The 71,772-nt window shown below is 38.4% G+C and overlaps 5 protein-coding genes and 1 non-coding gene across 10 annotated transcripts; 2 read left to right on the forward strand and 4 right to left on the reverse strand.

The window, feature by feature from the left end:
• Positions 1-16,924: 16,924 nt before the first annotated feature.
• On the reverse strand, positions 16,925-17,536 carry LOC122639626. Its single transcript, XM_043832502.1, has one exon. The coding sequence runs from the start codon at positions 17,467-17,469 to the stop codon at positions 17,023-17,025; it is 447 nt and encodes a 148-aa protein (XP_043688437.1). The 5' UTR covers positions 17,470-17,536; the 3' UTR covers positions 16,925-17,022.
• A 3,148-nt stretch (positions 17,537-20,684) lies between these two features.
• On the reverse strand, positions 20,685-24,415 carry LOC122665642 (protein NRT1/ PTR FAMILY 8.1-like). The gene is made up of 5 exons (XM_043861793.1): positions 24,373-24,415; positions 23,192-23,374; positions 22,875-23,092; positions 22,037-22,590; positions 20,685-21,664 (listed from the first exon to the last, which is right to left on the reverse strand). The coding sequence occupies exons 2-5, from the start codon at positions 23,295-23,297 to the stop codon at positions 20,836-20,838; spliced, it is 1,707 nt and encodes a 568-aa protein (XP_043717728.1). The 5' UTR covers positions 23,298-23,374; positions 24,373-24,415; the 3' UTR covers positions 20,685-20,835.
• Positions 24,416-27,180: 2,765 nt separating this feature from the next.
• Positions 27,181-30,927, reverse strand: LOC122665627 (protein NRT1/ PTR FAMILY 8.1-like). 3 transcript variants are annotated; one of them, XM_043861787.1, is made up of 5 exons: positions 30,633-30,927; positions 29,469-29,631; positions 29,162-29,379; positions 28,362-28,912; positions 27,181-28,134 (listed from the first exon to the last, which is right to left on the reverse strand). In XM_043861787.1, exons 2-5 carry the CDS (start codon positions 29,572-29,574, stop codon positions 27,294-27,296), a joined length of 1,716 nt encoding a protein of 571 aa, XP_043717722.1. In that variant the 5' UTR covers positions 29,575-29,631; positions 30,633-30,927; the 3' UTR covers positions 27,181-27,293. The 3 variants fall into 3 exon arrangements, with proteins under 3 accessions (XP_043717722.1, XP_043717718.1, XP_043717715.1); XM_043861783.1 differs by having other exon boundaries at positions 29,469-29,637; XM_043861780.1 differs by having other exon boundaries at positions 29,469-29,669.
• A 169-nt stretch (positions 30,928-31,096) lies between these two features.
• LOC122665647 (laccase-4-like) lies at positions 31,097-46,181 on the forward strand. 3 transcript variants are annotated; one of them, XM_043861796.1, is made up of 7 exons: positions 31,097-31,122; positions 42,854-42,958; positions 43,959-44,110; positions 44,241-44,485; positions 44,615-44,743; positions 44,943-45,878; positions 45,978-46,181. In XM_043861796.1, the coding sequence occupies exons 2-7, from the start codon at positions 42,872-42,874 to the stop codon at positions 46,106-46,108; spliced, it is 1,680 nt and encodes a 559-aa protein (XP_043717731.1). In that variant the 5' UTR covers positions 31,097-31,122; positions 42,854-42,871; the 3' UTR covers positions 46,109-46,181. The 3 variants fall into 3 exon arrangements, with proteins under 3 accessions (XP_043717731.1, XP_043717738.1, XP_043717734.1); XM_043861803.1 differs by having other exon boundaries at positions 31,098-31,124; positions 44,946-45,878; XM_043861799.1 differs by lacking the exon at positions 31,097-31,122 and having other exon boundaries at positions 42,844-42,958.
• TRNAV-CAC lies at positions 43,749-43,822 on the reverse strand. The gene has a single exon. It is a non-coding gene; the product is annotated as a tRNA-Val (tRNA).
• Positions 46,182-50,899: 4,718 nt separating the features above from the next.
• On the forward strand, positions 50,900-53,371 carry LOC122648510 (protein KRI1 homolog). The gene is made up of 2 exons (XM_043841715.1): positions 50,900-52,929; positions 53,058-53,371. The coding sequence occupies exon 1, from the start codon at positions 50,962-50,964 to the stop codon at positions 52,903-52,905; it is 1,944 nt and encodes a 647-aa protein (XP_043697650.1). The 5' UTR covers positions 50,900-50,961; the 3' UTR covers positions 52,906-52,929; positions 53,058-53,371.
• Positions 53,372-71,772: the final 18,401 nt, after the last annotated feature.

The raw sequence follows: 71,772 nt of genomic DNA on the forward strand, positions 1-71,772 counted from the left end.
TCACTCTTTTGTTGAGGTAGATAAACATTCATTACCTCATATGGGGTGGGGCCCTTGAATCCTGGGCCAGCCTCTGCAATGGTATCTATCATGGTATCATAATGGGGGCCTTGTGCAGTGTTTGCTGGGATGGTATGGTATAACATCCACTTAGCTATTGATTCTTTAACCAATCCCTTTATCCCCTTCCATGCTCCTTTGATTCTCGGTTGACTGCTTCCTTTCTTCTTATGCAATTTAGGATCAGATGCTGATGGTGGTACTGGTACTGGTAGAGGTGTTGGGGCTGCCCTCACACTTTGTGATCTTCTAAAAGGATTAAAAGATCTAGAACCTCCAGAACTGCCAGCTCCTCTACTACCCCCTACTCTCTGTCTCTGCTGATCATCTTGAAAACTTACTCTACTCCTTGAAACAGTCCGCCTAAAATCCCTAGCCTCCTCTGCTGTTTGTATGTCATCAGGTACTACAATGTCCTCATCATTAGCAGAGGAGTCATCATCATCATCATCATCATCATCATCATGGCATCGTCTTCCTCCTCCCATCGAACTCCTCACTGTATCCTCAAGTTGTTCTCTTATCCTTTGCTTGTCAGCCTTCCTCTTCTTCTTTCTCCTCAAACTATCACCAATCTCCGTAGCTACTTCAGTAGGGACCATATGACAACCTACAACATCTTTAGATCCTCCAGTCAGATGTTGTTTAAGTTTACTGGACCCACTTCCCATAAATTGCATGTGACAATAGTTACATATAGATTTTCTCTTATCCCCATCAATGGGAGTGCCATGTAACCATGCAATGTCACCCTTATGCTGGCTAGCTGGTCTCTCTTGTTCCCTCTTAATGTAGTCCTAGATAGGTAGGAGACCTACTAGGAGCCAAACAACAGGATCAAATAACAAAAAGGGTTGCTGGTTCGAATGGACAGCACTAGGATTTAGGTCAATTCCTAGGGTTAGGGTCGGATATTGGGAAAGGGGTTTATAGGGTATTAATAGGCAAGTCTAGGGGGTCAATATGGTATAAAAATAATAGGATTTGGGAAGGTTTTAAAATTCTGCAGTTCTGGACAGAATTGTGTTGCAGGTTTTGGGTTTTAATGGAGTGAAGGAATGGAAGGGATAAAGTGGAGACTAAGGGCTAGGGTTAAGGTCGAATGTGGGGATTGGTGTGGGGAATATAAGCTGGAAGTAGGGTTCGAAAGTGATGGCTAAAACTGGAGTTATGGGGGAGTCCTAGTGGAGGTAGGAGTGCAGGTTTAATGGAGAATTAGGGTTTGATGGATGGAGGGGACTGTGGATTAGGTCTAAGGGAAGATGAAGGATGATAGAAGAAGGTTTAAAATAAGAAAACAGGTTCAAACTCACTGTATTGCAGGAACAATGGCAACAACTTGATGATTTGAAAGAGCCTCCCGATCTTCACAATGCAAGGAATCGCAGGAGTCCACCTACTCTTCAGCACTTTGAGATCCACAAGGATATACACTCACAAAGAGCAGCAGCAATGGCAGCAAGCATAAAGCTAATTTTTATTAATCAAATTCGTGTACAATGCTGGCCTCCCTTACAAATTTATATAGAAGACTCAAAAATAGACTTAGACACTAAAAATGAATGGCCTAATCCTATCACTAACCTATTAGGTAGTTTAAATTGACTAGGAAACTAAAATATTGAAGGAAATAGACTCAAAACATGGCTGGACTTATAGAGTCCTAATCTAGCCCAACTTACATCACATGACCACTTAAGTTGTCGCATGACCACTTAACCAAGTCACATGATCACTTAAATTGAACCAATTGGATGCAACCAATTTGAACCGGTTCAATTAGAAAACATAAAAATAAACTAAGTATTGGGCTAATCCCGTATGCAACCTATTTACCCCTAGTTTAGGCTCATTAAAGTAGCCTAATACATAGAAAACCCTTGGGAACAAAGGTCCAACATGTATATAACCCAACCCTAGGCCTATTTCTAAAGAAATAAGCCAATATCTATGATGAACCTGCATTACCTCTGTTCTCTTCGTTGAGTTCGTTCCCTCTGCCCCCTTTGTTGACTACTTTCCCCCACCTTTTGCTTGCCCTTCGCACGTTGTCTATCACGATCCGCCATAATGATACTTGTTTACTGTAATGTAAGTAACACAAATAATTAAAAAACTCAATGTAGATGCACTTCAATTGACACTTTTAGATTACTAATACACTTGTATAGTTATTTAATATTTTTTCCCTAACCCTTATATTTTTCACATAATTAAAAACAATTTTTTATATATAATGTTAATATAAGTATTGACCTAACACAACAAAACCGAAAATTAGTAAACATAATATACATGTAATGCATTTCAAAACATATAGAAATAACTTTCATATTTTTTCATTATTTTTTAAACTTAAAACTCATATTTTTCCTTATTTATTTCTGTTTTTTTTTTTTTAATATATATATTTCTTAATTTTTGAAAATTAAAATAATTATTTAAGAGCAGAAAAATAAATCCGACACCGTTAAGCCGTAGATCGGCCATTGGTGTCTAACATATATTTAATTCATTACCATCTAAGTCATATTACCTTTAATTATTTCCTATTTTAGTTGTAGGAAAATGAATTTTTAAAACTAGAGAAAAAAAAAAATACATATGGAAAAAAAATTTCGACACCATGAGGCTGTAGATCGGCCTCCGGTGTCTAACATATATTAATATCATCAACATCCAACAACATTTGTACAAAGTATTTTAAAAAAAAATAGTTTTAGAGAAATAGAATTTACCTTAAATAGTGAAAATAGGCTTGGATGATGAGCTTAGATGACCCTCCGACGTCTTCCCGGCGACAAGGAGCTTCAACAATACTTGGATGATGCTTGGAAGGGAGGAAGAAGAGCAAAAAATGAGGAAGAAGAGAGAAAAACAGGGTTTCAGCAGCTCTTGGTCGAAATATCGACCAAGAGCTGCGAAATATGGTATAAAATGGCCCCTCACGTGACACTGTTTGTTACTTTTTCAATATCTCGCGATATATCGTGAGTCCACGATATTTCGTCGATATCTCACGATATATCGTCGAAATATTGTATTTTTTTAATTCGGATTGGTATCGTATCTTGGACAGCTCGAGATATACAAAATTTGGCGATATATCGCCGAAATTTCGCTAGATTTTGAACTATGATTGTTAGAGAGTCAATTTATGAAATCTATATGTAGACATGATGGCGGATGGCCTATGACCTCATCTACAAATTTATGAACAATAGTTTTAGTTGTTTTTAAACTATGTTGCTGTGGGAGATCTATAGATTTGCTGGGTGGATTTTCAGTGGGGTGCTTGGTGATTCTGAGGGACCAATACAGGTAGATTCCTGTCCTCCATTTTTCTTTCTATTTTCCCTTCTTTATTCCTTTCTCAGGCTAGTTTTCTCTACTTCCATGGTCCGCCGCACTCCTGTTTTTTTCTACCAATTTTCAATTTGTTTTCTAGTCACATACTCCCTCAGTTCTGCTTAGTTGCGTCTCAAATTCCATATACCAGTTTCTGGTTATACTTTCTCTTGAATTCTGGTCTGTAATCCTGAATATTACTGTCGAAATCTCAGCTACTACAACGCTGCCCTGTTTCGCTAGTGCTACTAGGAATACCCTGGACACCACTTTCCAGGTCTCAGATTCTTGAGATATTTCGCAGGCAGGTCTTACTAAGGTTCGAGAACTCGGGTCTCGGTGGCATCTCAGCCAGGCCAGAAACCGAGTCGAGCCGAGATCTCGGCGAGTTGCTGCAAATTTTTTTTTTTGGACTCGGACCCCCAACTCGGTGGGTTGTAGACATATTTTGGGTCTGAAATTTGGTATCCAGCATATTTCAGGCCATTTAAACACAATGGCATGCCCAGATTTGCCAAAAAAAAGTCCAAATATGAGTTTCACTTTGGACCATAGGTTGGTAGGCGACGAGTCGTACTAAAACAACCTAATCTACATATAATTTAGTAAAACATAGCAAATTAGCAATCAAAACATTCTAATTAGTACACATCAATCAAAACATTGAAATAAAATGTACATTACATCAATGTTCACTTAATTTGTTACAGAAAATGAGATTGAACAAGAAATTCATCCCCATATCGATCCACATAGAATTCCCATGTCATGGAATTGCTATAGTGTTGCAAATAGTGTGACACAGTTTTCATATAAGTCTTCTGATCAACATATACCAATTTCCCTATCTTAGGGTACATGGGAGGCTGTTGGTATGAGGTGTAAGATCCACTGCTACTGTCATATTGAGTTTGAGGCATGTATGGCTGGTTTGGGACTAGGAATGTGTACCCAACACCTGACGCAGAGCTTTGACTGTCATACTCAGCTGCTAACGGCCCATACTGACCATAGGCACTATAATTAGAACCGGTGCTCTGCTGGCCATAGTCATAGCCATGATGATGCTGAGATGATTGCCATGACTGATGCTCACTAGTAGTATCTATACTCATGCTTCCGAAACTTGTAAGCATGGTGTTCATACTGCTGTTGTCCTCCTCCTGAGCATATGACTGATGTGAGTGTTTGCGACCCTTCTTTCTGTTGTATGTTTTAGGGTGGCCACCATGGTCTTGATCTTGAGTGGCATGCGTAAACTGAGACTCACCGGTGAAACGCACAGGGTCCTCCTGCGTTCCAACTTCTTGCTCGTACTGCTCGCGCATCCCCTCATGACGATCATCATAATAACCGCCACTCCGCATGCCACTAGCAGCAGCAGCTTCACCACCACCACCACCACCACCAGCATCAACATCACCATTACCATCACCATCACCATCACTAGCATCACCAGTGTCATCACCACCACCATTATCATCATCAGCAGGACTTCCTACAAAGAGGCTCAAAAGGTTTTGGTGACTCGCATGTGCATGCCCTCTTGCGTCGACATATATTCATCAACATCGTGCGTTACAGACGCAATGGTGGGGTCGGGCCTACCCCGATTGATCCATATCGGTGTACCACGATCCTCACCCACTGGAATAGGGGATCCTCATCATCATCAGAGTCCTCTTGAAAAATGTTGGACAGTTCAATGGGTTCTTTATCATTGGCCTCAATTCCTTCACGTATGTGCCTCATCCTTAATCTCATATTATAGTACACATACACAAGCTGCTCCAATCGTTCGCTACCCAACTTGTTCCGCCTCTTTGAATGAATCAATGAGAATGTACTCCAGTTGCGCTCACATCCGGAGGATGAACAAGTTTGTGAGAGCACTCTCACTGCTACCTTCCTCAGGTTGGGTGAACTTGTACCATAAAGCACCCACCAGTCGGCTGCATTACAAATATAGAATAGTAAGAATATGTACATTCTAAAGTGATAAAATTATAATTCATAAATGTAATATCATGCCACCTACCAGGGTCTGACTTTTGTCTACCCTCCACTGTAGCTAGTCGACCGAAACTTGCTGAGGCCTCTCTGAAGTATTTGATCTATTTTCAATTTGAGGCATTAGTATTTCCTATTTAGTAATTACATTCATAAACTAACTACCAAAGTGCCAAAGTCCCATACTCTCACCTCATCATTGCAAGCAGCTTGTGTCTTTGGATGGGGCTCCAACTTCTGAGTAACAACTTGAACTGCCTCTAACAATTCTATGTCTAGCCCAAGATCATGGGAGTAGTGATACTTTGGATTCAAATAGTATGCTGGTAAAGTAAACACCACAAATATGATTTGTTAGTGACTTAATTGCTTTAATGCCTTTAGGGTTTTGAATATGTAAATGTAAAAAAGTTATAACATTTAAAGTATAAAGTATGTTGAACTCACCAGCCTTATGTAATGGATGACTCAAATGCTTCTCCCACCGCTCATCAATGATGTTAGTGTAGGACTTTGCACTTCGAGGTATAGCAGCTGTAACCATTTTCTTCATTTTTTGGATGGCAGCATAAATGTGGTCCAAAGTAGGCTTCTTTCTCGTATCAACCATCCTCGATCGCCACAACCGGCTCTAATATGCCAACCACTTTCCCCAAGTCCTTCCAAAATCCATCATTTGCAATGGTCATTGTGCTACCTTTCGCTTCTTCTGACTTAGAACCTTGCCAACCAAACCATTCATGACTTGCAAACATACACCTTAGACCTATCGCCTTACTCTGAAAGCTCTTCAATGCAATGTAATTGGTGGCAAATCGAGTGACACCAGGCCTCACTAAATCTCCATTGCATTTCTCCCTCATCAAGGCTAAAGCATAAGAATGGTTGTACACAAAAGTTGTCACTTGTCTTATCCTATTTACCACACCCGCCACCAAAGTCTTTTTCCCCATGTCCTTCAGCATTAAATCAATAGAATGGGCTGCACATGGGGTCCAAAAGAGCCGGATCCTGTTACTCTTCTTATTCATCAACTTCTCTCCAGCCTTTTTATAGTTGGAACCGTTATCCGTCACAATTTGGATAACGTTCCTTGGTCCTACCTCCTCCACCACTTGCTTCAACTCCTTATACAAGTATGATGCATCCTTTATATGCTTTGATGCATTGATAGACTTCAAGAATATAGTCTTTCCATTACAACTCACCATGAAATTTATGATGGACAGCCTAGTAGGTCCAGTCCAACCATCAGCCATAAGAGTAACCCCATATGTCTCCCACATTGGCTTCAAACCATCAATGTATTCTTTTAGCTCCTCTACCTCCTGAGGCAAATATACATTATATAATTTAAATGGTGAAGGTCCCTTCCATCCTGCACCAGCCCTCTCTGCAGCATCAAGGAATGCATTATAGTATGTTCCTTGTGCTACATTGGCTGGAATGCCATGGTAAAGCATGAACTTGCTGAAGGCTTTTCGTGCTTTCTCTTGTTTACTACCAAATACTTGTGGGATGGTTGGCTGGTAGGCATCTTGTTGCCTAAAAGTGGTGGGATCCTGCTCAAAAATGGGTTATGGACCTTGTACTCGTGGTCGGGTTTGGGGCCGTGGTATATTTCTTGTCCCAGTGCTTCTCCTCCTCTCATCTTCTTGCACTGGTGCAGCTGAGCCAGATCCACCAGCTTCTCTTGCTTGCTTATATGCTCTTATATTATCAAAATGAAAACTTTGTCTACTCTCAGCCAAAGTCTGCTGGTAAATTCTCTATTCAGCCTTTGATTGAAACTCACCAGGTGGAGGCCCAATGTCAGTATCATCTCCGCCACGGACCTCTGCACCAGCCCTCTCTAGTATTGCCTCATTAAACTCTTGTTGCATTCTTTCCCTCTCAGATTTTTTTAATCTTCCTCCTTTCAAATGTTGTGTCATTGCCACTTTCACTTGGATAGGAACATTTGGGCATGATGAAACATCCTTGCCTATACCAGACAAGTGTTGCTTTAACCTGGTGGCTCCTCCAGATAGCAACTTCCCACAATAATTGCATTTGGACTTCTTTTTGTCTGCGGACATGGGAACTCCATGTTGCCATGCTATATCAGACATTGTATACAAAATGTCTTATGTTTTACACTGTTACATAAAAAAGCATGTATTAATAACCATGGATCACTTAAGGTATTCAAGACTTAAAGTATGCTATTCATAACTCTTAAACGTAATGTCAAGCTACTAGAACTATGAAATAACTATCTCTTATTTATCTCCTAACCCTAGTATTTATTTGTTAATTAAAAATAATATTTTGAATTTTTTTTAAAACTATTTATACCTTAAAGTATAAGAAAAATATAATGTAATGATGAATTTGACACCATTTGAAGTTGAATATTATGTACATATGTTGTACATAATTTTCCATAAGCAATAAGTATTTTTCCTTAATATTATATATATATTTTTAATTTTTATAATATATTTATTAAATCTGAAAAATAAAATAATTTTTTTAATGGGTGAAAATAAAAAATTAATCCATGGGGCTGTAGAGCATCCCAAGTAGTTTAACATATATCAAAATCATTTTCAAACAATCACTATTCATCCTATTTTTTTCATTTTCATTTTTCAAATAAATCATTTATTTTTCCAGAAATTATAATAAATAATTTATTAACTGAAAAAAAAATCCGACTCCATGAAGTGATAGATCGAGCAAAGATGTTCAACATATATTAAAACCACATGAATCTAACAAGGATTACAAAAAATTTTTTTGGAAAAAATAGATTTGGGGAAGAAATAGAAAACACCTTTGAAATCTTGCAAATAGGTGATGATGCTCCAAATTGGCACTTGAATCTTCACTTTGGCACTTCAATTTAACTCTAAACAGTGCATTCCATCCAACAATCGAAAGAAAGAAGAAGAAATTTGAAGGAGAGGTGTTTTTCCCCTTGGTTTAGAGCCTATCGAGTTCTGTTCCTGCTCTCTCTTATGTAGGAAATGGGTTTTTGGGTGAAAATTGGGCTGAATACAAGTAAATAGCACCTTTGGGCCCAACCGAGATATCGCCGAGATCTCGGCGAGATATTGTTTTTTTTGTATTGAAAATATCTTGATTTTAACCTTCGAGATATCATCGAGATCTCGGCCGAGAAATTGCACTTTTAGGAACCGACTAGTAACTCGACTCGGTATTGCCCAAAACCGAGAAACTCGGCGAGATCTCGGCGAGATCTCGCGAGTTCTCGAACCTTGTTACTAACTGAGATCCACACTCGACCAGAAATTCAGGTCAATCTGACCTTCCTATTTCAAGTTAAACGATTTCTCCTAAAATTATTATGTTTACTAGAGATGTAAACGGATCAAATTTGGTCGGATAGTGGTATTATCATATTCGTATCCGTTTATTTTCGGACGGATTCGGATAATATCCTATCGGTTTTCAGACTGATTCGGATAGTTTCCGGATAGTATTTTTTGAATAAGGATTCTCCTAAATGGATATGAATGCGAATCGAACACGAATTTTCGACTATCCGTTGACATCTTTACCATTTTTATGATGAGGGTTAGGGTTGAGGCTTGAGAGTTCAACAACTACTCTTTCTTCTACTCTTCTTAGTCTTTAATTTTCTCACATAAATATGTGATTCCATGTATCACATTGCATAAAATAATATATATAAACCAATAGAAAATATAGAAAAAAAATCACATTATCTTAACTTATAAAATTGTAAAAATAAGATAACAAAATCCCATAAGGTAACTTAAAAGGATAGACGGACATAGAGATATATTTCAGATATTTTATTACCGTCGGATTGTTAAACGAATCGGATAATAATCGGTCGGATAGGGGGATTATCATATTCATATCTGATTAGTTTCGGACAGATTCGGATTCTCCTAAACTGAAACGAACACGGATCGAATACGGATTTTTGAATATCCATTTACATCTCTAATGTTTATTTTGTTCTTGTGAGCTTGATTTTTTGCAAATTTTGTTAAATTTTGGGACTGTTAAACTTTAGGAAGAAAAGGAAAAGAAAAATTATGCCCTTTCACTATGGTGCCAGCCCAGCCCAACCCAAAAGTTAAACAAGGTAACAAAGGTGAGGCCAAATAGACCCCTAGGGGCAGCATCAAATGTTAAAAAAATATGGTGACCTCATGCCTTGGCCTCCACAAGGTGCCTTGAGTCCTTGACAACTATTCCCCCCCCCCCCCCCCAACTCCCCCCATTTTAATCCAGAGAGAGCTTTTCTTGTTTCTTGGACATGGATACAAGAGAATCAAAACATGCAAAGGAAACCCAACCATCAAGAGGAAGGGATAGAGGGATACAACAAGGACAAGGGCAAACATAGGAAATAACAATAAGCCTGTTCCTTGGGGAATCTAAAACACTACCATGGGGTAACAAAGAGAGCTTAGAGCTAACATCAAAGTAGATGGATTTCCAAAACTTATCAAAGGAACGGGAGTTAGAGGTCCATCTGCGGAGTTTGCGCTCCATCCAGATATGGTTCATAGCAGCACCATAGGCAAGCTTGCTGACTACATCATAGATAGATTTCTCAGTATAAATCATATTAACCCAAATCCATTCCCTCGGAAAAGGGAGAATTCTTCTGTTTCATGGCCAGTATTTGCCCAAAACTCGTTTCCAAACTATGGAGAAGGGCAAGAGAAGCAACAAGCAAGGGAGATGGTAATCTGGTGATGGAGAAGAAAACACTGCACCGGAAGACAATTTGATAAGGCTCTCCAAACTATGAAGTTGTGACGGGGGATGTGACCTTTAAACCATACAATCTTATGCCAAGGAGATAAGGGCCCTCGAACTCTAACAAAGTCCCAAGCTGAGAAGGAACTGAAGAAGCCATTAAATGAAGGGAGCCAAACAACCATATCACCCGTACCTCGCAGACCTAAGGGGATTTTGGGGGGGGGGGGGGGGCAAAGCAGAGTTGTAGGCATGTGTTTCAGAATATTTCGCCAAATCAGAGGAGGGGGAAACATTCCATAGCGAATCCTTTCTGCGAAGACTAGAGTTAACCCATCCACCCAAATGCTGTCTTTTTTAGCCACAATTTTCCAGATCAATTTGAGGATGCCAGCAGAATTAGCCTCTTTGATCCTTTGCAAGCCAAGACCTCCCTATTCCTTAGGGAGACAGATAGGAGTCCAACTAATTGGATGAAGGAATCTGGATGATTCAGCTCCTTTCCAAAGAATCGCACACATTAGGGATTCCATTGCCTTAGTCTCTCACCATAGCTCTCTCTCTGCAAACTGAATCTCACATCCAAGCATAAAGCTTACATTCTTTTCTTCAATTCGTTGGGCTAGGCTGCCCTCTTCCCTTTATTTATAACAGAAGTATGGGTTACAAAATAGAAGTGTTTCCTACCAAGTAGCTTACAACCAAAATATAAACTTCTTATTATAGAGAACAAAACAAATATAATAACAAACTAAAATTAGAAACTACCTAAGATTCTATTGGAATGAAATAAAATATACTTTCTAAAACTGAAACAGAAACTAAACTATGATATTGGCAGCATCTAATATTGCACTCCAGCTGTCCTTATACCCTCACCATTGTTCACATGAATAGTAAATCGGGTACTGTTCTTGTGACCAGTAACTTTTTCTGAATTTTATTTTTGTCCTTCTCTTCTTCATGCTTTGATCTACATAAAAAACTCTCGGAGAAACATAGGTGAGAGGATCTGTAAAAGCCAAGTAAGCTAGAGTAAGCACGGTCGAGACAAGCACGCTTAGCCTAGGTTACCTGAGACCAGATTCCTTTGTGTTCTCTGAGAAAGTGATTGAGCCTCGACAAGCCACAATCTGCTAGCAAACCTGCCTACTGGAAGCACTCCATCCTGAGAATCTCTAGTCGTTTTATCTGTCGAAACATCGTCATAAATATTAAGCAAAGGTGTGTTTTGAATAGTTCTTCAAAATTTCCTTGCATATCTTTGCTTCAGGCCACTTAGAGAAGCATTTTCTTCATTGATTTTTCTTTAGGGTTTGATTATTCATGACACTAGCCTTTCTTTGGCTCTGTTTAGTAAGCTCTATTGGTCAACCTTGTCTTTGCATGAAATGGTAAATGTTCCTTACCCTGTGTATGCAAATCAGGTAGGTTGAGTCATTTTCTGTCTTAGTCAAAAAGTTGGACTACAGCTAACCATAAAAACCTGCTTTTCTTGAACAAGTTTTAAGCAAATCTGGATTAGGTCATGGCATTTTTTTTTAAATTTATTTTAGGAATTAGGAGAAGAATTATAAATATTTAGAAGGAAGAAATAATTTTTGGAAAATTTTAAGTTAATCACATAATAAATGACAATCATGGATCCTCCAAGTGACTGATCGGCTTACTGGAGTTTTATCGCTGAGTTAGTTAGTTTGAGTCCTTATTTTCCTGGCCTCTCCACTGGTAATTTTGTATAACTGTGGTATGCATTTTTTAATTTTACTAGGCATTGGAAGTAGTTGAATGTAGTAGAGGTCAGTGACATTCGATATCAAATCCACGGATAATCGTGTAATCAGGTACCATTTGAATCCTAGTCTGTTACAGTTATGAGTTTACAATTGGGCCACTTGATGGGGAGATCTCTTTCTCTTACACGTTAATGGACTTTCAGAGAAAGACCATGGGAACATATAGGTGATGTTAATATTTATTTGGGGTTACTTTGGTCATGTTGGGAACATTGTACTTGCAAGTTTTTACTCTCATTGTAGGATATGGGTATCATTGTTTTCTCTCTGCCCATTTAAATACTTTAAAAAGTGACGGAAGAAAACACAAGCTTCTCTCGCCTTTACTCTTACTTCTTCTCTGTTTTCCTCATCCTAAACTAGATACCTACAAACCTGCTTGGTATCAGAGGTCTTGTTGGCAAGGTTTAAAGTATCGGTACGTATTGTATCGGTCGATACGTATCGGTATCGGTTGGTACCGAAAGATACATACCGATACATCTTTTTTTTTTTTAAATGGACTGCCTCAGATTGTATCGAAATGTATCGGCCTATACGATACGATACGACCGATACATATCGATACCATCGATACGTCTGGTAAAGGGTTCTGTGGGTGGTTTAATATGTATCGATGATACGGCTCGATACATCTGGATACATATCAATACATACTGATACCATCTTATACATTCTATAAAAAAAGCCTTTTTCACTCACAGACTCAATACAACTCCTATTCTAACGGAAAAATGAAGGAAAACTCTCAACCAAGAGTCTAAATTCTTGCATTTAATCTTGGTTTTTCACACTTTGGACTAAAAAACGAATCAAGGAGTGCTACAACATCATCCTTTGCATCATCCAATACTCTTCATGGCTATAGATGATTACAATATGTAAGAAACCTCATCTTTTATAACAATTTCAATTTAATGCAGTTGTTTAGTTATACATCATTCTCCATTTTAGTGTTTATGCATGATACTTGTTATATATTGCTTATTTATATTGTTTTTTGTTTTAAAAGTGTATTTTCATGTGTATTTTGATCATTTGTATGCGTATCTGTAATGTCCGATACATATCTCCGATACGATACGTCTCTTAAAATCACCTAGCCGATATGATACCCGATACCGATACTTTTAAACCTTGCTTGTTGGTTCAAAAGGAACATTGCAACTCATATGAGGAATTAATGGCAGCAACAAGAATGGACATCGTCAAAATGTGTTGCTGATGTCTGATACAAAATCAGTCACTTCCTGCAGGTGACAAGAAACTTCGAATTTATCAAAACACTAGGCTATCCCGGGTACCTGATACAAGGGCTAGTAACTGGATCCTTCATCCACTTGATAATGTTGGTAGATCCTGTTCCACTTTAAATGCTGTGTTCTATCTTATTGAAGACCCATTCCTATCTTGATTTCCAGCTGTCAACAGATGGGCTGCCCTTTAAGCGATTAGCCATATCTTCCCTCAAGAGATATTTGCTTAGAATAGAAAATGCCTTTTGGCTCTGTTTGTTTTTGTTTACAGTGGAAGTAGAAATTAGGGAGACAAGAATTTTCATTTCAGAGTTTCTTTCATTGAAAATGGACATAAGGGAAGCATTACAGTGGGGTTCATTTTTTCATGCTCAAAACAGTGAAATTAAATAGAGGAAGAAAAAATCTTTCCCCTACTTTGTTTTACTTCTGGGCATTTTTCAATGAAGCAACGAAGCCTTTGTCAGCATTTTTTGGGCTGAAAGTAATTGAAAAATCTTCATATAATATATACTAGTAGTAGTATGAAAAACGTACAGGAAAGAAAAAAGAAATGTACCTCACTTATATCTGGAAGAATATTTTGTACTTTTAAGGTTTCCTTCTTTTCATTGTTTCAGAGGAAACCATTCAGTATTCACTGTACAGCATCAGATGTTGTAACTTGATTTTTGGTAGTTACATATTGCCGAAATCAAATCATGAAGATGCAAAAGCGAACTGGCTTCATGTATCAAACCCAAGAAGTGAGAATTACTTGGGTTTATTTATGATGCTATATTCAGCCATGGTTGTTTCATTGTCGAAAATTCTTGGAGAAACAACTAAAATAGACGAATAAAAGGACTTGCTGTTGTATCCAGCTTTTCCTGATCATTCAATACATTGTTTCTTACATTCTTGAAATAAGACTTTTATTTAAAGGAAAATCTTGTTATTATATTGTTTTTTATTTCAATTTTTTTTTGGTTATAATCAAAGTTGGTGAAAAAGAGATTGTAACTTTACTCTTTTTGCCACCATAGTTGTTAAGGCGCCTAGGCGAAACAAGGTATTTGAGGGGAGCAAAAACAACGCATCAAGGCGACACCAGAATTCAAGGTGTGACAAAGGCGCCTGGATGCCTAGGCGACGCCTTGACAACTATGTTTGCCACTTTTAGTATAATACACATCTTCTTTCAATGGGGGTAAAAGGTTGTCATTTCACATGTGTACTAAAAAAATGTGCAAGACAATGAACTCTTGAGAATGACATAATGGTAAGTACAATTTCAAATTTTTTTGAAGACCTTTTTTACCCTCGACCTAAAGAATTTCTGGGATATGACAAGAGGCAATCAAAAGAAGGTTACAATTTTTGTTCACCACTTTAGTTACAACAAGGTGGACCCTTTGATGTTCAGCTTCGCACCTTTCTACTTTTTTTTTGGGGGGGGGGGGTGGGGGGTGGGTTTGGGGTGCAGCTGGTTATTTTGGTTGGATCCTTTTGTGTGTTATAAATAGTGGGGAACCATCAAAGCCACCAATTTGGGCTGTGTGCTGATTGCTGAATTTGGCATAACTTGTCAACAAATTTGTAAACTGATTCTTATCTGGTTTATTTTCTATTTTAAGTAGGAGATTTTCTTATTGACATCCTTCAAGGTGTCAAATACTTTATAACCTTACTTTTTTGCCCTTTTGTTATTACACAACTTTTGCTAGTGAGGGTAAATATTGTCAATTCATATGTATACTCAAAATATGTGCATGACAATGACACTTTTGGATAATGACATAATATTATGTCACTTTCAAATTATTTTGAACCCCTTTATACCCCCAAGTTAAAGAACTTTTGAGAAGTCTCACAAGGGGCAATTAAAAGAAGGTATCATGTTCTAAATACACCTGTAGAAGGTGTTGTTTAGACACTCCCTTTAAGGTTGTATCAATCTGATTCAACAGGAAAATGTTTCCTGAAAAAGCATTTTTAGGGAGTGTACTTCAGAATGGTCATTGGAGGAAATAATCAAATCATATGGGAGCAGATGTCCATGTGTGGCAAGATACTGGCACTCATTTTTTATATTTTAAATGACAATGAAAGAAGTTAACTGGAAGTTTCCCATTTTTTTTTATGGTGCGCATTTGGATGAAATGATTCTATATTTTGTTAGTTTTGCTTATTCTTTTGATTTTAACGCTGTAAGACGTTTTCCACTGAAACAGCTAGAGCCTCAGTATGTTCAGTAGATGATTGGTTTGGTCGAATTCTTAAGCTCTGTAAGCGACTCTTGAGAACATGCTCCCTTCATAAAAGCACATAATGATGCTTGCTGCTTTGACTGTTGCTGGAAACAGTAGGAAAAAGGGGTCTTATTGTTCTCAGTTGTTTAGACAGGTATATGAAGACTTCTTTTTCCTATCTCAAACCCTCTCCTATGTTAAATTTTCCAATCCTCAGCTTTGATTGTGGGTTTTATGTGAACTTCACACTTAGTTGTGGCCAACTTCTCTAATAGTCACTGTTATTAGACCCACTGAAGAGCTGGACATTCCTCCGAGCTATATTGCCTTGCTGTTATGTAGCTCTAGTGTTCCTAATTGATGTTTAGTTTTTGTGGTATGCAGGTTTGTTGTTTGGATTTTCTTCAAAACAATTCCATAAGCAGTGGGCCTCCTTTGTCAATTGAGGATGTCTTAAGGTCGCTTGCTGGGGATTTTGGTTTGAAAGGTGGGAAACTGTCTGCTATGTTACTGTTAGATATTTGTTGGGTGTTATGGACCAAGTGAATCTGGAGGATAATTGATTATAAGAGAAGGTCGCCATGGATTTTCTGGGTGATTTTATATCATGTCATCCTTTGGGCAAACATTTTGTAGTAGTTGCAAGATCTTTCAGGGGAGGCATTTGCAGTGAACCTGGATCGTGGATCCTTTTTTTTGGAGGGGGGGGGTGTTTAAACTTTATGTTTGTTTTGTATGATGATTATGTAGGCTTTGTAATACCTTGTTTTGTCTCTTGGTTATATGACAGTTGTCTCTTTCTGTTACCCTATATGTAATGTACTTGTATTCTGGTGTCTTTAATTAATGAAGTATTAGCACCTGAAGGGATTAGATCAGCATCATGGTTATGTCAAAACAGAAACACTTTCAAGGGGCTCTAACGCTTTCATCTATTTCTGCCGGCCCAAATCACCAAATGGGACATGATCTGACCTCGTATTAGCAGTGAAATCAAATGCTGATATCGTGGCGGTTGAGTGATTGGAACGTCTAGCAATGAATCCAACATAATTCATACAGACTGATTACACTTTCATAAAAAAACGAAGGGGTGTGTGGGTTTAGTCCCACATCGGGTGTGTGTTGTGTATATCCGTCATTCTACAATCCTAAAAATCGATTAACCTTTTGGGATTGCTGTGTGGTTTGTGTGATTATACTTTCATCAAAAAAACAAAAACAAAAAACATACTTCATACAGACAAACAAATACCCAATTCACTTCCAGTAACTAAAATCTGAACAAAACTGACCATCAAATCCAAGACGGAATGTATTCATTCTATTCTCCAATCCATTAGCCTGGCTATCTGTCTTCTTGCCCAGATTGCAAGCTTATGAGCAACCCTCTAAGTGGATCGGTGAAGAATAATGAGCACTTCAACATTCAGAAGAAGCTGAAAGGGTGGAGGGTGGGGAGAAAGAATGTGTGTGTGTGTGAAATTAGCGCCAAACGGAAAACTTGGACACCCAAAATAGGAAGAGAAGAGCGAGCTTTATTATGATGCATTTGCAAGGCGGAGACGATCATCATCACTCAAGGTCATACCCTTTCTCTTGGAGTTCCGATATGACCTCGTTCCTCATCCTCAGCCATAGCTTCTGAGATTCTTGCTCGAACTTCTTCGACTGTAACTTCTTCTGGAAATGATCGGATTCCGCGTCAGACTCGATCATTCCTTTGGGACCGATGGTGGTACCCATGGTGCCCCCACTCTTAATGAACTCCTCCACAGCCTCTTCGTCACCGGGATATGGAAACCTTCGACGCTCGTAGAGGTTGGCCATCTCTTTCTCTTCCTTTGGCCGAGGCTTGAGCGTCCACCAACCCAGTGGCGATGTCTCGTTATACAACCAAGCCACACCAAACAGTGCGTAGGTCGAGAGGAGGGCTTTGCCTATCTGCTTCCAGAAGTGGTAATCCTCCTTTCCCAGCCCTATTTTCTTCAGGAACTTCTGGGTATCTGTTAACTTCACCATGGAAAACAGCCTGCAATTACAACATATTTCTCAGTGAGGCCTTTCGTCGAACAGTTGGTTATATGATACTTACAAAAACAGATGAAATGCGATAAACACAGCTATTAATTCTTGGTAATGCATAAGGAGCCAAGGCAAGGCAGAGAAACAAATCAAGTTGAATGCCGCTAATAGCAACGAAGCGATTCAATTTTTTTTCCCAAAAACAAGACACGATATACCAAGACAGGGGGTGATGGTATGCGAAGATGGTGATGGACTTACTGTGGTAGATGAAGCTTAATCCAACTGTCAATGAAGGTGATCGTCTATTTCTCTTCTAGCAATAGCTTCCCTGCTGCAACTCAAACAGATTTTCCTGACTTCTCTTACCCTCTGTTCTATGTTACATGAAGATTAATAATGCATGTCTTTTCTTATCAACGCTTCTTGTGTGGTTCAAGTCTTCAAGAGGGCAACATATTGAGTTCCAGTGGAGTCTGGAATAATCAAGGATTTAAAACTCGGGATTGAATCGGCCGGATTAAATTTTTTTTTTTTTAATCGTCAAGGATTAAAATTGGTTAAAATCAGTGAAGAACTGATCGTAATAAGCCCTAACCCTAATTTTCATACAGGAATCGGTCACACTTGGGATCGACCTCGGCTGATTCCGATCTAAATTGACTGATCCGATCCTAATTTTTATAACACTGGTCTGGTTCCAAAATGAACGTGTTAGAAAGCCTTGTATTGGGCTCCTCTCCTTGGAGGGTATCGTCCAATTAGGCATCCAACGGCTGGGTTGTGCAGCACACATCTCGATGGTTGACTAGGCACACGTTGGGAAATAAGGGTGTCAATTGGGACGGTTCCCGGTATTTGAGGCGGATCCACACTGGTACCGGTACAAAGGTGCCAATCCCAGTACTGTCCCATTTAGTAAACGGGACCAAACCTAAGTCCCAATCCCGATTATTAACGGGACGGGACAATACCGGTTCCTAAACGGTTCTAAGCCTGACAAAAAAGGGAGAAGAACTTTAATGGTTCCGAGATGATTCCATTATTAGAAAGCAATTTATAGTACAAATCCAAGATGAATTTCATGGTTTTACTTCTTCAAACTCCCTAAGATCACATGTAAGTTTCTCAAAAAGAACACTAAGAATTAGTGAGGACAAACTACTGCCATATACCTTCAATACAATAACATGAAATAGACCCTTTGAAAGAGTACAAATGGTTTCGGTACCTAATCTGTATTTCGGTACTGGTTCCATTGGGAATCCCATCCGAGAATCGTCCTGTCCCATTTATTATTCGGTACCAAAACCAGATCCCAATTCCATCCCATTTATTAATGGGACTGTCCGTTACCGGGTTTTAGAGGGACGGTTCCCTGTTCTAGTCCCAAATTGACACCCTTACTGGGATGTGTGCAGCACAACCCAACCGTTGGATTCCTCATTGGACACTCATTGGGCGATGCCCTCCAAGGAGGAGCTGAATCCGAAAGCCCTAGGTCTCTTACTCATGTGCCAAGTTTCTTATTGGAGTTTGTCACGTTGTGGAATTTTTATCCTATGCAGTTACTGCACAGTGCAGTGCTGCATCGTGCGGCGGTTGCAGAGGCCATGTGCACCATGTGGGGCCTGTTGTGCCACATGGTCTCTGCTGCGCCGCACGATACAGTACTGCACCGTGCAGTAACAGGAGAGGATAACGATTCCACGTTGTGTACCTCGGCTATAAAAGTCTAGGCTATGAAAGATTGCTCAATGATTGAATTACCATAGGCATGCATGGACATTCATGGGGCAGTTGATCAAATTAAGTTTTGAAATTAGACACATTACTAATCTAAACCGTTACCCCCACTATCCAACAATCATACTAGCAATGTCATCTGTCCATATGGCAATATTTAAAGTGGGCATGTAGGAAAGGTTCCTATTAGGAGTTTGGACGAACCAATTCTCCAGCTTTTTATTGATTAGGCAAATAGTTCCCCTTGGGGCCATTTAGGATGGTTATATGGAAGAGTGATGTGGCAAATCAGAGTATCAGACAATTGGATATATAAGAAATGTTTTGAATAGACCAATGCACCCTCTCTTGGTAGTCTTATTCACAAGTCAAGTTTCAAATTCAAATTCAATCATATGCCCTCCAATGTATATCGTCCCATGCGCCCTCTCTTGGTAATCTTAGATTTTTCAATTATTTGCTTTGCCATATTGCCAACTCAATTTGGGGTGAAACTTGATTTGTGAATAAGATACCTTTGTCTATTTGCCTATAAAATTTCAATAATATCTAATTTACCTACAGCAGAAGTAGTCATTCGTTCAGGAGATTCCATCGTAAACAACCACTTAGCAAATTCAAATTTGTATATATTTTTAAAATGGATTAATTTGACACTTACATTATGATTATATGATGACATTGACAATATGTTCACAAAGTTAAGATTCCAATGAAACACGACTATATATTGGGAATTACAATTCCAACAATATACCAGAAAGGATAGAAGGTGGACATCACAAAAGGTTAGTTCATAGAATGCTTTCAATAATAAGCAATTAAATTCAATATGGGTTGGTATTAGAAACCCAATATCAAGCCAAAGCAGAATGCATTTCAAGAAATCATAACAAACACAACATTAATTCTAAAAAGTCCCATGAACGATTCCTTGAGCACTCAGAAAACGTTGATGTTGAAAAGATGAAATGACAAATATATGTTAAAGAAAATATTGGGTCTAGATGTTTAAGATCATGGGTGGAAGATGAAGGCTGCGTTTGATATGATTTCTTGCAATGCATTATCGACCTAAATAGCATAGCAAACACAACCTTAATATGTGTGTACTTCGCCTTCAAAATGTCCAAATTCATTTCACAATATAGTTTGCGTTTACACTAGTTGATATCTAAAACACAACATTGAAAGCAATTAGAATTTCATGGCCCATAAGTAGTATCTCTCTTCCATCCATACTATCATATCCTCTTTTAAGGAAATTTAATCAGATTCCAAAGTCTGTACCTAGGAATCAGGCTAATACAAATCTTGAGAGAATTTGCTTTTCTAATTAAACACAAAAAAGGACAGCAAAAAATAAATATAAATACAAATTAGCCTCCTAACAATGCACCTAGTATTAAAGAGCTAGAAATTCTAACAATTCTTGGTTAAGAGAGAATTGATCTGTCATTTCAATCTAGACTAGAAATTGAACACTTCCATTAACCTATTCACAATCACTCAATCTCCAAAAGAGTATTGAAATGAAAACTAAGAATTCACAGAAACAAAACAAGACCTGCACTGGTACCCACTCTCCTTCAGCAGAGAAGCATTACATGAACTTCTTCATAGAGACTCAGCTACCTTCTTATAGGTATACCACTTGGCAATCAAGAGATATACCAGAAAGTTGAGCACGCTCAGCACAGCCAAGAGCCAGTAGAAGTAGTCGAGGTGACCCCTGTTCAAGTTATCTGGTATCCAACCAAGGCTACCATGCCTAGTGGTTACATTTGTGATTATGGTTACAAGCAGAGTGCTTAGGTAGTTCCCCAGAGCATTAGTTGTGAGTGAGAGAGCTGAACACATACTCCTCATGGCATCAGGTGCCTGGTCATAGAAGAACTCCAGTTGCCCAATGAAGGTAAAAACCTCTGCACATCCAATGAGGAAGTATTGTGGAATCTGCCAGAAGATTGACATGGGCAGGTACTGGAGGTCATAGTAGTTATGCTTCCTCACCATATTGAGCCTTGTAACCTCTATAATGCCTGCAGCCAACATGGCAAAAACGGAGATGACAAGGCCAATTCCCATCCTTTGAAGTTGGGTGAAGCCATTTTTGTGGCCAGTGTACCTTCTTGCCAGTGGAACGATAATTCGGTCATAGACGGGAACCCAGAAGATGACACTGATGGTGTCAAATATGGAAAGTGAAGCAGAAGGGATCTTGAAACTGGGACCGATGTGTGGATCCATGGTGTTTCCTTGTAATACAAACATAGTGCTCATCTGGCTATAGACGGCAGAAAAGACGATGCCGCTAGCCCATATTGGTAGTATTCGTATTATAGATTTGAGCTCCTCCACTTGGGTGACTGTGCAGAGTCTCCATGGGTTGACCAAGGTTTTGTTGCGGTCCTCCAGAGTCTCCACAGCAGCCTTGTTAAAGAAACTGAAGAGGACTGATGTTAGATACAGAGGAAGAAGCAGATATTGCTACTAAATTGATGAACCATCCAGGTGAATGAAGCAATGCTCCAAATTCAAGCTCTGCTTGGCAATATTAGCAGCTGCAGTCAATGGTGCAAAACTACTTTTGGAATTGAAAAACTTGAATTGGGCTATGCATTGAATTTTATATGGAGTGCAAAACAAAAAACATAGAGAGAGAGAGAAACACACCAACACACACACACACAACACACAGGTTTAAGTCTTTAACCAAGGATTTTGCTACCATATACTCTATGTTTACCTAAGATTGAGGATTAAACATGATATGGAACTTAATAGAGCTTTTAAAACTTATTTTTAATGAAGTTACCTCATTGCTTTAGTGTGATCAAGTTTGCGGCTTCCTTGGATAGCTGACTCCTGGTCTGCAGTCTCAAAAAGAAGGGACTCATCTGAAGGAACTTTTACACGGATTTTCCTGAAGGATGCAACTATGACCTGCAAAATTCTTGTCAAGGGGCTGCCTCCAGGCCTCTGATGGCGGTACAAACGGGTACCTGAAAAGAAACTAACAACTGCAATAGCCATGGCAACAGCTGGGACACCAAAACCCCATCCCCAGCCAACATTCATTTGTATCCACACCAGCACTGAGGAAGCAATAAGAGCACCAATATTGATTGAGAAGTAAAAGAAATTGAAGAAGGAACTCTTCTTTTTCTTCTCATCTTTGTCAGTTTCATCAAACTGATCTGCTCCAAAGGAGGAAACACATGGTTTGATTCCACCAGTCCCAAGAGCAATGAGGTAAATTGCCAGAAAGAAGACCGCAACTTGAGATTGTGTAGGGTGGCAAACACCATCATGGTTGCAGGATGGCTTCAATCCAGGTACAGCTGCAGACATAGTTAACAGTGACATCCCCTACAGCCAAGCGAAATCATGTTAATGTTTTCAGTCAGTGATGATCAATGAGAAAAGAGGAAGGGGGATGGAGGAGCCTCCGAAGACGATGTCACTATATCAGACAATGGTGATTTATAAACTCAACCATCTAAAACTCTTTAATTCATTCAAGACTTCGAGGAGAAATTCACTCCTGAAAGGCTTGAAAAGCCTGCTGATGAGAGTGGGCATTGTATCCAGTTCAAGTTGAGTTTCTGAGTATCCAAACCACGGGATAGATTTGTGTTCGAATAAATTCTTACCAAAAAGTATAGGATAGAAAAAATGGCAATAGTCCAATATCTTCCCAGGTAAGAATCGGCTAGGAAGGCTCCAAGCAGTGGTGTAACATAGCAGGTCCCTGACCAATTTGTGACGGTATTTGACGCAGCGACATTTCCTTTATTTAGACGAAGCTCAATATAGTTCACCAGATTAGTGCTCATGCCATAGTATGCCAACCTTTCACAGCCTTCATTCCCTGTGAGAGCAGTATGAAGTGTTAAGGATGTCAGAATAATCAGATCCAACAAAAGAACTCAGAAGGATACCATGAAAGCAGGTGGGCAGAAAATCATACCAAGTATGAAATAACAAGCCTTCCATCTTCCAGTTTCCTTCTTAATGGCAGGATTCTTATGTTTGTCTGTTGTTCCATCTCCTGTATAGATATTGTCTACTTCCATTGGTTTGGTCTCTCACAGCTGGTGTATCAGGTCCCCTGTTTTGTGTACTTTATATACGTTCTTTCCTGCAAACTTCCATGAAGCCATTAGATCAGTAGAATGGTGGTAGAAATACAGAGAGAGTGTACATGCCCATCTTGCAGAAACTAGTTTACTATCAAGAGTGTATGATCATTTAGAAATTTAGCCAACTATCTTGATTTCATTCAACCACATTATAATAAACATGGCCAGGCATAAAACTAGGAAAGTGAAACATCAATGATGAAGGATAAGCAACAGAGGAAAATTATTATAGAGATGCAAGCTGAACATAATCAATATAAATAAACATTGGGTTTCATGAGAAGCAAGCTGAACATCCAAAAATATTGTTCCTAGCAGAAGCAAGGGGTTAACCTTGAAGATCTACAATATTACCACAAATGACCTAGCAATGCTAGAGGTCCAGAACTATTTATCCAAAAACCATCACTACCCAAATAATCATACCAAAGATGATGAGATTCAGAAAATCCTTCTTCCTCCATCTCCCCCTCCCCCCAATATTTGATAAGTTAAACAACAGAGGCATAATACCCATACAGAAGAGTCCAGAGATTTATAATAAAAGATGCGGAAGAAATCCCTATAAATTTGTTTGCTTCTCCCTCTTCTTGTTTTGAATTGTTTATAATCTAATAAGTGGAGAAAGTCATAGCAATCTAACAAACAGAATCAACCTCAGAAGAAAATAAAATAAAACCCATATCCAACAACCCGTGTAAGATTACAATATCTCTTCAGAAGAAACCAAAACTGGGAAATAGGTTGCAGACTTCACAACCCTTCTAAACACAGATCCCTTTTTGGCTTTTGTTTCCTTTTTTGACAAAGAAATGCTTATCAGATTCACAAAGAAAAGGTTACAGATATGAATTCTACGTGATATGAAATCTGTTTGCAAATGATTGCAGAGAAGAAAACCCGAGAAGCTGTAATGGATTCCAATACGATGAGACGAGGATTCCAAGTAGAAAGAAACAATGCAGACCAACACAGAGACAGTGTGTGTGCATGGAGAATACCTTATGAGTTATGAGACCATTGGACCCAGAGAAATCCGGAAGCAGGAGGTCAAATACTTAAAAACAGAAAAGGTTCTTTTCGCCTGAATTATATATAGGAGACTAAAGAGAAGATAGGATTGCAGTAATTTCGTTCCTATTTTTGGTAAACAATTTCATTCCTATTAAAACACTAACACAGAGAATTGCAGTAATTCCCATTCCTATTAAAACATTAATTATAGTACTAAACTAAATCCCTTCTTTTACCAAATTGTTGTGATTTTTTTGTTTACAACCAGAATTTCTCTGGTTAGTACTGTAAAGCTGCCAACTGGCACGAGGGTTTGACACATATTTACCTGAACCGGAGCGAGGCAAACGGAACTAATCCTCCCAGTTCCTTACAATAATCAGAATTTGACATTGCAATATGCAAAATCGAATTGAATCGGATCAAATTATTCATCGGTTCGGCTTTGATTTTGGGTTTTACAAATTGACTGGACCGACCGTTGTCGACTGTGGACCATTTCCAAAATCGATAAATATTTATGAAAAACTGAAATCGAAACAATAAAAAACCAAAAGCTTATTGAAGTCCTAGTTGAAAAACTGAGTTTTGACTGGGGCGAGTTGCCCGAGTCGAGTCAAAATTTTGTAAAATCTGATCAAGAGTCGTGTAGATTAGGTTAAGGTAAAAAATGGCGAGACAGAATCATAAATTGTCCAAATCAAATAAGACATGGTATTTTTACCTGAGTCATGACAAACTCGGCGAGCATTGTCGTTTTTAAAAAAGCCATAAATCCGATTCACTTAGAAATTGAATTGAGTAAAATAGTACATTCATATTCTAAAACAATAAGAAACCCTCAACTCTCTTATCTTGTTCAATGGTATGAACTCAAAATGCAATGATCTGTGATTCCTTGATTTTTTTTTCTGATTTTTCATATTTTTTTGAGTTTTTACTAATTTATACATATGTATTCCATTAAAAAATTAAAAAATGCGACTTGTTTTGATAGGGTTTGACTAAGCTAAGTCACCAAGTTTTTTCTAAAAGATGAGTCGAATAAAAAACTTGATTTTCCAACTATGGATTGAATTAGACCCCTAATCAGTCTAGTTTTGATCTGACCTGATATATGTTAAAAAAAAAAAAAAAATCAAAACCGGATCAAACCGGTTTGACACGCTGGCCGAGCAAATTCAGCTATGTTGAGCCAGATTTGTCCTTCTAAGTTCCAACTCTAAAGCGGCACTTGTCACATATGCAGAGGATCATGACTGGCATGCACCAATCAATAATCTCAAATATGGGAAGTTATTGTTACCAATACCAACTCGTTGATTCGTTGAATCCTAAGAATATCTGATTCTTCTACCCAAAAAAAAAATCTCTGATTCTTTTTCCCTTCTTAATTTTAGGATCTTTGGTTTATTTGGTTAAATCAATTGAATGTTGAAGCATCTTGATTTTCAGGGTTTGAAATCTAATTTGGATATTACTGCATTGCCTGTCTTTCTGTAATCAACAAAAAAAAAAAAAAAAGGTTTCGTGTTCTATCAACTCTGAAGCTTTTAGCGTATTAGTCCAGTACCTAATATTTGGTATCAGAGTCTAACATCACATCATGGGCTAATAAGGCCAGAATGAATCCATCGTAATCAAAATTGCAGAGGAAAAGGTTTTCTAGGTTTAGTACTCAAGAAGGGGAAGAAGGGAGGCCTTATCTTGTTAAAATAATGATCAGCCATGAGCAAGAGCAGAGGGTCCGAAACATCTCACTCCCATCACACACAACCATTCATCAACTTGATAGCTCTGCAAACTGCAAATTTTTTGAGAAGCCATTTGAAAATTGAATCCAATTTTGTAGTCAGTGCTATGAAGGCATCAAAGCCATCGAAAACAAATACCTGGTTTATAAGATCATATGAACTCAGTTCTCCTTCAATCTATTTAGCTTCACTTCTGAGAAATCAGGAGAAAACCAACAGCCAAGCAATTAAGAGGTTCCACATTCCTCTACTAGCATAATCTGTAGTATGAGAAACACCTTAAAACATTCTGGCATTTCTTTTTCTTCATTCATATCATCAAATGCTATTTCTTATTATCTTGTGGAATCCTCCTCCTCCTCCTCACAATCTTGTCCCTTCTGCTGAAAAGACTGAATCTCCAAGAATGAAGATGAGTCTTGAAAGATTCAGGAAAGGACCATTGGGAATCTACCTTCATCAAGAACTCATCATGATGTGATGAAAGAGTCTTCCTCAGGGCACATAATGCATCTGTTAGCAAAACTCCACCCTCCTTGAGTGTAAGTGATCATCAGTAAACAATGATGTAACCCGGGCGTCTAAAAGAACCAAGGCCCAAGCTGGGTGGTGGGTGCTTATTAATCCAGCACTTATTACAAGAGCCTGGTCTTGTATTTTAAAAGGTTTTTGTCTTGAAGTACAAAATAAATGATAGAAGCTCAAGTTTACAACTGATCAGAAAGCATGAATTTAAACTCCTCAAGCTGAAGATTTGAATTAACAAGATCTCCTCAAATTGCTAATATGGTTAAGACCATCTTCAACTTGGACTAAACCCAAATTATGACGTCTATGAAAGGTACTAAAAAATGTAAAGAGACATTAGTGAATTGCAGTGATGAATTGTAACTGTATTACATTTATTTTGAGAGTGCAAAGGACATGTTCTCCATTCTTGATTCCTTGGTCATGAAAAGCCAAACATTGTTTTTTTTTTCTGGTAATGGTACATGAAATATTTACTTGTTCTTAAACTCTGACCATGAGAAACAATGAGAACTAAAAAGTACATAAGCACCAATTAAAATAAAATTAAGACTGCCACCCCCAATACAGAAAGAGAGTACAAGTATACTGATGCAGCCTATCAATCTTTTCATCCAAGCTTAAGATTGTATAACTATTTACGAAATTCCCCAACAGCCTTCTTATAGGAGAACCACTTTGCAATGAAGATATAAACTATCAAGTTCAGGACACTCAGGATGGCCAAGAGCAAAAAGAAGTAGTCAATGTGACCCTTGTTCAAATTGTCTGATGGTATCCAGCCAGGACTTCCATTCTTTGTTGTGACACTAGTAACAATGTTAACTATTACTGTGCTCAAGTAGTTCCCCAGGGCCACTGTTGTGAGTGAGAGAGCAGAGCACAGGCTCCGCATGTGATCGGGTGCTTGCTCATAGAAGAACTCCAACTGCCCAATGAAGGTGAACACCTCTGAACATCCAATGAGGAAGTATTGTGGGATCTGCCAAAATACTGACATTGGTAGGTTCGCAGTCTGATTGATAAGGTTGTGCTCTCTAACCATGCGAAGTCTCATTATCTCCAGAATTGCTGCAGCCACCATAGAAAAGATTGAGATGAAAAGGCCGATTCCCATCCGTTGGAGTTGAGTAAATCCATGTTTGTGCCCAGTGAATCTTCTGACAAAGGGGATAATAAGGCGGTCGTAAATTGGAACCCAGATAAGTACACTGATGGTGTCAAAGATGGAGAGAGTTGCGGGTGGGATTGAGAAGTTTGGGCCCATGCTAACGTCCATGGTGTCAGCTTGCAAGACAAACATGGTGCTCATCTGAGCATATACAGTAGAAAATATTATGCCAGTGGCCCATACAGGAAGCATTCGTACAATGCACTTGAGCTCCTCAACTTGAGTCACTGAGCAGAGTCTCCATGCATTAACTGAGACCTTGGTGTGATCATTCTCTGTCTCAACTGCTGCTTTGTCCAAGAAACTGTAGATAACAACAGCATATGCAAATCAATAGAAGTTTGCTATTGAATACCACAGTTCCAAAACAAACACAGCATAAAATTAATCAAAGCTAAAGTGCTCATTCACCAACTAGAGCAAGACAGCCAGTACTACGAAGCCTTAAAATGATCACTTAGAATGAATGTAAAACTCCATAATGTTGTGATCACCGTTGGTTGTTTCGAAGCTTGGGTTGAGTACACTCACCCAAATGCATCTGAGTGATCAATCTTGCGACTTCCTGTGACAACAGACTCCTCATCTGCAGGCTCGTACAGAAGAGACTTGTCAGCAGGTACTGTAACTCGAAATTTCCTACAGGATGCAACCAGCACTTGGACAAGTCGTGTCAGAGGGCTGCCTCCTGGTTTTTGGTTCCGGAACTTGGGTGTACCTGAGAAGAAACTCACAACTGCAATTGCCATACACACTGCTGGAACACCAAAACCCCATGCCCAACCCACATGCATCTGTATGTAGACCAAAACAGAAGCAGCAACAAGAGCACCGATGTTGATAGAAAAATAGAACCAATTGAAGAAAGAACTTTTATGGACCCGCTCATTCTCGTCAGCTTCATCAAACTGATCTGCACCATAGGATGAGACACAAGGCTTAATCCCTCCAGTCCCCAGAGCAACAAGGTAAAGTGCTGCAAAGCAGGCGGCAGTTTGTCCTGTTGTTGCATGGCAAGTACCATTGTCGCAGGTTGGCATTAGTCCATGGACAGATGCTGACATTGTTAGCAATGTCATCCCCTGCATCCATTTAAAAGATTAAATTTTATCTTTCCAGGGAGAAAAACATAGTATACCACAGAAAAGCATGGCCTAAAAATTCAGTTGTTTAGGCAAACAACTCATATGACCTACCCAACTCGTCAACATTTAAGGTTAAAAGGACAGCTTGGTATTTTGACAGCACACAGATGTTTCTACCATTGCTTGACCAAGTTGAATTGAAGAACTTAATATTAGGAGTAGAGTTATTGTTTAGGTGAATCTTACAAAAACATAGATGATTGAGAAAACGGCAATTGTCCAAAATCTTCCGAGGTAGGCATCAGCCATAAAGGCTCCAATCAATGGTGTAATGTAGCAAGTTCCAGACCAATTGGTGACATTATTAGCAGCTGTAGTATTACCCTGGCTGAGTTGTTGAGTGAGATAATTCACTAGGTTGGTGCTCATCCCATAGTATGCCAAACGTTCACAGCATTCATTACCTGTGGAAAACTCCATGTGATAAATCTCTTATGATCAAATCTCAAAAAGTACAAAAAGATTGGAAGTTATGGTGCAGCAGGACAAATACCTAGGATAAAGGGGACAGTTTTCCAAGTTCCTGTTTTCTTCTTGTTAGCCGGTCTCCCACGATAATCTACCGTGCCATCTTTAGTATAGATATCTTCTTCAGCCATGGTTGCTAGATGCTGGGGTATACTGTATTGCTTATTCTGTTCGTTTTGGTAATTTACCTAGAACTTAGCAAATTCCTTCTATTTTCAACAAAAGGCTGTAAAAAGCAACACAATAGAGCATGGTCAGATGCATAGTAATGAATGTAGTCATGAATTGTTTACTTTATATAACAATTAATTCCTATCATGATAGTCAGGATGGTCTTACTAGAAACCTCAAAAGTGTGAGAGTCCTAAATGGATACTGCTCAAACTTGAAAGCCTAACATCTGGATTTACATTATTGGATCTATGAAGAAAAGGGGACAACAAAGGAGACTGAAATCAAACACAGAATAGTTTAGGCTAAACCATTAAAGATCTGGAAGTGAACAGACCTCTTTATAGTACAAAATATTTTCATTCCTGAATCCCAAATTCCCAATACATATCTTTAAGTCCCTAGAAGGAGTATCCCCAAAGACCCAGAACATTCAAATCTCAAATCCTCAATAAGTGGTGAAATTTCAAAATCACCCATCAAATTATTCACTCCCCCCCCCCCCAAAGCATGGTTAAAAAAAGGCAGCAACAAAAGCAAAATTCATGACAGAATTAACAAAACCTTGTGATCACTACATCAAGCATTTACAGAGAATTCATGCAGACCCCTAAACATACAAATAAGCAACATGTATATGAAGATGTCCAGAAAAGCATTATACAGATAAGCAAGTGATTGAAGGTGAACCAATTCCTTAAGCAGTGTTCAAGAATGAATTGAAGCAAAAATAGAAACAACTCCAAAAGGGATATAACTTTCAATCAAACAGAACCAATATTCCCATACACAGAATTGTTCAAGAAGAGGGTAGATAGATAGAGAGAGAGAGAACGAGAATTTGGAATCAAGAGTTTCTAAAATTGTTATGCACTTTCCAAGAAACTTCACATGGCTGAACTCATCCACCCCACCCCCTCCATCCTCCCCTCCGGCCGGCTTTCAACAAATCAACTGAACAATAATAAGATTGAAAGAAAAAGACCAAGAATGAGAGAAGTAAAAGCATTAGTAGTACCTGAAATCTTAGATTCCAGCAATACTCAGAGAAGGGTATCTTCCAACCTCAAGAATGTATGAATGAGGCAAGCAGAGCAATAACGGGAACAGATGGAAGGCAGCAATTTATAAACAACGAGGGAAGATAATCTTATCAAACTAATCAAAGAAGTGGCCACTTGCAAAGTAGAAAAGTTTAAGGAAGACCTGAAAGAGAAAACATCTATCTTTACTAAATTAAAAAGGCCAAAAAATAAAATAATTTTAAGGGAATACGCTTGATATAATAATAAATAATTGGAAGAATACTGTAGTGGATTGTAACGTTTTGCTTAAACTTTTCTTAGTTCTTCGTCAATGATTCAAGATATAATGGTAAAGAGGAAAGAGAATCATGAAAAAGAATTCGTGACGTCAATTAAGAATCAGCAAGCAACTCATCACAGAGAGGCAAGACTCAGGGTTACAGAGAGGAAAGGAGAGAGAGAGAGAGAGAGAGAGAGAGAGAGAGACAAATTGGACCCACCATTTGCTTGCCTGCCGGACCTACCCCAAAGAAATATTTAAACCCAAATGTCAAAGTATATATTTTTAGTTGGGTTTCTCCATATAATGATCTCAAGGACCTCATTTTCCCAATGGTACACACACCTTCTGTGTTCGCACCATTGACTATTCATATAATAATCCAATGGGAATAGGAGAAAGGAGAGAGAGAGAGAGACAAAACTTATTACGGAAGAACTTTAATAATGGGCTAGGAAGACGGACAAAGAGGGATTGAAATTTGGAAAACCAATCCATAGTTTGGAAAACAGGATTTGAGGAAGAAGAAAGGTTAGGGTTTGCTGTAATTTTGGTTTCTGGGTTCTCTCTCATAATCAGTTTTGGGATTCCCCCAAGACAGCACCTCTTAGTTCTTAGCGATTCGCCCGCTTCCAACTGTTCCATGTCAAAACAAATCCTAGGTTCCTCATAGGTAGAAAAGTCAAACTTGGTAATATGTTTGGAAGGTAAGAAAAGAAAAGAAAAATAAATATAAAAAAAAATTGAATTTGAAAAAAAAGATATACACATAAATCAATCATTATGTCATAATAGATTTTGTCTTTTATTATATATGTATATATTTTTCTTCTTTTGTTGGCTTCCTCCCAACAAAGCCTGTTGCATTCATGCATGGCCTCTTTTGTTTGTGGATTCTATGTAGTGGGATTATATTTCCGTGATGAGTTTAAACTTTGTGTGATTGGAGTTCTTTAGGTTGTGTTTGGTTGTGTAAATTTATTAATGTCTGTATTCTTGACATAATTTTATAAATAGATTTTTTGTGGATTCGTAATTTTGACAGATTAACCGTTGGATTAGAATTATTGATTCGGTTTATTTTTGATTATATTCATCTATCTTTATTAATTATTAATCCTTAAAATGTAGATTAAGGTTAATGAGATGAGAGATTTTGCAAGTGGGTGTAAGAAAACGAGGAGAAATTGAAATCAAACCCCAAGATAGAAATCGAAATGGAAAACGTCATTCTAATGGCTTACGGTTGGAGTGGGAAATACAAATCCAAACTCCAAAGCCTCTTCTACGGTTCTACCACTTGCAGTATTCACACCACCGATAGAGTCGGTGAGGTTCATGCCCTTTTGGTTTTGGGGTTTTTCCATTTCCATCCATTTTTCTTTTTTTTTTTTGTACACTTTTTCCACATTTTGTATTTAGGACTTGTGGGGAAATAGGGGATTACGGATTGGATTATTGTTTAATGAACTTACAAGAAATAATAATAATAATAATAAAAGAGCAAGCAAGAATTTTGGGTACAAAACTATAGGAGAGTATACGATTGGCGCATCAACATATATAGATGGGATTTTTTATTTCATAGGGAAAGGGATGATAAATTCACGTGCTCTTATGTTTGGGCAAGAATCCACGCGACTAGACAACATTTTTTCTCACTTATATATTTTAAGGGGAAGGATTGTCCACGATGCACAACGAAGGGGAGGGGTTGGAATTGTACGAAAAATGGTACAATTCACATGGAACCCAAACGGTGAGAATAGGAGAAATAGAGAGAAAATGATAGTTTAAATAAATATAAAAAAAAAAAAAGGGTGATGCTCTCTGATGGGGCAGGACGCGACAGTCATTTCGGCCATTAGGGGGTAGGGCGGTCATTTTGCCCACCCTCATGTGTCTTGGTGCATCTTGCACTCCTAATGCGGAGAACATTTCCCCTAAAAAAAACAAAAGGAAAAACTATTGTTGCATTGCTTTGGACATTCCTTTATATTATTGTCACGTAATATATAATGGAGTTTACATTGACATTCTCTCTCCCATTTAATCTTACGTGTCTCATATGAACCCGTATGAATGATACCTGATTTTTATCCTTGTTGGTGTAATGTGTAGATTTCTCTTAAATTGCTCGGGTAAGAAACCCTAAAATAAAATAAAATAACTCACAAGAGTTGATATTACGTTGCCATCATAGACTGTATTTTTAAATAAGAGAAGCTATCTCAGTTGTTAGTCCCAAAAATGAAAAAAAATCAGTTTAAGGTCAACGAAATTAAAAGGTTATTCCATTTCCACACCATCGGTAGGTTATAGTGAACCCCACATGGCCCTTCATTAGAGATTAGATGATCAGATCACATTAGATCTGAGTTGACCTCTCCGTTATGCTAACTACCAAGTAATTTTTACTCCCAAAAAATAAAAAATAAAACGGAAGCAGTTTTCTGCAAGGGAGTGTGGCCTACACCAGCACTCCCATGTGTCTATCTCTCTCCTCCTTAAAACAAGGTACCAGAGATGTCTTTTCACATGGGAAGGAGAGAAATAGACTCATGGGAGTGCTGGCGTAGGCCACACTCCCACACAGAAATCTTTTTCCCAAAATAAAAATACCAAGCAATGGATCAAATGGTATTTTTTCTTTAAAAAGAAAAAGAAAATGATAAAGTTTTTCTACACAATAGTTGAGGATATATTCCCATGCCGACATCTTGTTTTGTCACATGGACAAATGATTTAATCATTCTGATGCATAAGTTACATGTCAAATTTGATAGTCCAACCCAATTGCATTGTCACGATATAATTTGTATTTTGTTTCTCATTGATCCATGTGTTTCATGTATTTAATTTTTTCTGACAATTTGTAAAACATAACATTAACGCATGCGAGAAATAAATTTGTTTGACATTCAATTTATGAATAATTAATGACATAAAAAATATTTATTAACAAAGTTAGATCCCACAAAAACTTCTATGAGAAAAAAGAAACACATTGGTCTTGGAGTAACTTAACACACTATTTAATATAAGAAACCCTCTTCATAAAGATAAAAGTATTAATTCGTGAATTCTCAAAATTTTGTGCAAAAGCTTCCCTAAGCCCTCAATATTTTGGATCCTTCTTAGTCTTCCATGTAGGATTCTTCTCCAAGTCATCATACTTTTCCACCTCGACACTTTGAGTAAACTAACTTTTTTCAAAAAAATTCCTTTATAATTTCATTTATAACCTTCTTTTCTATTATATTTAAAAATCCTAGACAATAAAAGAAACTGTGGGTGTTGATTCCACTTAGAAATGTTTATAGGATACTAAAAATTTACCAAGTTATCCATTAAGAGCATGGTTCTAAATTAAGTACTGCGTATTGATTTTCGATTGCGGTGAAACATCTAAAAAGTGACTTTTTTCCGGTCTCTCTATTAATATCCTATAAGTATCAGTTGAGACCTTTACAGGTAACAGAGAGAGAGAGAGAGAGAAAGAGGAAACTTTGGCAAAAATGAAAGGTACTTATGTGAAACAATATAATGATATGGAGAGCTAATATTAATAGTTAGGTTGAGGAGTAGGCAATGAGGTGAGGAAGCAATTAAGATGAAGAAAGTTATATTTACCAAAATACCAGATCAAGTACATTGTCAAATGCGGATTGTTGTACTGATCCAATGGGGCTCACGAGATTACAAATGCATCATCATAACACTAAAGGAGTAAGAGATAATCCCACTAATTTCTTTTCTTTTCCTTTTTTGGCATCCAAACGTAGCCTAACAAAACAAATTTTAAGAGAATATAATATTTGTTCAACGGTTCAATAGAGTTTGGCTACTTCTTGTTTTGCATTTTCTATTTTTTTTGTTGGCACACTATCCTAACCTAACGGTACAAGTTACAATTAGTACAATAAATAGAAGAATAAGGACCAAACAGATATCGGATAGTGACAGTCAACTGAGGATCAGCACCGATTTGTCCAAAGATTCACACGAATGATGAAGTAATGTGATGCTGTCTGCCTAACAACCAAGGGACGACAGGAGGGCTCACGCCACAAGCAAATCAGACCATGGTTTTAGTGCACGGTTCCTGATCAGGTATTGGTGGGAAAATAATCTTCTTCAATTCCTTAAAGCTTGGCAGTGCAGCAGTGCAACGTGGAGATGCTAGACACATGGTAGCTTGGACATCCAATGGTCCGAGCTCATTGACTATGTTGAACTTGGACTATTGGATTTCGAGCTGTCACGTGTTAACATTTCCACCTAACACTACTGCACTACCGAGCTTTAGGGAATTGGAGAGGATTAAAATTCGTTATTGGGTATTGGTCACCTTCAAAATTGATATCAGCACAGATTGATCATATCGGATAAATTTACCTATGATTTTTCTTTTGAAAAAATAGATTTTTTTTATTATTTTACCCCTAATCCGCATCGTTTCACCGTTATAGTATCCACCAAGTATTGGTATCGGTCACCTTCAAAACTGTGTAGTATCGACCCTATCGGGCGATCTGATACCGATACCTCAAACCCTGAATCAGATAGAGTTTCAATCATGGTTCGTAATCTAGGGATCGGTTAGAGCCGATATCGATCCTCAGTCAGTCAAAATCAGTCCAAATCACTCATATTTGTCCAAAAATCAATTTTGCTAGAAAAGTCTTAGAATCCGCTAGTATGGTCAAAGAATATTAAAATAATTTTAAAAAATAGAAGAAATCCAAAAAAGTAAAAAATAATAATATACCCAAAAGAAAAAGAGGGTCAAAATCCCTGAAATTTCACCCGTATCGAATCGGATTCGGCCAATCCAAGGAGTGATTCACAAATATCGGGCAGGATCAACCATATCTTGGGATCGGTCATGGCCAATACGAATCCTATCCGGCTAATATTGACCGATCCAATCCAAGATTACGAACCATGGTTTCAATAAATGGAATCAGATCGGACAAAATAGTAAAGTCATAACTTCTTAGTTTGCCATTTTAATACAATAAGATTTTCCCTAAATTATATTCAAACATGGAGCATATAAAGATAAAATAAACTTGTAGGTTAATATCTAAATAAAAAGGACAAGAGATCCTTGTTTGGTTGTGTAGCACCTGCACCAGCGCGAGGGCCAATAAGAACATGTGCAAGAGCATTTGATTGAAAGAAAATTTATAGTTCACTGAGGGTTGAGTGATAATTTCGCATGATTCTGTGTCTTGGTGCAGGAACCACATGACTGATTAGTGTTCTTTTTCCCAAATAAAAATATGGATTAAAAAATTATGAATAAACACTAAAGTCGCCATCATTTAGTCATCTCTCTCTCTCTCTCTCTCTCTCTCTCACTCACTTCCAAGGCCTAGAATGATATAAATTAATATACGTTATATTAAGTTTGGACTTACCTTTTAGGTGTTAATGAGCATCCTTTCTTTGCTGGTATCTTTGGCGTGCAAAAAATGATTTAATTTTCAACGTCCAATCTTGGACTCCTCAAGAAGTGATTTTGGTAGCGGAAAAAGCCTATATTGAGGTCTCGATAGCATCTACAAAGGGTCATCGACGGGATGCAACATCGATTGGTCCTATGAATGTGGCGATTGTTACATAGATGCCCCACGCTCCAGGTTTCATCAAAGTAAATTGTGATGTAGCACTTCCTCAAGGGACCTCGACTGGGGTTTGGTTTTCATCTTCAGAGACCACTTGGGAAGCCAAATTAAGGCTATCTCAGCTCCTTATCTTCTTAGATCAGCTGTCCAAGGGGAGGCAATGGCGATCAGAACCGCATTGTCACAAGCCACTCACTGCTCCAAGATTCATACATCTTCTAGTTGAGTCTGATTGTAAGGAGATCATTGATTTGCTTCACACCGCTAATCGGTTCCCGCCATTAGAGGTGGTAGCGGTAATTACCGACATTAGGCATCAATATGCTTCTTTTGCATCAATTTCTTTCTTTTGTATTCCACGGGCTTTGAACGGCATTGCAATGCCCTGACAAGGAAGGCCTTATCTATCATGTGTCCAAAAGATTGGCCAAATTCCATTCCTTGGCTTCACAGGCTTTGTGTATCTGAAGCTAATGGTTGTACACATGGTTATCAATTTCAATAAATCTATCTTTCACAAAAAAAAGATACGCAAGATGAATTCAATTATATTTTTTAAAATGTTTATGTTGTCCTATGTGGTCTTTTTCATCTGTTTAGTGCGTGGTTGCAAAAGTACTCATCCAAACAACAAAAATGAAATTGACAATTTTGAATTGATAAAAAGTTCCCAACTAAGCAAAAAAAGAATTTGGATCGTCTATGGCTTGCCTAACCGTAGCAGTCATAGCAGCGCCCTAATGAGGCGCGGTGCAATGACCGCCTTACCCCTGCCCAAGCACCTTGCTCGAGCAGGGGTAAGGCGGTCATTGCGTCGCGCCTCATTAGTGGGCTGCTATGGCTGCTACGGGCAGCAGGCAGTAGACGATCCTGATCCGTAATAAAATGGCATTCTATGGATGAGCATTTAGTTTAGTGGCGGCAGCTAGCTAGTGGAGGTCGAGTGTAAGTTTATGGTGAGGTTGGATGTTTGACCGAGCCCCACTCTCTCTAAATAATAATAATAGGTAGTAAGTAGTGTAACAATAAGTGGCCCTCTTGGGCCCCTCAGTGGGTCTTCTATCTAGCCCCTCAGTAGGTCTTGCACATAAAAAAAAGAAGTAAAAATATCATCTTTTTTAAATGAAAAGAAAACTCAATTACTATGAAATTAAAATTGTTTAACATTAATCTTCACAAAAACCAAGAGCTTATCAACTCTTTCTTGAACTGTCTATTTATGTGCAATAGATATTTCTTCCTTAGATCTCTTGACAAATCGTGGATAATTAAAAAACTTCATCAGTTTACACACATCAACCAATAAATTTAAAAACTTCTCAATGGTAGCCTTTCACATTTCCTTGCATTAGCCGATCTACCATATCTTGATAATTTGTCCAAACTACTGCTTGTATCTACTCTTGCTTTTTTGCTCTTCGTAGCCCCTGATATGCTCATCGTATCTCTGATTCTTGAGAATTCCCTACAAAACCACTATTCATATAGACGCAACAAAGTGAGAATGAAACAATAATATGGAAACCCATAATGAGTTCTGGTTGACATTTCACAACTGATATAACAAAAAATAAATAAGAATTTGTGTATTTTCCCCAAAAAAAAAAAAAATTTAAAACTTCTATTAACAATTTTGGAGTTTCTTGCACAATCTTGATTAATCGACAGTATACATATGTTAATGAACTTATTTATAATAGAATGCAGAATGTTAACTTTGTATATTTTCCGTTTCCTAATTATGTAGGTGGTGCTATTATACATATTCCTTTAAGTTCTACTTCTTTTGAGGATTTTTTTGTTGTCTTTTTCATAGAATTGAGACGCTTCGCATGAAAATTTGTTGTTAGATGATTGTTTCAAAATTGTTGTAGTTATAGTATGCGAAATTCTATTGGGTAACGTATCAAATTTGTAGTCTCAAATTCAATCCTTTTTTTTAATACGAGTTAGATTGAATCATTTACCTTCAAAATGCCACCTTCGTATAAACCATGCAATCACACTCACCCACACCCCGCCTGTGTGTGGGGATGCGTGTCCGAACACTATGGGTTGTCGAATGATGCGCTATATATCCTATCGCGCCTACAGAGGACCCAAATCCCCCACAAACAACTGTAGCTACAGTTCCAATAATCTGATATTCTTCCCTTGAAGGTGGACGTGGACACCACAAAAATAAGTTAGTAAACCTTAGCTTGCACGGACTTCTTAGTAAATGACATCTTACATTTATTGAGAGGGAATTCTACATAATTTAACACAAAATTAATGTTAAAAACTAAATGATTAGTCAATAACACATGTGCTTGTGGCGTGATGGACTGCACATTAAACTCTAAAAAATCAGATTATAATACGGTCAAATCATATTAATTACTAAAAAAAAATAAATACGGTCAAATCATATTGGAGTACTAAAGTTGATTAAACCGTTTTTCATTTATTAAAAAATATTAAGAAAAGGTAAGACATCGCTATTTGATCGTGTAGCACTTGCATCAGTACGGTGCCAATGAAAACATACAAAAATATATTAATATAAATGTTTTTTTGCATTCATGCGGTAAGAGCGGTACTTTCACGCAATCCTGTGTATAGAATCTTTCTTCCCTAAAAGAAAAGAAGGAAGTTATCTTGATAGAAGTTGATAGGCAAATGAGAAGACCAGGGAATCTTGAATCTTGTAGAGTCAACTGTGGCCTGCAAAGAAGGTTACGAGGGAGGAGAGTGACCATTATGAATTTAACATAGATTTATTATATATGTATCACTTGTTATTAATTAGCTTCCCATTTCAACGGAATCATCGTGTTTGGCACTCAAATGCCCACGTAATTTAAAACTCAATAGCATAAATTATCATAAGAATGAGAAAGACTCCAAAATATCTTACATAATTGAGATAGAACTCTCAAATGGAGACAGAGTGGGGAGTCCACCAATTATGAGGACGTACCATGGTTTCTAAATAGGGAGAAAGAGTGTCAGAAAGAGAGAAAGAGGTGAGATGCTGATGTATCCTCTTTTGTTATGTTAAAGACAATTCATTTCATGGAACACAATTCATCTGCATATTTGTGGATATTTGCCCTCTCCACCCTTGAAATACATACTATGGATCAAGTTTCCCTTCACTCGGATTCAGATCCTCTACTGCCAAGCTGCCCGGTAGGACCGTGTTCCTTAGACACGGCGAGGCGTGCAATGACTACCTTACCCCTACCCAAGAACCTTGCCCGAGTGGGGGTAAGGCGGTCATTATATGCCTCACCATGTCTGGGCAGCACAGTCCTGCCGGGTAGCTCGGCAGTGGAGGATCTAAATCCCCTCCACCCACGGTGAATGAGGTTCACCAAGGGGCAAGAGAGGGCAGGAATGGGTATCGGGATGGTATTTTCACTATTTTGAAATATACAAAAGCCCATAGTATAAAACAAATAAGGCAAGCCCAACCCACTACTATAAAGGCTGTGACAAACAAGGGTGCGTAGACCACATGGCTAATATTAATTGGTCAGTAATTTTGTGCTATTGGATGGTAATCTGAATCTAATAAAGCCTACCAGTGATGCCAATTGGCAAAAATCCAGAAGCCAAAACCGTTCCACTTATGCCAATCTTTACTCTTCTAATATAAACCAACCAATTCTTTGAACTTAAGAAGTCAAAATCTACAAGCAACTTTAGGTAACTTAAAGATGCCTTTTGGCCTGGATATGGATTACTGGGGGCCCAGGTCCAGTAGTACTAATGTATGGGGTACTCTATTCTCAGGGAGAGGAGAGAATGAGAGATGCTTTTCTGAAATGCTCAGTTAGACAGTGATGGAAGCATCAACGTATATCATACTTTAATACTTTGTTTGCTCAGTTATGGGCTTATCAATGTGGGCCAAGATGGGTCCAATTTTCTGGTGGAACATGGATTTGAAGTAGATGGGCTACCTAGAAACTATGTGGGTTTTCACACATATGCATCACATGTTTATCCTATCGTATATCTAGTGTATATTTCTTAATTCAATGCCATATAGAAAGGGTGTCAATCGTGCTGTTCGGTTTTTTTGGTTTCAGTTCGGGTTGGACTCAGGTTCGGTTTGAAAACCGGGTATAGTCTGCTTTTGGGTAGGGATTAGGTAGAGTTTTTAAGGTTTGGGGGTTGTTTGTGTTCAGGTTCGGTCCTATTGGGCGGGCCAATTGGTGGCCTGTGTACGTGCTATAACCCGTAAACCGAAGCCAAACCGATAAGGCCTTGGTTCGGTTTGGATCGGGTTCTGTCGGGCCGGTTTTACCGGTTCGTTTAGGTTTTTGACACCTTACCACATATAGTGCAGTCAATTACTTGACTCTGTTCACATTATGATAAGTCCTTCTCTCCTAATTCTCAACTTAGCAACAGCTTCAGTGGATAAAGCTCTCTTAATACCACATTAGAAAGAAGAGGTGGGAGGGTTAGCTGTTGAAAGATGTGGTGAATTAGGTGTTGCACACACCCTCTAATCTTAGCTTTTAAACAATTAGTACTCTAATTAATAAAAAAATCTAATCCCATTCCATGAAAGGCATTTCACAACTAAAATTTGATCGATCTTCTAGAATGGCCAACCAGTCTATCTATAAAGCTTCAGCCAAAATATATCCCATCATGATGATGATGGTGAAAGGTTTGGCTCTTCTTAGCTAGACTGAACCATTATTACTACAAAAGACTAATAAATTTACTAGTTTTTAAATTGATAATGTATGCTTTCTTATGTGCATGCATGCATGCATTTGTATTTTCTCTGATGAGGATATACATGCATGTGTACGTATGATCATGTTAGGCCATGGGATACTTGATTAAAAAATCCATAACTTTAATGAATAATCTGTTAGGGTTGTATCTTGTATTCTGTAGTGATGGTTTATAAAATTATAATTGGGCTTAAATATGTTTAATTGAATTGATTTTGGGTCCATTACATGTACAATGGAACAATTATAATTGTGTTAGGATTAAAGTTTATAGGTTGTCTATATATTGCATCTATGGAAAAAACTTTAGGTAGATCACGTAGTGAGGTGGAGAGTGATGAAAATATTTTCTATGACTAAGAAAAGGGAAATAGAACGCCACATGGTCGCACAGTGCACGCCGGCCCGGCTCCATAACACAAGGGAGCACAAAATGACCCCCCTTAGAACCTCAAAAATGACCAGGTGTGCGGGGATCATTTTGCACGCCCCTGTGTCAGGGTGCAGAGGCGGCATACGTGTCTGGCACGACCTAGTGGCGTTCTTTCCCTCATAAGAAAATTATTTGGTTATCTCAAGTAGGCGTAGGCATTTGTGTCGAACCACATTAAATTCTTATGATTAGTTGCATGTTTTCTTTCTCATATTTACATATTCGATCCAACATAATCTTCCTTAATTTTTTTATTTTTTTAATAAATCATATATTTTAAAAGGGAAAGGGAACGCTACCTAGGCGCATACGGTATATATGCTACCTCTACGCCCAGACACAAGGGCGGGCAAAATGACCGCTACGCCTCTAAAAAATTCCTCCTTTTCATGGAGGTGTGGTGGTCATTTCGCCCGCCTCTATGTCTTGGCGCAGGGGTAATGCACCCGAACGCGTCACCCATTTTTAAATTACAAAGAAGTTTTCTTTCTATTACATGGTAGATGCAAATACATGCATGCACACACATTTGTATATATGTATCTTGTTTCTAGTCTAAGAAATCTTGTGATTGGAGAACGTAATGCTTGGTTTATGAGGATGTGTGGCATGAAAAAGTTAATTAGGAGCATGACGTTTTTGGTTCCTGTTTTTCCAAGAAAGTTGGTTCCAGGTTGCAAATGAAGCATGGTTAGTATAATAAAGACTCTATATGAATGTCTTTTTTCTCCTACTCTAGGTGTAAGTTTTAAGCATTTCACTTCTTATATATATATTTCCATGCCACCAAACACAATTTCTAGTTAGGAGTTAGGAGGACCGGTTCTAATCAAGTAAACTTTGAAGATATATATGGTGCCAAGAGCTTAATAGCTGACCTTAATTGAATTATTTAAGAAAGTCATAAGGAATACAAATTCTACTTTATGTAATATGTAAGAAAACCGGTCAATGATCAGCTTTCTTCTTGAGTCTACAAAATCTTGTTATTGAAGGATCTCACTCACCTAACTAGGAAAAACGACATGGCAGCAAAAAAAAACCATCTCTTTATAAGCTTGTTTTGGTTAGTCATTCATGAGAACACCAAAAGGAGTCATACATAAAATACAAATTAGAGAGAGGAAAGCTGAAAGCAGGGGAGATGGAGAATTGGGTTCGTGTGTTGCTGCTTGTGGTTTGCTTGTTTCCTGCCATGGTTGAGTGTAGGGTTCGGAATTACACGTTCCATGTAAGTAATTAAAGCCATTGTTGGTTTCATCAAGACTAGGGTTGTGTTTGAAATGCATTGTTAGATGATAAAATCAGTAATAAATATCATCACCGAATGCATTATCGACTTAGAGTGTATTCCAAGTATGCTTACCAAACGTAGCCTAAGAATATTTGTTCTAGCTTTATAGCTTAACATTCCTCTAAAAATAGTGACTTGGGGGTCATGCTGTTCCTTTAAGGTGTACATTACAATGTGTGAAGTTGTTTATTACCTACAATAATTTTGGTGTTTATGTGGTGACAGGGTGCCATATATTTTAGAATTTAAAAAAAAATAATAAATTTACTTCTATAGTTCTATGTTGCTTAAATGTCATGTTTTGGTCTTTTTGAAATGAATTAGGTTCCTCTCCCCGAGTAACCATCCCACCCCAACTCACACCATCCATGACCACACCCCTTTCATAATGAATCAGGTTCTTCTCCCTTGCGAGTAACCACCCCATCCCATTTTATACCATTCATGAGGTGGCGTGGTTACCTGCAGGATAAGGGATTCGGACTCCATAATTTCAGTTTTGTCCAACGTCATACAAGAAACGAGATCAAAGCTATGCATGTCTTTCCTCATTATTTCTTATTTCACTTATGATTAATTTAGGCCTACTCCAGTTTCTTTTAGTTCCAAACTATATACTATTGTACAGAAAAAGATAAAAATAAAATAACATGTGAATCGCAAGGCCGATAAATTATATTTTCATCTCCCAATTTATGGGTTCTTGAGGCCAAAAAAATATTTTATGTGTCTGAGCCCGGGTTCGAACCGGGGACCTCTAGTGTGTGAGACTAGCGTGATAACCAACTACACCACCCAGACAGACCTGCACTGTTCTAGTCCTTATCTTACTAGACACTAAGAAATATTAGGAAAATGTTTTTTAAGAGTCAGCAAAATGTGGGCCTTAACTAATTAATTAGTAAACTAACTAAAAAAAAATAATTAATTTACGCAGGTGGTGATGAAGAACACCACAAGGCTGTGTTCAAGCAAGCCCATTGTCACCGTTAACAGGCGTTTCCCAGGGCCCACACTGTACGCGAGGGAAGATGATAACGTGCTTGTTAAGGTCACTAACCATGTCAAGTACAACGTTACAATTCACTGGTGAGAGAACCAACCTTTCTCTTTAAATGACCATTTTACCCCACCACTCCAGTGAAATTTCCATCCCAAATTATGTTTTTTATGCATTTGGGGTTAATGCCTTAACTTAATGGCGCTTTAATGGTGGCAGGCATGGGATCCGACAGCTTCGAACGGGTTGGTCCGATGGACCAGCATACATCACACAGTGCCCTATCCAACCGGGTCAATCGTACACCTACAACTTCACCGTCACTGGCCAAAGAGGCACACTTCTATGGCATGCACACATCTCCTGGCTAAGGGCCACACTCCATGGCGGCATCGTCATCTTGCCAAAGCGGGGCGTTCCTTACCCGTTCCCCAAACCCGATGAGGAAGTGGTTGTCATATTAGGTGAGTTCCTCATACTCCATACACAATTACATCTTACTGGTTACCATATTTCATTCTTTTCTATAAATTGAAGGGAAAGCAAATTAATTAGGGATTAATGATGGTTTAATTTGATTCTTGGAATTTTAGGTGAATGGTGGAAATCGGACACCGAGGTAGTGATCAACCAGGCCACGCAGTCTGGTGTGGCACCGAATGTCTCTGATGCACATACAATTAATGGTCACCCTGGACCGCTCTCTCCTTGCTCTTCACAAGGTATTCATTTAATTTTTTAAATCAGTCTAGTCTATTATAAATCGAATCAATCTAACATGAAATAGATTAAAGAACTTGATTTAACGTATTTCATTAGCTTTAGAACTTTTGACATATTAGTCAACTACCTAACATTTGGTATTAGAGTCGAATACCACTTAATTCTCGATCTTTGAATGATGAATTGATGGTGGGGCAGGAGGAGGATTCAAGTTACAAGTAGAGAGTGGAAAGACATACATGCTACGCATCATCAACGCTGCACTGAACGAGGAACTCTTCTTCAAGGTCGCCGGACATAACCTGACGGTGGTGGAAGTCGACGCCACCTATACCAAACCCTTCACCACAGACACCCTACTAATCACCCCTGGCCAGACCACAAATGCCCTTCTCACCGCCGACCGTGGTTCCGGCAAGTACTTAGTTGCAGCCTCTCCTTTCATGGACTCAATAGTTGCAGTTGATAACATGACTGCAACAGCCACAGTTCATTACTCTGGTACCTTATCTTCTACTACAACCACCATTACCCAACCTCCCCCACAGAATGCAACACCAATTGCAAACAAATTCATCAATTCTCTCCTTAGCTTAAATTCAAAACTATATCCAGCCAAGGTACCATTAACTGTGGATCATAATCTTCTATTCACAGTTGGACTTGGTGTTAATCCTTGTGCTACTTGTGTTAATGGAAGCAAAGTAGTTGCAGCTATTAACAATGTCAGCTTTGTCATGCCAACCTTTTCACTGCTTCAAGCACATTACTTCAACATTAGTGGAATATTCACTACTGATTTCCCTGGAAACCCACCCATCATCTTCAATTACTCCGGTAATCCACCAGGTACTTCGCCGGCAAACATGAACACCATGAATGGTACAAGGCTTTACAGGCTACCTTACAATGCAACAGTAGAGCTTGTGTTACAAGACACAGGGATCATAGCTCCAGAGAATCATCCAATCCATCTTCATGGCTTCAATTTCTTCCAAGTTGGAAGAGGACTTGGGAATTTCAATCCAAATAAGGATCCCAAAAATTTTAATCTTGTTGATCCAGTTGAAAGGAACACGATTGGAGTTCCATCAGGTGGTTGGACTGCTATCAGATTCACAGCTGATAATCCAGGTAAAACTATCTCATTGCTTATCATCTACAGAACAGAACTGAATTTGGATCTTAAAATTGTTTTAATGGAATTTCTCTTGCTTGTGTTTGTGTTTATAGGTGTTTGGTTCTTGCATTGTCATCTAGAAGTGCACACGACATGGGGACTTAAGATGGCGTTTTTAGTAGATAATGGTAAAGGTCCCAATGAATCGCTCTTGCCACCACCAAGTGATCTTCCAACTTGTTAAAGCAGAGCCGAAGGCTCCATTAATCAGATAATTTTTAGTGGATTAATTGTTGCATAAGATGAAGAGAAAGAAGGATGAACAAGAAGATTCATAAGAAGAACAAGAAGCCAAGGCAAAAATTAATAAACAAGAAAGGGTTTTGGATTTGTTTTTGGAGGAAACAGGGGAAGGTGTTGAAACAGAGGTCAATAAAAATTAAAAAACAATTAAAAGGTTCTTCTCATGTTTTAGCCATTGTGTATTTGGATGTCTGTGTTCAAATACCAATTAAAGTTCCCAAGGATCTTTGCAGTTTGATATTGAGAGCCTTCAAAAATGAAGTGAAGAGTTGGTTAGGTTAATCGTAATCCTCAAGATGATTATTCACATCACTATATCCATCTACTTTGTTCCATATCCGGTTGTTTCGACATAAAATTTTACTTTAAAAAACCTTACATTTAAAATTTTAAATGTTGAAAAGTGTTCCAATGTTTTTTTTTTTTATATATAATAGAGACAAATATTGAAAAAAATTTCAACATGTAAAATTTTACATTTACAAAATAAAATATACCGCGTAAAATTTTCTACAAACAAACGGAGCCATATATAGGAAAAAAAAAACAACAATTTATCCATCAAAAACGGACAAAAAGAAGAAGCAACAATTGCAATTTGGTTTGCATTGATGTAGAAGTTCAACTAAATCTGAGGTTTTTTTTTTTTTTTTTGATGGAACTAAACTATAAGTTGGAATCTCAATTTCAGTGATTGATGGATGAACAATATGATGGTGGCATGTTAAAATCATGATTTTCAATGGTAGAGTTCTCAAAACGAGTTTACCCAAAAAAATAAAAAATAAAAGTTCTCAAAATGTCTAATTTACTAATAGTTTCTGCCAAATATTTTCTTCTAGTGATAAAGTTTGATTGGATTGGAATTCAAGATGAGTACAAAGTGAAGTGGACAACATGTCCACAATAATGTACCATTTTTCCTTTTTGAAAAATCAAAAACAAAAAAATTGGGTGTCCTTGGTGGTGTTGTGTGTTTGGTGAAGAGTTTATGTGGTAAGAAAAGATATGGTTTCAGATAGTGTTCTACCATGACAAGTTTCGAAAAAAGAATTTTTTGAGAAGGGTTTAGTGCTAGGCTGTGTGGTCCTTGCGCCAACACAAGGCCAATGGTAGCACACACGAGTTTCCAAAGGGCGGGGGGGGGAGTGGTCATTTCACTAGCCCATGTGACTGGGTGCGGGGACTCTACCCAACAACGTTCTTTTTCCCTTTTTATTTTACTTTATTATTTCCCTCTGGATCTATTAGTGAAGTTTATGGCTCGATTGTCAAGTTCCTTCCTCCTATGTTTTCTGAAGTTAAGAAACTTGCTTCATTCTTCTGATGCTCTTTGTTGCTCTGGTTTCTTCCTCCGCTGTCCATTGCAACTCTTCGTGCGTCGCAACTCTTCTATCCATGGAGAAGGTTCACTCTCACCTTTTTTTTTTTTTCCTTTCTCGAATTCATCTTCTAGACACTTTGCAAGGTAGAGGACATTGTTCCATGTTATGCTCTTTCCAACATCCATGAAGATTGGGATCTTGAGGCATTGTTTCTAAGAATGGGAGGAGGGGAATGCTATCACCAATATCTCATCAAGTGAGGGGGGCAAGAGCAATACACCTAATGTGGAATCAATGTCCTCCAATATAAGAAGACAAAACTCTAATTCTGCTTTTGCAACAAAAGCCCAAATATTTCTAGTAACATGATTGAGCACAACTTTGTCCTCTATCCGAACTTGGAAGTAAACTGAATATAATCTGCATGGTTTATTCAAACATTTGGGTTTAGTAGTCACAAACATACAAAAAGAGGGAGTGTCAAATGTATCTACCATTCCCATTTATTGATACTAAGTGAGAGAGAGAGAATAACGAATTGCACCCCTATGTCTTTTTTTTTGTAATGAATTGCATCCCTATGTCAGGGTGTAGGGGCGGTGTGCGCTGCACAACTGGGTGACGTTCTCTTTTTTATTTATCAAATTTTTTATTTATTTTAAAGGTAGAAGTAGAAAAAACTTTACGCATGAAAGGAGTCGAATACTATAACTCCAAAATCCACGGATCGAAATTTGGCGAGACCGTTGTACACTATTTTCCTCCCTAGGAACATATGGAAAAGAATATGGTATAAAGCGATGATAAATGAACTAGATCATCCAAAACAAGTTTGACAGCCAATGGTGTATTGCAATCTCCTCGTCGGAGGTAGGATAATAGATCCTTATGATCATATTCCACCTGCAAATATGCAAATCCTTCTGATATGCCCTCCAACAATGCCGACCGTATTGACATGGCTTCACCCACTATAACTAATTTGAATGTACTCAGCATGGAGACAACAATAAGAGGAGACCCCATAGAATTCCTGAAAATAAATCAAAGTCCACTTCTACTGTCTTCATGACAAAAATTTGCATCACAATTCACCTTGATGTAGTTAGGTGCTGATGGCGACCATTGAGAGTTACGTGATGAACGATGACTTTCCGTAATAGGTCCAATAGTGGTAGAGGATGAAGTAATACAGCCAAGGAATTCCTGATGCACATGAGATGCTGCCCGGATAACCTCCTCTGGCGGCCAATCCTTTCGACTAAAAATAAAATCGCATTGTGTAAGCCATATATACCATAGTAGAAATGAACAAAGTGATGGAAGATGGTTGTTGGGTTCCGTCCTCTACTGAAAGACTTCTAGTTCATCAAAAAACTTGAAATATGTAAATCTTCTGATGAAGAGGAAACGTACCCCAAACCACTACCAAATCAAACTGCTTTTGCGAAACTGCAACCAAGTATAATATGAAATATTGATTCATTGCTCCCACAATGACCACACAAAGGATCAATATGGCAATGTTAATGTCTCAAAGCATCAGCCGAAGCAAGTCCATCGGCACAACATCTCCATAAAAAGCATTGAATTTTAGGAAAAGTTTTACATGACCAAATACTTCTCCAAACAGAATCTGGAATACTTCTTCTTGATGATGACGATGAAGAAGTAGAGGCTTGCTGTAACTCCAGGCTGGTCTTGTGATTTGTTAGCAAGTAAAATGCACTCTTCACCGTGAAAATACTGTTTCTTGCAGAGTTCATACTTGCTTATCTTCCCTAGGAAAAAAGCCGAAGATTTATTTACAAAATCATATCCCCATTTGATGAAAAGAATTATAGATCAAGTAGATCTCTCTTCCAAATCATATTATCAGGATCAATAAAATTGACTACCTTACAGAGATTTGGAGATATAATTTTTGAAGTAGCTAGCATATATCCAACATCTCCAGGTAACCACTTATCAATTCACAGATCAATAGCCAACCGAGACCTTTAGATAAGACTTCCTTCCCAACCATAATGTTGCGTCATCCCCAACTAGGATCAGGACCAATAGATGAGCAGAAGAAGTCCGATATAGGATAATAAATGGCCTTCATAAACGAGACACCAAACAATTAGGATTATCCCAAAATTTATATGCTGATGTTGAGGGTAAAGCGTGATTATGAAATGCAGGGTCTCGAAAACCAAGACCTCCTTTATATTTAGATTGACATAATCTTTTCTATGAAACCCAATGAATTCTAAGGTGACTTTCATTATTACCCCAGAAAAAATTAGTAATAATATTCTGAAGATGTTGATGATGAGATATAGACATTTTAAAATACATAGAGGCATAATTACCCATTGAGAAAATAACAGATTTTAGAAACACCTCTTTCCTGCATGAGAAAACAATTTAGACTTCCAACCCTAAACTCTTCCTTCAACTTTGGACGGGGTGTCTTTAAATAATTCAGCCTTTAAAACACCAAAATCGGTGGATAATCCCAAGTATTTCTTTGGTCCAGAATCAAAGGGCATTCTTATAATTTTAGAAATCCACCTCTTCAATTTTGGATGTGTATTTGGACTAAATGTCAAAGATGGTTTCTTCCAATTAATAGCTTGATTTGAAGCCCTGCAGTATAAGGATAAAGCGTATAATGTAAAACTTATAATTTTAGAAATCCACTTCTTCAATTTTGGATGTGAATTTTAAATGTTAGAAATGATTTTTTCAAGTTTTTTTTTAATTTTTTACGAGAAGATGATTTCTTCAAATTTATAGCTTGACCTGAAACTCGGCAATATAAGGATACCGCATCTCAAAAATCATGTAATGAACTAAATGATAAATTTCAACCAAAAGTTTTTTTTTTTTGGTAGAAACAAAATCTATTGAAAGGAACGGATTACACTCCTGGTCTCTGAAATACAGTCAATAGAGACATAGGGATCGGAGTTGGGCCAAACTACGGCCCTCCTAGCAAGGGAATCTGCAACAGTGTTAACATCCCTTAAAATAAAATGAAAAGAAACATCGTCAAGATAGGAGATCAAGTGTTTAATATCAGTTATTATTGAACGAATAATCAGTGGCACTTCCGAAGAGACTTTATGTAAGCAATTGATAATTTCCTGGTTGCCGCTTTCCACTATAATGGAATAGATGCTTTCAGATAATGCTTCAAGCAAACCTTCTCTTATAGCCATGGCCTCCCCTACAATGATATCCGTGAATTCAAGTGGGTTAAACACTGCAAAGAGAGAGGCACCCAGGTAACCAAAAGTTTTGTAATCAATCCTGAAATTATTTTGTACATCCAATGGTTAGGATTGATCCTAACACTCTACTTTGACTATCGTCTTACATGAAAATCAGAATAACCCATGCGAGGGTTTAGGGTTTTCTCGAACCGTTTTTCCTGAAGTTTGCAAGTTTAGGGTTCGGATTGGATCACTAGTCCCTGAAAATGGGGTTGAACTTATTCGAAGGGAGTAGTTCAGATGATGATAACAATTCTAAGATCGAAATCAACAAAGAATTTGCTCGTCGTTTTGAGCACAATAAGGAAAGAGAGGAATTGCAGAGATTGGAAGAGCTGAAGAAGAAAGGGCTCGCTGGAGACTCCGGGGATAGTTCTTCAGAATCCGAAGACGAGGAAGATTTGATCGTTTCAGGTAAAAAAGATATAGAGTTCTTAAATGCCCTTATTAAGGTTAAGAACAGGGATCCGATTCTCAAGCAGAAAGATGCGAAGCTCTTCGAATATGAAGACGACGACGATGGAGAAGAAGAAGAAGAAGAAGAAGAAGAGGAGGAGGAGGGGGAGGAGAAGAAGCCCAAATCGACAAGAGAAAAGCCTATGTATTTGAAGGACGTTGTCGCGAAACATCTGATTGAAGAGGGACCCGAGTTTGAAGAACGTAACACACACTCGGGTGTGAAAAGCTATACAGAAACACAGGAGGAGCTTCGACAGGCTCTCTTAAATGCTGCCGAAGAGGCTTCGGATGGTGATGACGGAGATCTCTTCATGGAAAAGAAGGGAAACCAGGGTGTGGATGGGGAAGATTCGGAAGGTGGCAGTGATGATGAAATCCAGAAGAGGCTTGATGAATATTTCGGCAAGGACGAAAATTTGGATGAGAAACAGATGTTTTTAAAGAATTTTTTCCTGAACAAGATGTGGGTTGACAAGGATGATAAAAGCACCAAGCCTTCTGATGGAGATTTCTATGGAGTCTCCGAAGATGAGGAAGAAATAGAGAAGCAAGAGAAATACGAGGCAGAGTTCAACTTCCGTTATGAGGAGGGTGCTGGGGACCGCGTGTTGGGTCACTCGCGAATCACAGAGGGTTCAGTTCGAAAAAAGGAGAATGCCCGGAAACTGCAAAGGAAGAGCAAGAAGGAGAGGATGGCTCAAGCGGAACTTGAGAGGAAAGAAGAACTGAAACACTTAAAGAATCTGAAGAAGAAGGAAATCATGGAGAAGCTCCAAAAAATACGGTCTATCGCAGGAATAGCTGAAGGTGAGGCTTGTACATTGGATGAAGATGATCTAGAGGAAGACTTCGATCCTGAGGAGTTTGATAGGAAGATGAAAAAAATGTTTGATGAGGATTATTATGAGGCGGAGGATGTGGATCCTGATTTTTGCAGTGATCAGGATGAAGATGATGATGATCTTAGGAAGCCCAATTTTGAGAAAGAAGATGAGTTGCTTGGACTTCCAAAAGGTTGGGATTCAAGCGGTTCTGCCGAGGGTTTCTTAGCAGCTAGGGAGAAGGCTTTGCAATCCAAACCTGACACCATAGATGTTGAATGCTCGGATGACCAGGACCAAAAGGAAGAGGAGTTGGATGAAGGAGGTAAGCGCAAGAGGAAGCGTAAAATCTCTCTTCAGGAGATGGCCTTTCAGGATGAAGCATGGGATGAGTACTATAAATTAGATTATGAAGATACAATAGGGGACATAAAGACACGATTCAAATATGCTTCAGTTCCATCTAAGAGATATGGGTTGAGTGCTGCTGAGATTTTAATGATGGATGACAAGGATTTGAATCAGTATGTTTCCTTGAAAAAGCTTGCTCCTTACCAAGAAAGGGAATGGAAGATACCCAGAATCAAGAGATATGAGCAGAAAATGAAGAATAAGTTGCTTCTCCAAGGAGAAAATGTGAATCTTCAGAAGGCTGGCATGAAGCACAGGTCAAAGGTTGGTGATCTCACAATAGCTTCAGCAACAGGTTCCAAGGAGCAAGAGGAAGCAGTGCAATTGAATGGTGAAGTGGGTACATCCAAGGGAATCAGGAGAAGGCGTCGTCATGCTGAACTTAAACTATCCCATTCAAGGCTTATGGCATATGGAAAAATCCAATCAAAATCTAAAAATAAGAAAAAACATCAATAACAGCAGTGATTACCAAGAAAGGGGGTAAACCTTGTAGTGAACTTCTTTTTCTTTTTCAGATATCGATTGATTTTGTAGTTCTAGCTGGGTACTTTTGAATGAAACCTGTATTTCAAAGTTTATTTCTGATAAGGCTTTCTTATAATATGCAGGCCCGTGAACACTTTTGAGGATCTTTTGAACAGCTGGCTTGCTGATTTCTTGCCTATTCATTCTGTTTGTACAAGTAGGTATCTAGCTAGCTATGTCCAGTAATCAAGATTCAAGAAACAGCATTTTTTTTAATTTGGTTGTTGGATCTCTCTCTATTTCTTGCCCTGGTAGATGCAATCCATTGTCACGTTATGAACTTGTTCTGGCTTCTAAACTATTTGTTGGAACTTCTTCAGTAAATGACTCTTCCTTTCTGATGTAACTGAACCTAGGATTACATAAATTTATGTGATTATTCTAGGATTTCAAATTTTTACATGCCTTTCTTAACTAGTAAATTAGACAATATTAAGACTTATGCAACTATACGTGAACCAATGTGGAATAAAGCATTGCCATTTCCCAAAATAATTAAAGGACTACTGCTAAAAAGAAATAGGTAAGATAATGCAAAAGAATTGTAACCTCTCTTCAATGCCAGAGTAATTATGCTCATTAAATCTTTCAAATTACTGGATTTACCCCCTCTATGTTTTCAAGGTTCATAGTGGGGGATGTTTAGAGGCTCGTGAGAATACGAGAATAATTTCCTATGGGAGGATGTTGGGCAGGAAGGATAATTTTGCTAAGTTGAAATTAGATAGGGACTTGAGGAGGATCCCTCCTTTTTTTTTTCTGAGAAAAGAAGAAAGAACCTTTCGTGGTCTGTTTTTCTTGTGGGCGAAATTATGTCAAGATATGGTGATGGATAAGAAGTTGATTTGGAAAAAAATATCTGTCAAGGGAATGTAATTAGTTTTAGAAAGAGTGGGGGAGAGACGACTGGGATTTCAGCCACTGTAGTATTGCACCACAGTTCAGTTGAATCTGTATGTGTTTGCATTAGTTATGAATGAGTTGATTTTGCAGATATAGGTCCTATTATATATGTTGGGGTTTGAATAGGGTCCTTGTTGCTCCATCAATTCACTTGTATTAAAATCCCACCTATAGCAACCAACTAACTGTCGAGTTTTGGTACAGGTCCTATGTTGTTTGTGGGGTAGTCAATGGGTACCTAGTTATTCCATAAACTTGCTTGGGTTAGAAAACACCACCTGTAGCAACCAATAACATGTCAAGTGACTGAGTTATCATTCTAATTTTTAGTTTAGGCATCATAGTTATCAAGGTGTCGCCTAGGTGTCCAAGCTCCTTGGTCGCCTTGGGGGCCTTGGGAGTCTAGGCGTACGCCTTGTTGGTGTCACCTTGATTTTGGACCCTCTCAAACGCCTTGGTCACCTTGCCTCCTTGATAACTACGTTAGGCAGTGTTAGTTATGTATTGCTGGGTAGATGGTGGGTTTAGTGGGTTAGGTTTGGAATCAAGGGTAGTCCCCTAAGGTTGCGTTTGGTAATGGTCTGAACAAAGAACGCCCGTTCTTGACTAGAAACGTTCTTTTGCGTTCTTGGTCTAGAACGGCATTCTGAGCCCGAAAATGACCGTTTGGTAACGTTCTCAAGAACACTGTTCAGAACGAAAATGGTGTTTGGTAAAATCTGTTCTTCCCTATTTGATATTAATTACAATAATGCCATTTCTTTGTCAATTATACCAAAAAAAGACTTGTAAAATCCTTTTCTCTTACCAACCTTAGCATAAAATTAAAATATCTCATTAACATAACCAAAGTAAGTATAAAAAGATGTCAAATTTCAAAGATGCCATTAAAATTGGGTTCTTGAGTGGATTAGTGGCATAACTAACTATGCTATGAACAGTTGAATAAAGAGGGCCTTGGTGGACTCGAACCACCATCCTCTTGGAACATGCTCATGTTCCAAGTGCTCTACCAATTTGAGCTAAAGGCCCATCAAGTTGTCAATGAATTAACACAACAGATTAAACCAAATTATTTTCTCCATTCTTTTGGATTCTAGAAAGCCAAGAGATTCCATAGACTGAATGATCTTAACTAACTGAACCACTTGGCTATTTTGGACATGAGAAGTAAATAAATTTTTTGTTTTTCAAAGAAAAGGCAATTAGTACAAACAGAAAAATGGTGGTGCCAATGCCAGAACCTTTTGAAATTGGTCCTAAGAGATAACATAGATGGGCCCTGCTCTTACCTGCCATTCATTGCTTCCTTTCTCAGTCATTTCTTTGTCTTCCCCAATCCCCTTTCTCCTATGTGAGTGGAAAAAAGTAAAGGAAGAAAAGGTATGGATATGAAAGTTGAATCAACTTTTAATTTAAAGGGCAATCATATGATAGTCCCCCTAGGGTACCCAGATAAGAAATCAAAAGTTCAAGTTTGAACCATTCTCCCCTGTCATACCCAGATCAATATCATCCAATCAAGTCCTTCTGGGCTGAAGATCACATCTCATGATCAATATCTTATTAAAATCTGACCTGTTTCAAATTCTCTTGGATGGTTTTCACAGTGACAGATTTAGAAGCCAGATTTAAAAATAAATTTAATAACAGCAAATCAAAGTTTCAGATATGGTCCAAAAGCTGGTCGAAGGTCAATTTTATGGAGAAGAATGGTTTCCCAAATTTTGGCTCAAATCTGATGGACAGATCTGAAGTAAATAATGTTGGAATCTGATCAGATTTCTTGTTTGGGAGATATCACCAGTTTACTTTGCTGGTTGTGTCCATATGCGATTCTGCCTTTTGGATTGGAATCTGAACTTTCCTTAGGGTTGCCTTGACCAAAACTAGCATGGTGTTTTCTGTAGTCATAAAGAGAAAAGGAAGTTGATAAGGACTTTGTCTATCAACATACTGTTTCCTAACCAGACAGTAACACCACTTTTATATAGATTTCATTCAACTTTAAACCTGTTTTTCCATCATGCAGAATATACCATCAGGTGAAACACCAACACTGAACCATAAATTATATTATACGATGTACCTATAGTATACCAAAGTAACCAAACGACCCATCCCACCTACAAATTTCCTTTTATTGTTTCCTGCAACTAGAATTGATTTCTGCAGCCCCCTGTGGTGCACTGTTCTTCTCATTGATTCTATAGGTCAGAATATTATTTCCTACATTCAGGTTCAAATCCGTTGGCCTGCTTTAGCTCCTGCATATAGACAACAAAACTGTCCATACCACTGTTTGTTTCCAATAGTTCTTGCTTGAATTTCAATCTTGTTTATCTATTCTGAGTTGTACAATCACTGAGAAGAGAAGATGGGAAGAGAGTTGGATGATAGATGGTGTGTATATCATACCAGCCTTCATGTTTTTATATTTAGAAAGCCAAATAAGAGTTACAAAGGAAATAGGACTCTTAACACCTCTTACCTAGCTAAGCCTGGAACCTAATTACAATAGGAAACTGAAATATAACTATAATAGGAAAGAGAAACAATATAACAATTAAATCCCAAATTACTTAGCTAAGACTACCCTCCCATGTATGTATCTTTAACAGGCTCCATTGAATGTCCAGCCCTTTTTGGGCCCATAAATGAACTCATGGATGACCCACAATTTTCAGTTCTAACAAGACTCCCCCCTCTTTTGTCTTTTATCTTCTGCTCTAGATTATGGAAGCTTTAAATTGAGTTACAGCCTACTACTAATAGGCTTAATAGCAGAGTTGACATTAGCATCTTTGTACAGTGGGGAGATCTAGGTTGTTGCATGAGAAATTCAGTGGGAAAATTTAAAGGGTGGTACACCTTAAAGGTAACCCTAAATTCAAGAGTTAAAGTTTGAAGAATGTAAGATATGGAGAACAGAAGTACTGAACAAGAGTCCTAAAGAACTATGCAAGGCCATCCTTGTGGCAATAAAACGCGGATTCCATCAAAAGGATATAGAACTAAAATAGTTTTCTTCGTTATTAATCTAGAGTAGCAGGTGCCTCGTGCACTGAGATGCTTTTTTGATAATCTAGAGTAGGAGGAAAGTAATTCAATGAATTTAAGCTCTCCCATCCACTGGCATTTAGTACCTGTCGTTGTAAACAAAAATTCCAAGATACCCTTTTACAATACCAGATACATCACAAGGCTTCTAGAGAAATTCCTTCTAAAATCTCTAGGGGCAATCAAACCTTTAATAAACATGACCGGCATCTTCAAACCCAATTTGCAATTGAAAAAAAAAAAGATGGAAGTACTGAGCGAGTCAAACCTCATTCATGGTTCAGTTTGGTTCAAACTGCGACCCAACTTCTTTCTCTCTGTCCAGGATCCAAATCTTTGTGATTCCGTGGTTCTTAAAATTAAGACCTAATGGACTGGCATGAAAGCTGACAGCCATAATCTTGCTGTTAGTTGGAAATGTTTACATGAGTTAACCAATGTTACCTCTACTAAACTATTGCCCCTCCCGGATAAACGGTTCGTCGAACTTTTCGAACCCCATCCTTTCGAACACGAGATCCAACCTTGATTACTCGATTGGCATGATATCCAACTCCCTACGGAATGGATGCTATCTGATATTCTAGATACTCCTCAGAATATCGCTGCTCCTCCTCCTCCTACCTTTGAACTACAAGCTTCTGGTAACAACCTTTACTTCAGAAGACGTTCTACTGGTCCTAGTCCTTCTTTACCTCGGACTGCCACCACCCCTTTGATTAGAACTGCCTCAGCAGGCTCCTCTGCCGTTGGATCTTCTTCTCGATTTTCCTCTTATGTTCCTCGCAATCTCTCTGGAACAAATCCTAAGTGGATACCTCCCTCTGCTAGAGCATTCAAAGCTCCCCTAGCACAAGATTTTGATGACACAGACTCTACTGCTGTCATTAACATCTTCCATCGTTATGTCACCCAAGACAACGATATCTTCTTCCAATCCAATCAAAACCCTAAAAACTACACCTATGTTAAAGGACGTTTTGACTTCCCTGGATTCCAACCTTATAACCTCGATGTCCTTCTGGATACCGGTGCTACCGGATGCATTTGTAAGACAACTGCAATTCCTAGTTATCTTTGGGAAAAAATGGAACAGCCTACTTACATTAGTGGCGTTTCTGGTCCAACAACGACCCTTGAGTACAGAGCTCATAATATCCCAATCTTCTTCGCTAACAAGGAATTTTTGATTCCCAAAATTACTTGTTTCCCTAATATGCATGGTGATTTCATAATCGGCACTAACTTTCTCCATGAGTATTTGCCTTTCATTTTGCATTCCTCCTCTGTTCAAATTCACCATCCCACTGGTGATATTTCTCTTCCTTTACTGACTTCTCACAAATCTATCTGTGATGATTCAGCCTTCACTCCTCAACGGATCACAACCTCTGTAATTCAACAAATTACACAATCCGTTATTTGGCCAACTTCTGTCAAAACTGCCGTTCTCCATTGGCTTCTTGACTTGTTGACTCCTAATTTCAGTGAAGAACCTCTTCTTTGGTGGGACAAGAGCCCTCGATGGTGCTCCATCCAACTCAATGCTCCAAACAAGATCATTCGAGTTAAACCCATCCAGTTACCAAAAAAAAAAAAAAAAAAAGTTAAACCCATCCTCTACCTCAAAGCCGATATTGAAGAATTTGACACTCAAATTTCCGAATTATTGGCACTCCGACTTATTGAACCTTCAACAAGTCCCCACTCCTGCCCTGCTTTTATGGTTCGCAATCATGCGGAAATAAAATGTGGCAAAGCCTGTATGGTTATAAACTACAAACGTTTAAACCAACACATTGTCTTCGACGGATACTTCATTCCGCGAAAAGACGTTCTCATCCACCGTGTTATAGTAAGTTTGACTTAAAATCTGGCTTCTGGCAGATTAAGCTAACTGAGGATTCCAAACCTCTCACAGCTTTCTCCACTCCTTTTAATCGCCATTACCAATGGACGGTTATGCCCTTCGGATTATGTACTGCCCCAACCCAAATGGTTTGTTATTTATTTTCAGAATTTCAGAAAACAAAATCAGATGAGATTCAAGGATAGAGTGGCTAGTATGTTCAAAGAAGACAAATTTCGAAGATCAAAACTATCAGAAACAAAGTAAACTAATTAAACACCTTGTAATAAATATACTGTAATTTAAACTAAAATTAGAGAAAACAGTCCCAAAAATAGACACATTCATTCATCCAAAAAACGCTAACATGGGCAGATAACATATACAACAACAACAATAATTCAGATCTGAGATATAATATTACTTGAGACAAAATGGGAAACAAAGGGGTGCTGATCCATACCTTTTCGTTTGAAGGGTGCTGATTAAAGGTGCTAATCCACTTCTTGAGACAAAATAGGGAAAAAAATTGGATCAATCGTCACAGAGACAGTGAGAGGGAGAGTATGAGAGGGAGAGAGAGAGACAGAGAGAGGGAAAGAGCGAGAGAGAGATGCATAGAGTGCGAGAGATAGAGAGGGAGAGAGAGAGACAGAGAGAGGGAAAGAGCGAGAGAGAGATGCATAGAGTGCGAGAGATAGAGACAGAGAGAGGGAAAGAGCGAGAGAGAGATGCATAGAGTGCGAGAGATAGAGAGGGAGAGAGAGTAACAGAGAGAGGGAAACAGCGAGAGAGAGGCAGAGCATGCGAGAGATAGAGAGCGAGAGAGAGAGAGAGAGAGAGAGAGAGAGAGAGAGAGAGAGAGAGAGAGAGAGAGAGAGAGAGACAGAGATCTCACCTAGGGTTGCAGAGAGTGCGAGATGCCTTCCTTCGTCGTCTCCAAACTTCCACGGGCAGAGCAATAGATGAACTTTCTCGTCTAAACTCGAAAACCACGGGTTTTGATGGTTTTTGTCCGTCTCAACTCGTTCTTGTTCTTTGCAGACCATCTCTGAGACGGTCTGTAAAGAACGTTCTTTTGGTGCTAATAATCTCCGGTTCGTTCTAAAAGAACGAAAAAACGAACCGCACAACCAAACACTTTTTGATGTTTTTTTGTTCTTTTTGAACAAAAGAACTGTTCTGAACAGCGTTCTGAACGTTACCAAACACGCCCTAAGCCTGCTTTGCTTGGACTGTGTGAACATTTGGATTTAATGTGGTTTAGATCTGAGTATACTTGAATCATGTTAAAACATGAAGGGGTGTTTTAGAATCAAAGGTTGAAATATAAGCTAGTATGGAGTGGGATACATCAAAATGTAGATTTAATAAGAATTTTAGAAGGCTGGAGGGAGTAATTAAAGAAATGACCAAGCGATAACTAGGGGTGTCAATAAAGCCCGCTCGGCCCGAACCCGCCTTGAGCTCGGCCCGGACCCGACCCTGATTGTTCAACCCGAAGGGCGGGTCAGGGTTTAGAAATAGCCTGACCCTGGCAGGGTCGGGTCGGGTTCGGGTTTAGGCCTTGGGTTGAGCCCGACCCGGCCCTGCCCGACCCTAAATTGTTTATAAGTATATATATATATATATATATGCTTTTATATATACAATATATAGATATATAGACATTTATATATATTTTATTCTTCTTTATCCTAACAAAAAATAATAAAAAAACACTAAAAACCCTCAAAACCTAAAAGCGATTCACATTTCACTCATCCCATCTCTTTCCCTTCTCTTTCCCTTCATGCGCTGTCTCGAAACCCTATCTCTTTCCCTCTGCGATGTCTGGATTAGCCTTATCTATCGTTCTCGTTTGGACTTTGGAGGAGAAGGCTGACCAAAAGCTACATGCACAACGGCGAAAATCGGTGACCAAAGTTTTCAGAGGTAAGCAACAACCTACGACCTTCCTCTCCTTCACTCATAGCGGCAATCCAGCAGCTTGCGTTGTACCTCTCCGCTCTCCCTCACTCCCAGCGGCACTTCTATCTCTTCCATAGCAGCGGCGGCATCTAGCTTCTGCAAGTGATTGACGGGTTGATTTCGCTCAGGTAATGTCGATGACGTTTTCTCTTTATATCTCTCCAATTTTTTCTCGTATCAAGAAAATATTAAAAAAAAAAAAAAATCGAATCTGTGAGCCTAAGTGCCAAACTCTTCTCCCATTATATTAGCTCTTGGATCAAAGCATCTCTTGGAGCCTGTAACTCGACCCAGTGAGCCCAACTCTTCTTCCATTATATTAGATTAACAGAACAATCAAAAACCTAGAATGCCAAAGTGTCGCCATATGAAGACTCAAAGAGTCAAGTCTCATCATCCCCTACCTATTTCTGATCGGTTATATCGGATTTAGGTTTTAGATGTCCCATTTTCTGTATCCATTACCGTACAAATAGATTTCCTTTCCATTCCCATTCTTTCTTCCATGGTTCCCTCCCTTCCCTTTCCGTACACTCTTCCTCTGTTTTTCTAATACCCTTCTTCATATCATTCTTTATTTTGGATTATTGAATATTTTTTTGTGTGGCTTTTAGTAACCTGACCTTCGGGTTAGTGTGATGGTTACGCAGTCATGAGATTGATGATGCTTCCCCTGTTTTTTGTCAGCTTAATGCAACACTAAATAATGATATGATGTGGTATGAATCCTGCTTTCATAAAGTTTCAAGAGAGGTGGATTGGAGTTATGATGTAGTATGAATCCTGCTTTCATAAGGTTTCACGAGAGGTGGATTGGAGTGGGTCTTAACCTTGGGTATCTTTGGCATGAACTACTCAGACTCTATACTCAGAAATTTTTCTATTTGTATAAGATGTTATATTGGTTAAGGCTTTAATGATCTTAATTTGAGTATTGTGAGCTTATTGCCCTGTTTCTTTCTCTTACTTGGCTTTTTGATCGGTCATGGTGTTTGAATGTAACATGATTGGTGCCTTATCGAGAGATTGACCATAGGACAATCTAACGAGATTCATTGAGTGCCGTGTTTATAAGCTATTCATTTTTACTGCTTCAAATTAAGTCAAAATATTTTACTTGCAATGCTCACAAATCCTAGAAAATTACAATTTGATCAATTTGACATAATAAAAATTACAGGCATAAGAAAAACCATTTCCAGAAATAAATAAATAAATAAATAAAGTCAAGGTCAGGGTCAATCAGGGCCAACTCGACCCTGCCCGACCCTATCAGGGTCGGGTCGGGTCGGGCCGGGTTAAGGAAAACCCTGGCAGGGTCGGGTCAGGGTTGAGGGTTTCTTGGCCCTGCCAGGGTTGGGTCAGGGTCAGGCCTCTAGGGTCAGGGTCAGGGTTTAGGCAGGCCCGGCCCAACCCGACCCATTGACACCCTTAGCGATAACTACTATTTGTTTTCTGTTATTGTGGTTCAATCATTCTAAGGAGGGAGAATGGAAGAGAATATTATCCAGATATTAGAGCAGGTTTGATGTAGATCGAAGCATGAAGAACAAAGTGACAGAAATAAATTTTAGGAAAAGTTACTGTTCACGTAAACAGTACCATAAGTTACTGTTCACCTGAACAGTACTATGGGTCCATAAACCTTGCATGGAGAGGGAGGGCCAAGGAAATATTTGAGATTCTGTGTGCCCTATTGAAGATAGCAAGAGAAGGAAGTTTTTATTGTTGACATGGTGCGAATAGAGGAAAGAGAGATACCACAAAGTAACTATTTTAGATATTTGGGGTCAATCATAAATAAAGAAGGTGACATAGAAGATGATGTTTCACAGAGAAGTAAAGTGGGATGGTTGAAGTGGGGAGGTGCGTCTGGAGTGTTGTGTGATTGACATATTCCTTTAAAGCTTAAAAGGAAAGTTCTATAGGATTGTTGTACGATCGGATATGATGTATGGGGGAGAAGAATGTTGGGCAAGTAAGAAGTGCCATATTGAGAAGCTATGTGTGGCAGAGATGAGGATGTTAAGATGTATGTGGAAAACCAAGGAAGGATAAAGTAAGGAGTGATCGTATCAGAGCTGACTTGGGAGTTGCTCTGATCAATGACAAGCTCAGAGAGAGTCGTTTGAGGTGGTATGGTCATGTTCAACAGAGGCCTAGGGACGCCCCAGTAAGGAGGAGTGATATGATTCCGATTGAAGGAGCTAAAAGAGCAAGGGGTAGGCCTAAAATGACCATAGGAGAAATTGTGAGGAAGGACATGCATAGTCTAGGTCTTTTACCATGTATGACCTCAGATAGAGCCTATTGGAGTGCAAGGATCCATGTTGCAGGCCCTATTTAGCTGAGATTCTCCTGACTTGCTGCGCTGTGCCTCTTTCCTCTTACTTTTATCAATCACTTTTCTTTTATTTTCCATTGTTTATTTGTCATTTTCCATTTTCCACTTCTCATCTCATTTCCCCAGCCCTCTTTTTCCATCGCTTCATTCCCTTATTTTGTCTAGACCTCAGTTTTACCTACTTTGTTTGTTTGGATCAATGTAGCCGACCCCATTAATTTGGGATAAGGCTGAGTTTGTTGTATTTACTTTAGTTTCTATTTTCAGAATTGTTCCCTTAGATATTTTGTGGTTGTCTGTTAAGCAACAGTAGCTCAATTTAGTTTTTAATTTCAGATTTAGAAAGTAGGTTTAAGTTTCTATTTTCAGTTTGTTTCCTTTTCTTGTAAGTTTCTAATTTTCTTTCACTTGTAAGGCAAGCAATAGCTGCACATAAATATGTATGAGCTCTTAGGAGCCCCTAACGATTATGATGATGAATCCAATATTGCTTTGAGCATTATTATTGTCCTGGTGAGAGGATGAAGGGCTGAGAGAGCCGAAACCCTATCCCCATCCTATCTTCTCTTCTATATTCTTCCTCCTATCTCAAATCGATCCCCTGCTGCTATTAAGGCTGAGTTTGTTGTATTTATTTTAGTTTCTATTTTCAGAATTGTTCCCTTAGATATTTTGTGGTTGTCAGTTAAGCAACAGTAGCTCAATTTAGTTTTTAATTTCAGATTTAGAAAGTAGGTTTAAGTTTCTATTTTCAGTTTGTTTCCTTTTCTTGTAAGTTTCTAATTTTCTTTCACTTGTAAGGCAAGCAATAGCTGCACATAAATATGTATGAGCTCTTAGGAGCCCCCTAACGATTATGATGATGAATCCAATATTGCTTTGAGCATTATTATTGTCCTGGTGAGAGGATGAAGGGCTGAGAGAGCCGAAACCCTATCCCCATCCTATCTTCTCTTCTATATTCTTCCTCCTATCTCAAATCGATCCCCTGCTGCTATTATTGCTTTGTGAGTGCAAACCCTTGCTGCTTCTACATCTGTGAAGGTCTGATTGCAACCTTGATCAACAACCAACACTGCTGCTGTCGATTACATCACCAACTGAGGGCCTACAACCTCTGCCGCTCAATTTTCTCCATTAGGACCTGCTGTAACTTCGAGATTCCAGAACTCAGCAACCTTTGATCCTTTGGAGATGCATCTCGAGGTTACCTTCTGCCCTCCATTCGATTGTACTTGGCTTCCCCAACTGCTGGACGGATTGGTTTCTACATTAACCTTCTATTTTGAAGGCTGGTTTCTCATATCTCAACCTTCAGCCACCAGAATTGGCTGATTTTGGAGCATAAGATCCATTCAACACCATCTCCACTTGGTCCAAGTTTGGTGAACCTCTGCTGGCTGGTTTGGTTCTTATTCTCTAAGTTACTAATTTTGATTTTGTTGCTATTTAGATGTTTTGCTGCAACCTATCATCGGTCCTACTATAGAGAGGTTCTTAATTGAACTCATCCTACATTCTTTGGTATTAGAGCCTACCGTGGCCAGCCATGAAGACACTAAATTCAGTCATTGTGGGTATGGAAGTTAACCCCGATGTACAGATTTGGGAGCCTCAGTTCGATGATGATTGGGCAGTCAATTCAGCCCTTGATGGTGACAATGATGATAACCTCTTGTATGATGATACTGAAGAGTTCTCTGAAGTCAATGTGGTGAAAAGAATTTTAGTTGCAGAAGTAAAAGGTGAGGATTGGCGCTGACATTGTAGTTCTTATACTTAAATGGGTAATGGACCTTTGACATCACAAGTGATCAGGGTTAGTGGAAGCTGTGTAAATGTTGTATCTCAAGCCATTGTCATAGCAGGAAAGTTAAAATATAGGCTCATCAACGATTTTATAAAGTTTCCCTACTCAACAACACTTTAGAGGTAAATCAACGATGTTCGGTACCACTGAAAAATTGGGAGAATATGAAGATGTTTGGTGCGACGTCATACCCAATGGTATTGACTTATGCCTTACTTGGACGACCGTGGATGTATGACAATACTGTGCTGGTGGGAGGGACCAAGAACCAATGTTTCTTTGATTTCAAGGGAAAACCATTGGTATTTAATCCACTCAATATGCCAACCATGACACTAAAATTGAAGGCTGCCCAAACCAAGCGCCAACAACTGTTGAAATTTCTTCCTCTATTTGTCCTTCATCTCCTCCCAAGTAGTAGGTTTGTCATGATATCAACATAGCTTTTCTTCATAAGTTTGCCACCACTCTCTTGTTGCTCTAATCAACTTTGCACGGGCCAGCTTTATCATTCACTCTTTAGTCAAGTCGAACCAATCAAAATAATCATCCATCTCACATAACCAGCCATAAAAGAGAATGGGATCAGCCTTCCCATAATATTCTTTAAGGTTCAATTTGACTTTGTGCTTGTCATCTTATCGTCTAGCACCAAAGTTAGCAACATTGTTTTCCTACAGGTTTGGTTGATGAGGAACTTTTTAAGGTGGACGAGGAGGATAACGTGTATTCCTCTCCAATGTTTGTTGCCTAGTAGATTCTTTCATCTCTTGCGTCTCTCTCTTCATGGTCGCAAGTTCTTTTGTCAACTGTCGTACAACTAAGGCAAGAGCATCAGTAGCACGTAACGGAGCATGGTTAGGGTTCTTAGAACTTCCTTGTAGAAAATTTGTGCATTTTATGCTTGCATGCCATATTTGGAACACCCATTAAGATTGAAACTAAACTGGATGTGTTTGTCTTGTATAATAAGAGTTTTCGCACATGTTTAGCTGCATGGTATATTTTATGGGAAACTATGAAAGGGTTGGATGGAATCCACCAAAGTGACACATCTTATTCTTTTATGGTTTCGTTTCAGCAACAAACTTGGTGACATTTGCCTAAAGGTGATGTCATCTAAGTTAAGGAAACACATATTGGGGAGGACAATAACTTAGAGGTTCCTTCTGCCCAAAGGTGATGGGATTTTCGAAAGTTGTTCTTTTTGCGGTAAATGCGGATTAATAAGTGGACCAGAGCATTCTTAGCCCAAAGGATAAGAATGTAGTAATGATTGTAATTCTTATTTGGTTTATTTAATTAGATTGTATAATCCACATGAAAAGTTTGTGACCCTTGGACCGATAGTTGCTATTCGTAGGCTATCCAAAGAGATCCAAAGGTTACATGTTTTACTATACTAATTCTGTTATAGGATTGTTGAAACTAGTCATGCTAAGTTCAGTGGACATGTTGGTGCGCCTTCAGAGCTTCGTAACCTAGTGTTCGAGGAAGTGAGTGTTGAAATTCCTATTGAGACTCTTCACTCAGATGAGTCGTTATTTTTTATTGGAATTGCATTGCCAGATCCTGCTGGTGATGTAATGGAGGCGGTTCTAGATTTACCTTATGAGCCAGCTTTGCCTACCATAGTTGTCGAGGGGACACCTAAGGCGTCCAGACGCCTTGGTCGACTTGGGTGCCTTGGTTTCTTACTTGGTGTCGCCTTACTTTTTGACCCTCTCCAGTGCCTTGGGTAGCCTAGACGTCGTGACAACTATGTTGCCTACTGATCCTGCTATGACAGATGAGCCATGAAGGATGAGTTTTATTTTTGAGTTGAGAGTTGTGCACTTTATCCCAATGCCTATGATGTTGTACTGTGATAACAGTTCAGTTATATTCTTTTTAAAGAATGAGAAATCCAACAGTTTCAAATACATTGAGATCAAACATCTCCTAGTAAAAGAAAAGGTTAATAAGAAGTATATCATGGTGGAACACATTGTGACTGACAGAATGTTGACAGATCTTATAAAGGCTTTACCAATGGGAGTGTTCAAAGGTCATGTTTCTAACATTGGTATAATTTAGTCTTTTGATATGCTTGGTTAGTGGGAGCTTAATATCCTATTGACTGTTTTATTTTTATTTAGAACCTTAGCCTATTTGTTTGGGCACACTTTTGATTGACATTGGTTATGTTGTTTATTTTTATGAAGAATTATTCTATTGTTCATTTAATTTGATAAATCTTTATGGTTTTATTTGACCAATGTTATGGTGATACTAGCCAAAGTTTCAAGATAGTAATAGCCAAAGTTTTAAGGCGATAGTTGCCAAAATTTTAAGGTTGTAATAGCCAAAGTTTCTGGGTTGTGATAGCCAAAGGCGATTTGCCAAGGCAATGTGCCAAAGTTTAAAAGCGGTTTCCTAAAGTTAGGTTTTAACCAAAGTATATGGCGGTTTGCCCAAGTAAAGGTTAATATGAAAATTTAATACTAGAAGGACATTTATAAGCTGGCTGATCATAAGATCAGAGAAAAAAACCTACATGGAAATGCTATTTTCATGGTAGTATCTCAAGGCGATTCATGTTAAGTAGACTTTTGTTTGTAAAGATACAAAGTTGTATGGCGTATATTGAGGGATATTTTCTGCTATTGTTTGGCATAAGTAGATTTATTAACTAAATTAAAGTTTTGTGACGGTTATTTGTTGTAAGATTCCATGGCCACACTAGTTAATGGTAATCTTGTAATTAATATAGCCCAAATAGGAGAATGTAAGAAGTTTTTATGTAGGCTTAATTAATTACTAGGGTAGTCAGTTAGTGGGAGTCTACGCATGAACCTGTTCGGTTCGTCGCACATTGAGATAGGTTAATCCAACTCACTGTGGAACTGAGATTAGGGTTGGGACAGTATTATATATTTTCCCCCTCTTTCTTCCACAAAGAAGAGATATCTAAAATGACAGAAGGCTGAAGAAGACTCGGATCGAAGCAGTGATTGTATCCAAGTTGTGGCTATTGAGTATTCGAAGAAGGTTTTCTTGATTATTCATCACCAACATATGCACAGTGCAAGGTACATTCAGTCCCTAAATTGTGCATATTATTTATCGTGTTTTAGATTTTTGTATGGAGTTAGGATTCTAATCCAGAACCCATGAAAGGATTGTAATTAAATAAAAAAATAAGGAAAAAGAGCAGGATGCGAGCAGTATCAGGATTGGAGTGATTAGATTGATGGGAGGAGGATAGATAAATAGAGGATAATCAGTGCACACCCAAAAAAACATTTTCAACATAGTTATCAAGGTGATGCCTAGGCTTCTAGGCTCCTTTGTTGCCTAGGTAGGCGCCTTGCCACCTTGATTTTAGACCCTCTCCAATGTTGCCGTGATAACTATGATTTTTTAGGAGGAAAATAATGAACCGTAAGGCTTCCTTTAGGTTGCCTTTTGAAAGTGCTAAAAAAAAGGACATAAAAGGGATTTTAAGGAAAGACGAGAAGGGGGCAATTGAAGAAAAAAGTGGAGAATCAGACTAGTTAAGGAAAAAAGAGGGGAAAAAGTGGAGAATCGGATGATTAGACAATTCTCTGAAAAAATGCGTATGGAAACAAAAAAGCTACATAGATTAGAACCCTAACTTCATTCAGAAACCTAGAACACAATAAATAATATGCACAATATAAGGATTGAATGTACCTTGCTCTGTGCGTATGTTGGTGATGAATAATCAAGAAAACCTTCTTCGAATACTTAACAACTACAACTTAGATACAATCTCAGTTTAGATCTGAGTCTTCTTCAGCCTTCTGTCACTCTAGATGTCTCTTCTTTGAGGGAGAAAGAGGAGAAAAATATGACGGAGGCTGCAAGGATCCAAGACCAATATATATAATACTGTCCCAGCCCTAATCACAGTTCAACAGTGAGTTAGGCTGGCCTATCTCAGTGTGACAAACAAAACCGGTTCATACGTAGACTCCCAATAACTGACTAACCCAATAATTAATTAAGCCCACATCTACTGGATAACCCCAATCCACTTTCTCCACATCAGCAAAGATGCTACCATGATCACCAATCACATTCAACCAAGAGACAAGTGAAATATCATGGCTGATCCAACAGAACCTTCTCAATCTATTGCCGTATAATATGTAATTAAGAGAAGGGCATTCAGACAGATAGATAGATATAGGATTAGATTAACCGTACCACATGTTAAATGTTAAAAATATCTTTGATAATTAAAACCATTGGTCATAATGGCGGACAACTAGGGTTTCTTCGCTTTGCTCCTTAGCTTAGTTTTTAGGTTTTTTCCTCTTCGCGCCGTCCACGAACTATCTCCGCCATTAGTGTGTGGTCTTCAATCGCTCCTCTGCGTGTTGTACTCTCCTCGTGCGTGTTTGTTTGTTTTTCACCACCTCATCACCGCCTCTCCATCATGACTACCGACTCAGCCAATGAAGAGGATTCGCGATGAAGATGATGTCGATGAATTCGCGCAACACTCCCCTGTTGTTTCTTTCCCCTCCTTTCCCTCTTCATCTATTCGTCTGGTCGCGGATGGCCATATCCACAAATGGGGCCCTTTCTATTGGCACATTAGTGCATGCACGTAAAATTAGCATAGGCTACAGCCTATTTTCTAGGAAGTGGTTGTGTCCCAACCTCTAGTTTGGATGATGTCAATGGCATGTGAGATCGGGTCAATTTCTTCCTTAGTTTTGGATATGTATATCCATACCTTGTATTTATCATGCCCTCTATCTGTTTTATGTATTTCCTTTTTCTTTGTTTGACATTGTTGGGCGTGCATAAATGAATAACCTCTTTCTACCAAAAAAAAATCTAGAGAATTGTTTCGGCACATGAAAAATTCTGTTTGAAATGATTTTTTTTTTTGGTAAAATATTTGAAATGAAACTACAAGCAAATGTCTACTTACTAACATGAATCGCCTTGAGATACTACCATGAAAATAGCATTTCCGTATAGGCCATTTCTTTGATCTTATGATCAGCTTGCTTATGAATGTCCTTCTAACAGTAAATTTGATATTAACCTTTACTTGACCAAACCGTCATATACTTTTGTTAATACCTAACTTTAGCAAATCGCTTTTAAATTTTAGCAAACCGCCTTGAAACTTTGGCAAACCGCCTGTGACTATTACTACCTTTAAACTTTGGTTATTACTGCTATAATAACATTGGTCAAATAAACCATAAAAGTTACCAAATAATATGAACAATTGAATAAAAATGAAGTACAAAAATCATACCAAACTCCCCAAGAAATTGAAACCACCCCCTAAATGCAAAATTGAAATTGAACCAAAGTGAGCCTTAATAGTTTCGTTTTTTTGGGTGGGTGGGGGGAAGTTTATCTCAACCCCGTGTAAGTATTTTCTATCATCATACACAATGTCGAGTGCTTTCCTGTCCCTAAAGTCTTGTTATTTTATGACTATGCTCCATAAGCAACTCCTTGGCTTCATTTGTTTCCCAACTTTAATGTGGTAAAGGCAAAGCTGGTGGTTTGGTGTAGGCTGACAATAAGATATCTGACATGATGTATTATGGGATGGGATATTCTTATTGTGGCAAGGCATCGTAGAGAGATGTATAAGTAAAGGCTAATAAAATGCTGATCAGTGATCGGCTCGTCTCTTTTAGTTGATACAGCTCTATATAAGTGAAAAAACAAAAGATTCTACGATTGTTGGTTGATTACAAAGTTTGTTTTGCTTTCCTTGGCCTGTTTAGAATCTGTTGCAGTATGATATTTATGCGGCCATCCGGTTATGTGACTTTCAGCCCATGTCTATTCCTATTCCTTGTAATTCATGCATGAGTGCAGAACTAGGAAGTGTACCATGGATAATGCAACTAATTGAGCACTGATAAGATTCCAATGATATGCTGAGATGCCAATCTCTTTTTGAGGGGAATCCATTGGCAAATACTAATACATGGCAGAAAGTATAGATTTCTAGTTCCCAGTTTCTGCATAAGTTCTCTCTCTGTTGTGTTGGAAATGCTTGACCTTCCATTTCCCTTGGGATTATCTGAGGGGGTTATCAAAGATGAAGTTGTGATCAGTTTGGAGATTTTTAGGAAGGAGTGTGAACTACAGATTTTGGAAATTCTTCTTGTTATGGTGAATCCACATACCATAACCAACTTTCTGAGGATAAAAGCTGAACCCACCATAGAAATGATCACAGATTCTCTTTTCATGAGTTGTCATCAATCCTTTTCACTTTTGTTGAAATTTAGGATATTAGATAAAAGTTGGGATGTCATAGATTTGTAGTTCCTAGTTTCTGAATAAGTTTTCTGTTGCATTGGATATGTTTGACCTTACATTTCCCTCGAGATGACCTAAGGGGGAATATCGAAGATAACTATTTCTATAGAGATAATTTCAGGAATAAAATGAGAACAAGTTTTGAGAATTTTCTTGCTATGATCAATCCACATGTCATAATGCACAACTTTTATGGATTAAAGCAGAATCCTCCAAAGACCGATCACCTATTCTGTTTTCATTAGTTGCCACCAAAAATTTTCACTTTTGTTGAAATTTAGGAGATTGGGTAATTAAAAATTTATTTAGATTTCTTTGGTAAATGATTTTTATTGTAAAATCGGATCATAGTGTAGACATAAAAGAGAGAATTTGTTGTGGGTTAACTCATCTCCTGCCTTCATATTGAATGGGAGGGCCAAGGTACAATTCATATCTTTGGACCCCACTTGGAGCTTGGACTATGAAGTTTTGGTAATGAGGTGTTCATGGATGATATAATGGGTTTAGCTTGTTTTAGTGCTTAGAACCTTCTATTTCAAATGTTTC

This window comes from Telopea speciosissima, chromosome 1, assembly GCF_018873765.1.
Source record: "Telopea speciosissima isolate NSW1024214 ecotype Mountain lineage chromosome 1, Tspe_v1, whole genome shotgun sequence".
NCBI classification, from domain to species: domain Eukaryota; kingdom Viridiplantae; phylum Streptophyta; class Magnoliopsida; order Proteales; family Proteaceae; genus Telopea; species Telopea speciosissima.

Coding starts and splice junctions, on each gene's coding strand:
- LOC122648510 (XM_043841715.1), top strand. CDS start 50,962: ATGGGGTTGAACTTATTCGAAGGGAGTAGTTCAGATGATGATAACAAT.
- LOC122665627 (XM_043861787.1), bottom strand. CDS start 29,574: ATGGCTGAAGAAGATATCTATACTAAAGATGGCACGGTAGATTATCGT. Junction 29,380..29,468: donor AACTGTCCCCTTTATCCTAG/GTATTTGTCCTG, acceptor AGTTTTCCACAG/GTAATGAATGCTGTGAACGT. Junction 28,135..28,361: donor GATCACTCAGATGCATTTGG/GTGAGTGTACTC, acceptor TGTTATCTACAG/TTTCTTGGACAAAGCAGCAG.
- LOC122665642 (XM_043861793.1), bottom strand. CDS start 23,297: ATGGAAGTAGACAATATCTATACAGGAGATGGAACAACAGACAAACAT. Junction 23,093..23,191: donor GGCTTGTTATTTCATACTTG/GTATGATTTTCT, acceptor CTGCTCTCACAG/GGAATGAAGGCTGTGAAAGG. Junction 21,665..22,036: donor GATCACACTAAAGCAATGAG/GTAACTTCATTA, acceptor AGTCCTCTTCAG/TTTCTTTAACAAGGCTGCTG.
- LOC122639626 (XM_043832502.1), bottom strand. CDS start 17,469: ATGGTGAAGTTAACAGATACCCAGAAGTTCCTGAAGAAAATAGGGCTG.
- LOC122665647 (XM_043861796.1), top strand. CDS start 42,872: ATGGAGAATTGGGTTCGTGTGTTGCTGCTTGTGGTTTGCTTGTTTCCT. Junction 42,959..43,958: donor TTCGGAATTACACGTTCCAT/GTAAGTAATTAA, acceptor TAATTTACGCAG/GTGGTGATGAAGAACACCAC. Junction 45,879..45,977: donor ATTCACAGCTGATAATCCAG/GTAAAACTATCT, acceptor TTGTGTTTATAG/GTGTTTGGTTCTTGCATTGT.